Below are 72089 nucleotides of genomic sequence, written 5' to 3'. Positions count from 1 at the left end.
TCCTTTTCCTCTTCTTAGAGTCTCATATTTTTGCATTATTCGTGACATCTCCAAAGAGTCATTATTGGGCGTCACAACTAATGTGATTGGCACCATTCAAGCTTTGAAGAGAAATCTTGCCCCCCGATACCCTCATAGGTCTAGGGTTTGCATTCATATAGCACATCCAAATGTGATAAATCTTTTGGTTAAAATAAGAAAATCCTTGACTAAATCGCGCAACTAGCCTTGGCTAGGTTGAGAGGGTGCCTTGGACTTCGTCCTTGCCTTCCCTCTCTTCAAATGTGACTCCCGAACCTTTTTCTTTGATTTACGTAGACTTGGAGTCGTTTAAAAAGGATTTTTCCATTTTTTCTTTAAAAACTCATTTTTAGGTGACTTGGTACACCTTAACTCTATACCAAGTGGCGACTCCATTTTTCATTCAATAAACCCTTTTTAAACTATATTTTGGGTCGAATCGTCGCATTTTCAAGTCCCATTTAAACCCATATTTTTCTTCATTTTCTTTGTAAATCAGATTTCATTTTTTAAATCAAAAATTCACTTTTTTTAACCATTTGTTTATTTTTCTTGATACAGTTGGGATTAAAATTGTCTTGTCTATATTTCAAGGTGAAAACCTGAAAGAGTACCTTCTAAAAAAAAAGTGGAAAAAGAAGAAGAAAAAAAAGAAAAAAAAAGAAAACAAAAAAAGAAAAAAAAGAGAGAAAAAAGAAAAAGGGTGGGGATAACTTTAGTGAAAACCCGAAAGGGCGCTGAGGTAGGGTTTTAGAATACAAAAGGATCAACAATGAAGAAGAAGATGCTGAGGTCTAAAAGCTGGTGACTATGTTGATTTGGATCTCTTTTATACTATTATTTTTTTGCCGACAATGAATTCCAAAATGGATGACGTCGAAGGGGTCAGATGGAGCATTTTTCTTCATCAAAGGCCGTCCTCTAAATATCTATCCAATTTTTGATCCTTGGACTCATGTTCATAAGTTCATCAATTTTGTTTTACTTTTCTATTTACTATTTTATTTAAGAGTTAATCTTTCCTACACCGTCAGTGTAAACCTATTTTACACTGACGGCTCACCATATTGCGCCACCTCATTAATGAAAATTGGCAACCTGTTATAACCTGTAACCATTACCTATTATCAAATAAAAATAGGTTATTCACCTCTTTTTCTGCCTCTTCCTTCTCTTTCTATTGTATTCTCGATTTGCAACCAAATTCCTCATATAAGTTCACCTCTTTTCTAGGTTCAATCTGTTCACTAGTAGAATCTTCAGGCATAGATCCATGTGCAGCGTCATGGTCAAATTGATCTTGTTCCATAGGACATTCAATACCAAGTTCACGTTCCATACGACATTCAGTACCCATTGTTTTTCCGAAAGATGCAACCACAATACCAAACTAGAGACACAAGTTTCACACAATTGTCAATAAACATGACAATTAAAACTACCACTCTTGAAATATTCAAAATAGATTTTGCAATATAAAGAGGAACTTAGTTAATTTTTCTTATTTTTTGACATATTTATTTCATCTTTCTTTTATGAGTTAATCTTTCCTACACCGTCAGTGTAAACCTATAGTTACAGCATTAACTGTAGCATTAACTGTGCATCTCCTTTTTCTAGTTCCTTGTGTGTTTTTGTACTCAAATAGTTACAAACATCATGATCAGTGACATTCAAGTTTCCAATTCCCCCAACTTGAGTTGCTAAAACAGAGACAATCTTGCTTGGGCGAACACCAGATTGGTCTAGCATATCAATCAAATTCTTTTGGGCCACACTTTTTTTCCTTTTTGAACGTAAAAATTTTTTGCTATAAGGAGAGGCAAGTACATGATTATGTTCTAAAACAAGTCTAGCAATAATCCACTTACCCTCTTCCTTTTGGGATACATACACCAATGCTTTGCATCCTTGTCTTGTTTTATCCCGTGGCATATCAGCTTTAGAATCTTTTTTGGAGCGAAATCCTTCTTTGGAACAAACAAATTCTTGTCCAATTATCGATTTATCGCTCCTTGATTTCGTGATACGATTTCTTCGCACACTAAAACCTTTATTGTGTGCATAGTTAGAGTAACACTTAAAGGCATCATCCAATGATTCAAATTCCATTCCAACATATAAGTTCACCTCTTTTCTAGGTTCAATCTGTTCACTAGTAGAATCTTCAGGCATAGATCCATGTGCAGCGTCATGGTCAAATTGATCTTGTTCCATAGGACATTCAATACCAAGTTCACGTTCCATACGACATTCAGTACCCATTGTTTTTCCGAAAGATGCAACCACAATACCAAACTAGAGACACAAGTTTCACACAATTGTCAATAAACATGACAATTAAAACTACCACTCTTGAAATATTCAAAATAGATTTTGCAATATAAAGAGGAACTTAGTTAATTTTTCTTATTTTTTGACATATTTATTTCATCTTTCTTTTATACTACAAAATCGATTCTTGAACAAATATTGAATTAGGGTTTACACTTTGTAAAAATTAAGTAAAAGTGGGTTTATAAAAGACATCATACATATAAAAAAGAGAGAGAGAGAGAGAGAGAGAGATTAAAGAAGTCTAACCTGTGATCCCAATTTTGAGTTGATCAGCGGAGGAATTTGGTTGCAAATCGAGAATACAATAGAAAGAGAAGGAAGAGGCAGAAAAAGAGGTGAATAACCTATTTTTATTTGGTAATAGGTAATGGTTACAGGTTATAACAGGTTGCCAATTTTCATTAATGAGGTGGCGCAATATGGTGAGCCGTCAGTGTAAAATAGGTTTACACTGACGGTGTAGGAAAGATTAACTCTTCTTTTAAAGTTCGAAAATCAAGAAAAGTTGTAAGTTCACCAAGTAAGTTTGTCTTGATTTATTACCTTTTGAACAACATGCATTCTGATATTTCAGTTCGATAGCATAGAACTTGTGTTTTCAATTCTTCCGCTAGTTATTTGAGCTCGAGTTTAATCCCACCCATTATCTGGGTTTCAAGCATATTTTCATTCTCTTGACAGGCATTTGGGTTTGGATTCAGTCCTATTGAACAATCCAGATAAAAAAAATCAAATTTAATTTTCTGTTGGTGAGTCTCAGCGTCCGCCGCATACCCTTCTACCCCCTTTTTTGACAGATCAAAAGATCAAATTTAATTTTCTGTTGGTGAGTCTCAGCGTCTACCGTGCACCCTTCTACCTCCCTTCTTGATAGATCAAATTTAATTTTTTGTTGGTGAGTCTCAGTGTCCGCCGCGTACCCTTCTACATCCTTTCTTGATAAATCAAATTTAATTTTCTGTTGGTGAGTCTCAGCGTCCGCCGCACACCCTTCTGCCCCCTTCTTGGAGCGTAATCGCATCCCTCCGCTCATCTTTTTCTAGTTATGACAAGTTACTTTTCTTGACTGTTTTGATTGCTTTCTCATTCATTTTGTGTTTCATGTTTAGAAGTTCTGAGAACTCAGACTGCTTTGACTTTGCAAAGATCACAGATGGTCAATGCACTTGTTTTATTGTTGTTCACTGGTATTCGAACTACGTTTAACCTGATTCCCCTGGCGGGATACGTAGGCTTCGACTTTGCAAAGATCACAGATGGTCAATGCACTTGTTTTATTGTTGTTCACTGGTATTCGAATTCCGTTTGACCTGATTCCCCTGGCGGGATACGTAGGCAACTCTACATGAGTTCGGTCACGTGTTTTGCAACATTATTGCATCATTTTTGCCCAATAATTATAGCCAAATGTTGGCTTTTTATTTTAACTCAGATGCAGTTAGAAGAGACAGGTAAGCAATTTGGTGTTTACGTCTTTATCTTGAGTTTCTTTGAAACTCTAGACAAAGAGGGGCAAACTGTAGACACCAAATTTTTGTCAAATTTTATGTTTTCTTGAATGTTTTCTATTTGATGAGTCATTTATTTTCTTGTATTTTTAAGTATATTTTGTCTCATTTTTGTAGGTTTATAAAAAAATAAATAAATAAAGAGAAACCATGATTTGAAAAAAAAAAAAATCCATTTGACAAAAATCTCTCGGCTCTATCCTTGGCCTTGACTGACAAAAAAAACAAATCCCCACTTTTTCTCCCAATAGAATCTCTCCGCCGCTCCTAACACAAAAAGAGGACAAAACAAAAGAAAGAGATCTTCCTCACTCTCTCGGCCATATCCCTCTTTTTGCTCACTTCACACAAGAGACCCTACACACACTCCCAACCAAACACTCCAACACTTCCTCAATTGACTCTCTCGGCTATTTTCTTTGTTTCTCCCAATAGAAAAGATACCATCAGACAACAAGAAGGACTCTCCACTTCCCAAAACTCTCTCTCGGCCATTTTACTCCCAAAAATTCCCAACGCAACCCGCACAAGTTCTTCAACAAGTCTACACCACTAGGATTCAAAGGCAACTAAGCTAGTGGGGTATTCTTCTCATTGTCTCTCACGTAGTTAATATTTTGCTCTCCTTTCTTATTTTTTATTTTTATTTTTATTTTTCGTTTCGTTTGTGATAATGTCTATATTGATTGTTGGTAATAATTTTTGGAATTCAAATCTGTCTAAGTTTCATGAATCATGTAAATTTAAGTTATGTCTTGTTTGTGTTTGATAAAATGCCAACATAAAAAAAAAGAACCAAGTTGGTGAATTTTTTGTGCATAGCCTCGTTAAAACAGATGACCATTAGTTAGCACAAGGCCTGAAAATGTTTGGTTATCCAAAATTTTGGATTTTTGAGCCTTAAAAGCATTAGAATATTTTTTTTCATTTAAGGGCTTTTTTGCTTTATTTTAGCCTTTTTAGGTTGTTTTCTTGTCAAAATAAAATCATATTTGTATTGTAGTAGTTGTAAGGAGTGTTATAGTATAAATTTTATAATTTTTAGTGGTGATTATAGTGTTTTAAAAAATGAAAAACTAGACTGTCTTTTGGTATTTTGGCCACCTTCGAGTCATCTTTTGTAAAAACTAACTCCGGAAATGGAATCTACGCGAAAAATGGAGTGGGAATGTATTTTGACAATTTTTTGCGACCGGAAAATTCGCTGGCGACGGCCGCTAACTGAAGCTTCTTCAGCTAGCCGAAGAAGAAGAGAAGGAAACGGCTGGGAAGTGGAGGAAGAAGGAAGAAAAGAAAAGAAGGAAAGAAAAGAAAGAAAAAGAATGGTTGGGTTAATAATTTTTTCTGGTGGGTTTTTAGTTGGATTTTTTAGTTGGGTTTTGGTTATTTTTTTTGGGTTTTACACATGGGTTTGGGAGTTGAAACCCATGCATTTCGGTTGGGTTTGTTTGACAAAAACCGATGGGCTAGCCCGTCTCTTGTTCTTGAGGCTTTCCGGTGGGCTTGGGAATCCTGACCCAAAGAAATGAGAAAAATGGCCCAGTGGCCTGATTTGTTAAGGAATAAGAAAACTTTTTACATATCAATCCCTGTACTTTCAAGTATTTTCACTATGGCTAGAATATTTTAAATTTTTTTAATTAGGTCCTTAAATTAATTGCACATTGGTCCCTGAGTTTTATCTTTTATTTAATTTTGACCCTTAAACTTTAAAAATATAATTTTTAACCCCAAAAGTTTTTAATTTTTGCAATTTAGTCCCTAGTGAATTTTGACTCTTTTTATTATGATTATTTCTTTTCTTTAATAGTTAATTATGTTACTTTTGGATATATTTAACTTGTAATTATTAGATGTTCTTAAGTTTCTTTATATTTGACATATTAGTGTGAATTTAGTACTTTTATTATTATTATTTTTCAATTAAATTGGTGCAATGATTCTTTTGTTCATTTTGAGTATAAATAGGGCAATTTGACTCCATTTAGTTACCACTTCAAAAGGAAGGTACCCCTACTATTATTTAAATGTCAATTACGTGCTTTTATGTGCTCCCACGTGTTCCTATGTGTTTATATATTTTTATATGCTTTATTTATTTGATTTAAATGTTCATTCAAAATTTTCTTATATTTGTTTAGTTATTTTTTATAATTATTTGAGAGGCATTTAAATATCTCAAAAATGTAATAGATATGATAACTAGATTTATTTAGCATACTTTCCCCATTTAGATTGTAGTTAGACTCCCCGCTGTAATAGGTAGGTTGTGTGTTTATGTGACTTATCTGTTATATGATTTATCCGTTTTCCTTAGGATTTTTGCATCTAGATATTATACTTACGTGTTACGTGCTACGTGCTCTTATGTGTTTATTTGTTTTAATTTATGTCTATTTGTCTTATTATGTGTTATTAATGCGTGACGTCACCACACTAGTCCAATACTAGTTGTGGCTTTTTCCCCTCCACTTACTTGCTAGTCCAACGCTAGTAAGGATTTTTAAAAATGAACTAGTCCAACGCTAGACCCTTAGATTGTTCATGCGTTAGATTCGTCTTTGTGTGATATTTATTACATTTTCATGCATATTTTTATTTTTATGATCTTTTATCATTTGCATGATATTTTATATTATATTAATCCTCTATCCCCTACCCTCTATATGTGTTAATCATATCATTTAGAATTGTATCTCATTTAAGAAATTGTAGAATAAGTTAGTTCATTTGCTTGCTCATATTAGGAGAATTATTCTTTGAACATGGGTATGGGTGATTATAACTCTTTAGTTTAAATACCCATTAATCCCTGTATAAGAAAGTTATGTCATGAGTTTTTGTCTCCCGTACCCATTATGTTGCATTCCTATTCTTTGGCCACTTATATCTAGATACATAATTTAAGTTTCTTTTTGTTTCTTTGAATTTCATTCATGCATGCTCGTGACCCCTTCAAGAAATTATTTTGACTTTCACAATCAATGTGATTGGTATCAATTATACCCTTGAATGGACATTTTGTTCCTCTCGATATTTTATAAATTTAGATTTGCATTCATATATGAAACATCCAAATGTGATAAAATTAAGGGTTAGATTAGGAAAATTTTGACTAAACCTCGCAACTAACTTAGACTAGGTTGAAAGGGTGCCTTAGGTTTGAGTTAATCGAACCTTTGTCTTCCCTTTTTTCAACCGTGACTCCCGAACTCATTTTCTCTTGTTTTTCAAAGATCTGGAGTTGTCGAAAAGGGTTTTATTTTATTTTATTTTTGTTAAAAAATACTTTTGGGTGACTTGGTACACCAAAACTCAATACCAAGTGGCGACTCCTCTTTTTTCTTAAAAACCCTTTTAGACTAAATTTTGGACCCAAATTGTCGCATTCTTTAAAGTCCCATTCTAGGTCCTTTTTCACTTATTTTTAAATAAATCACATCTTTTTGTAAATACTTTTTCCATCGCGAATAATGGGGCGCGACATTATGCTTACCTAATTTTTCTTTTAATCTACTCTCAGTCAGTAAAATTACAAAAACTCTCAAGTGCTCTGTCTCATTCTTTCCTGAATATTGTGTTTTTCAGGATCTTATGACGGGAAAGATTATTGGTAAAGGACGTGAGTCTGGCGGCCTGTATATACTTGAAACCCCTTCGATGAAAATGTCGAAACCTGTTGCATGTTCCTCCACCTTGACTCCGCTTGAAATTCACTGTCGTTTGGGTCATCCATCTCTACCCACCTTGAAGAAGTTGTTTCCAAATTTTTAGAATTTATCCCATTTAAATTGTGAATCATGCCAATTTGTCAAACATCATCGTTTGCCTTACTTGTCTAGAGTCAATAAATGGGCTATATCCCCCTTTGAATTAGTGCACTCTGATATATGGGACCCTTGTCCAATAGTATCTAAGTCTAGCTTTAAGTATTTTGTCACCTTTGTTGATGACTACTCTCGTGTTACTTAGTTATATTTAATGAGAAGTCGTTCAGATTTTCTTAGTATCTTCTGTTCCTTTTGTACTGAAATAAAAATACAATTTAATGTGCTTGTTGTTGATGACTACTCTCGTGTTACTTGGTTATATTTAATGAGAAGTCGTTCAGATTTTCTTAGTATCTTCTGTTCCTTTTGTACTGAAATAAAAATACAATTTAATGTGCTTGTCCGCATTTTGCAAAGTGATAATGCAAAACAGTACTTTTCTAAATCCTTTAATTCATATATGTCAAAAAATGATCTTTCACTAATCTTCATATCCTGATATACCACCACAAAATGGTGTCTCTGAAAGAAAAAATAGGCACTTATTAGAAGTTGCTAGAGCCCTTCTATTTCACATGAAAGTTCCTAAGCAATTTTGCGCAGATGTTATTTCAAGAGTCTGTTTCTTAATTAATCGCATGACATCTTCTGCGCTTGCTGATGAGATTCCTTATTCAATTTTGTTTCCAACCCAATCTTTATTCTTCATTAAGCCACGTATATTTGGGTGTACTTGTTTTGTTCGTGATACCCATGCTCAGGTGTCTAAATTAGATCTCAAATCTCTCAAATGTGTGTTTTTGGGTTATTCACGTCTTCAAAAAGGGTATAGATGTTATTCTCCAATTTTAGATCGTTATTTAGTCTCTACTAATGTTACATTTTTTGAGACACATCTATTTTTTCTTGAGTCTAATGTCTACAATAGTAAGGGGGAGGAAGATGATATTCTAGTCTACACTGTTACAATAATTGTTCCTATAAGACCACCAATCACTCAAGTGTATTCTCATCATCATCAATACATAGACTCACATCCTCCACCACCTTCTCCGTCTACAGATCCGAGTCTTAATCCACCACTTCTTCAGTCTTCAGATTCCAATTTTGATTTGCCTATTGTTTTAAGAAAAGGTAAAAGACAGTGCACTTACCCCATTTGATTATTTGCTTTATATGACCATTTGTCTCCCTCCTTGTGTTGTTTTACTATTTCTTTAGATTCAATATCTCTTTCTCAACACTTATCGGAGACTTTGAAACATCCTGGTTGGTGGGCTGCTATGGAGGAAGAAATGATGGCTCTAAACAATAATGGTACGTTGGACTTGGTTCATCTACCAACATGTAAGAAACCTATTAGTTGTAAATGGGTGTTTGCTGTTAAAGTCAATCCTGATGGTTCTGTTGCTCACCTCAAAGCTCTTCTTGTTGCAAAATAGTATATTCAAACATATGAGGTGGATTACTCAGACACGTTTTCTCCCATAGTGAAACTTACCTCTGTTCGATTATTTATTTTCCTTGCTGCTATTAATAATTGATTTTTGTACCAGTTAGATGTTAAGAATGCATTCCTTTATGGATATTTGCAAGAGGAAATTTATATGAAGCAACCACCTGGATTTGTTGCTCAGGAGGAGTCTGGTAAGGTTTGTAGAGTCCGAAAGTCATTATATAGCTTAAAACAGAGTTCTCATGCTTGATTTGGGAGATTCAGTGAGGTGGTTCAAGAGTTTGACATGAAAAAGTGTAATTCTGATCATTCTGTCTTTTATCAACAATCTGAAGTTGGTATTATTCTATTAGTTGTTTATGTTGATGATATTATTATTACTGGCAGTAACAATGCAGGTATTGCAGCTCTTAAAAATTTTCTTCAATCGCATTTTCAGACAAAAGATTTGGGTATGTTGAAATAGTTTTTAGACATTGAGATTATAAGGTGTAAACAAAGTATTTTCTTATGCCAAAGGAAGTATGTCTTTGATCTTTTGAAAGCAACAGGAAAGTTAGGTGCTAAACCATGTAGTGCACCAATGATCCCCAACATGCAACTTACAGTAGATGATGGGGAGTTATTCTCAGATCTTGAAATGTACCGAAGATTAGTAGGAAAGTTGAATTATCTTATTGTGACTCGTTCGAACATTGCATATTCTGTTAGTATTGTGAGTCAATTTATGTCCTCACCAAGAACCACCGATTGGACAATTTTAGAGCAAATCTTATATTACCTTAAAGGAACTCCATGACGTGGTATACTATATGGTATTCATAGTCATTCTCATGTTGAATGCTTCTCAGATGCGGATTGGACAGGTTCTAAAATTGATCAAAGATCTACAACTGGATATTGTGTTTTCGTTTGAGGTAATTTGGTATCATGGAAAAGTAAGAAACAAAATGTAGTATCTCGCTCTAGTGCAGAGTCTGAATACCGGTCTATGGTACAATCCACTTGCGAACTTATATGATACATCCATTATTGTGTGAGGTGGGAATCAATAATTCACTTTCAATGAAATTATAGTGTAACAATCAAGCTGCCCTTCATATAGCATCAAATCCAGTTTTTCATGATAGAACAAAGCATATCGAAATTGATTGCCATTTTGTTCGTGAAAAAATTCAGCAAAATCTGATCTCAACCAGTCATGTGAAAACTGGAGAGCAGTTAACTGATATTTTCACTAAACCTCTAAATGGTTCAAGAATTGATTATATTTATGGTAAAATGGGCATGATTAACATCTATGCTCCATCTTGAGGGGGAGTGTTGAAGATATGTGATCTGATATTATAGAAATCATAAATATATGATTTGATTTGATATTGTAGATATTAGAAAATATTTGATTTGTTTTGATTATAGTATCAGATATTAATTAGGTAATAGATTGATTTAGATTAACATGATTTTAGGATCTAAATTAGGTTACACTTGTGTATATATTTGTACATTGTGTAATCCAAAAGAATAATGAAGAAGAGTGTTTTCTCTCCTTTTTTTAGTTTTCAGAAACAATGATCGATCAAGAGTTGTTAGGCAAAAATAACAGAGTGGATGATGGTGCCACACGAGTGAAATCTACCAAGAATTAGAAAGCGATGGAAAGATATATTGAACGGGTTGACAAGGCAAGGCATGCAAGAGTGGTTCACGTATTAGGGGAACATGATGTTGTTGCTGCCAAGGGAGCTAGTACAGGAAAGAGATTTCATGATAAACTATGCTTACAATTTCTTGAAGAGAAGTCTGAGGCAAAGCAATAAGGTCTATGATATCCCTCACAAACGAATGCTTCAAGTTGGGATGACATTACATATGAGCGATAAAATAAGAGGAAGGATTGCAGTTGTGCAAGTCAATACTAGCTCATAAAGCGTAAGCTTCAGCTCTACCTTAAACAGTAGTATTACCATTAATTCTATATCTCGTTCCTCCTTTCCTTCTAAATGCATTTGTGACGCTAACATTTTATAACCTATTCTGTTCTATTCTAAAGGGAGGGGGAACCTAGCCGATAGAAACCACCGTCGAAGGAAGTCACTGAAAGTAGCAAGCCACATATAGCGGTTGATAAGAAGCAAAGTTTGGTCTCTTGACCTCCCACTCCCACCAAGACTTTACCAATAGCCCAAGTGACTGTTGGCTAAAATCTTGAGTTGTTTCCTACCTTGTTATATGCCTATTTTAAGTTTATATGGTACAGCTTATGGTGTGGTTGAGTAATAGATTTTTAAGGTAATTGCAAGAACATGTTTGTGATTTGATACTTCCAAGTGAAGATTAATCGGAATAGACGACCATTAAGACAGGCGAGGGATTTTGAATCAATCCTTTGGTTCATTAGATTTTCTTTTCGATAATACCATCGTTATAGGCTTTAGAACTTTGTTGTTCTTCAACCATAATTCATAGAAAATAAAAAGCGAAAAGATCACACATTGACTTTTGCTCTGTGAACAAAGATTTAATCAACCTAGTATTAGTGTGATGCATTAGTCTATCATAACAATCTAGTTTCTCTAATTTACAAAATAATCCTACGCATGTATATCCCCTCAGCCAGAATCTTTAGCCCCGCTCCCAACTTCCCATCTTTCAAAATGGTATTTACTGGTAACAACATAAGCTAAACCATGCAATTAGCACAGGACTCAAATTTCAGTTCTCAAAGGTAACCAAAACCAGATCCCCTCTTCAGAATCCATTTTCCGTAAAAAGATAGGAAGGAAACCTTTTCATAATCTGGACAGCTTCCATCAGCAACCATTTCAGAGAAAAATTGGAGATGCTAACCATTTCTTAGAAGTTTCATTCTCCGTGCGTCAGATTATTCACTCAGCCACTCAGGAGCTCAAGCACAAGTGATCTGAGGATCCAATGTATCCTTCCACAGACGATGCCTCACCATCAAATCACAATTCTTCTCTCGTAGAGGAATATTATAAACTTTACCCGAAGAAATCAGCTCAGCAGGAACTATCGTGGTTGGTTACAACTGACTTCCATGGAAATATCTCTCTTGGTTCTTCGGAAATAGAGACAATGTGCAATTGCCAAAGAGCAACCACATTAGTCTCATTATATCAACCTTCAGAAGCCTGAAAGGCAGTTGCACTTCCTGGACGTATTCTGTTTGGCAAGGGTCTAGCTATAAGACCATCAGTAACCCATCCTGCTACTTCACTGTCACTTTTGACATGGTTATATTCCCATCGCACGTAATCTAGAGACATATGTAGTTTACCCCCTGGTTTGCAGTCATCAGATGCACTGCTTGACTTTATCCCCGCATTATTTTCTAACCAGTACAAATAACTAACTTGAAACATTGACTTCAGCATATCTTGGGGTGAACAGCTCTCTTTCAGTACTACCTGATCAAGGACCACATATAGAAGAGCATCAGGACAGAAAGTAGTAGTGAATTAGAACCATTTGACAGCAGCTAACAAGCCTAAAGGGTCAACCAAGAAGTAAAGCATCAAGCAGTCTCCAAGCCAATTGTATACGTCTAGGCACTTTGTACAAGATTGAATATACTCTGAACAGCCAAAGAGCTTCTGACAATGTGCAGTATTGACACAAAACACAACTCTAGCACTGAATAAACATATACACAGGACTCCCAACTTTTACCACCTCATTCAAAATGATACAGTTCCTCACAACATTAGCTGTGTGATGAACAAAGTCTCAAAGAATGTTGACAATGAAAATGAAGCAATAAAAGATATCAAAAATTGAGCACATCCATCATTCAACTTTTGGCAGAATAAGCAAATTGAACCAGAAATTATGTAGACTAATGACTGAATAAAGGTAAACCGATCTCCCTTAAATTCAACTTCCACAAAGATCTTCAATCCAACTTTTCAATACATGGAACCTCACCTCCTATTAAGCATTCTTTTGTCCTAGATTTTTAACAAAAGTGTCTGCATCTGACAGTCATAGAACCTCCCCTCTTATTCTTCCTAAGGAAAACTTTGGAATTACAAGAGCTTTCAAAGTTCAGCAGCTTTCTAACAGTGTTCTTTGAGGTTTATATTCTGTCTTATGAAACCGTCCCAGCGATAAAAGTCCAAATTTAGAACTTCAGGAAGCTGCCTTTGGTGATGTTATCCTCACCACCTTTAGTAATACCACTCCCTCTCCAACACTTGTCGTGTCAAAGCCACCTCAATCAGTCAACACTAATAATTCTCCAGGCTGCTAATGACCTGTCAAATGGACAATTGTTTTCATACCTTCTCCATCATTAAATGTCATTAAACTCCCTTCATTAACAGCTAGACCAAGGAATTCCAAAATGAAAATAGAAACTGTTTCAGGGGATGGAAGTAACTACAACTAAAGTACTGTTTGAGAAATGTGGATTTATCCTATCACAGTCGCAGGTAGGTTCAAAAAATGTCATGTAGCACAAAAAACCAGAAAGTATAAAAGTCAAATATCTTTAGATTGAAGAATTAATGGAAGAAAGAGCAATAAAACAAGGACAACAAACTATACACCTAAGAAGAAAACTACACTGCATTTCGCTTACACAAAATCTTCCTTCATGTTCAGTCAGAATGTAGCCTTCGTCTTTGTATAAAGCAAACAAAGCATGTGCGTCCTCTCTATTCCTAACAACATCAGAGAGCTTAGAACCCAGCTGCAAACGGTGCTCAATATGAGCAGCTGCTTCCTTTGCTTCGACGGACAGTATTTCCATTTGTACCTGTACAGAGTAGACAAGAATAAAACGAATTAAGATATGTAAATCCTGTATTTCCAGCCACAGCCAACATGATATATGGCAACATTAAAGAGATCAAATCTTGTCCAGAAGAAGAGTGAACATCAATGGTTGCACAGTCTGACATATCAATAAGATCCTAGAGTGGTTTTCCAATTCAAATGTAGATCTATTTCAAATCATTTCTTTTCATTTTAGACTATTGCAAAAGCAGCATACAAAGGAAGACAGAAGTAGAAAATCTACAATGGTAAGACTGGTGTTGCTCCTCTACAACCAGGAGACCAGAATACCAAAACGAATGATCCTAGTAAACGATAACAAGTTTAGACCATAGATTTATACATTATGAAACTAACCAGTAAGGTAACCACCTACTATTTGGGGCTAAAGCTTGTTCTTAGTGTCCTAGAAACAGCTTAGTGTACCCCTTTTAAATGTCAAAATTTGTTTTGCAGTGCTATGCTTTGCCTTTACTTCTGCTTTTAGCTTATGTTACGCTGAAACACGATAATGAAGAAGCAGCCTTCAAGATTCTTCTCAAAACAGCATTTAGCTTCTCAAAACTTCTAATGCTTATATATGCTTTCATTTAAATCTGAAGAAAAGGAGAAGAGGCTGTAATGTCACAATGCCAAACTAATACACATAATCAGTTTATCTAGTATCTCTTGCTGTCAATATTCTTGCAATCATTCATCCACTTTTACTTATAGCATTCATGATAAGGGACAGGAAAAGATAACCATTATGGAGATCACATAAACCAAATATATACACCAATAGCATAAAAAAAATCAATTGCAACTTACGCTATCTGCAGGCTTTGTATTTAGAATTGGAACAGCAGGAAAAAGCGGCTCCTCATCGTTGACCTCTTTAACTGAAGGAACTAGACCACTGAGCAGATATTCACTGAAGACCAAACCTGTGGAGCAAAATCGGACAATAATGGAAACAAGTCAAAGAAATCCTTTAATTTGTAGGAAAATGAATACAATAATGTGATACTCATTTGAAAACAAAACCTATAAAATGAAACAAAATTCTGAAATTAATGTAATAAGTTGCAAGCCATGGAAAAAAAAAATCTTCAGGCTAGTATGTTTGGTTTTTTATGAGAAATGAAATTGGAATTGTGTACTAAAGAAACTCTCTTAATTACTGTGTAACACAATCCCAATTCCAGTCCAATTTGAACTCCCAAAAAGTACCGGAATACAAAGAATATAAATCAAGAATTCTACCCTTGCTTTCAGGAAGGGATTGTCTTGGATATTGCAACCTTTTTTTCTGTGTTAAATACTTATTTTGGTTAATCCACTTCCAATGCATGGATCACCTGATCTGGTCTGTCACTTTCTTCTTTTCAAAGCAACTCCACTTAAAGTGGTCAGGCCCAGGTGAGCAGGTGGAGAATCAAGAATTGTAAGTTTTCAAGAGGCTTTTTTTTTTTTTTAAATCTGCTGTAGATAAACATGGTGGATCATTTATAACCATGCCATTCTTGTGACAACCGTAATTTACTTCATGTAGTATTTTATTTAGTGCAAGAGTTTCATTTTGGACATTCCATATGCTTCTTACCTATGCAATCATTTCATGGTGGGAAATATAAGTGTACAATACCGAAATCGACTACAAGCAGACTTTTATCATGCTATAAATAGGTATAACTCAACACTGCTACAATTCCCAAACCCACAGGATGACATGACGTGTATAACTACAATTTCAATGTTAACCATGTTCCTACTTTAACCCTTCATTATTGTAACAAATCCTCCACAGTTAGGAATTATACTTCACAAACCATCCTAAATTATATCGGCACAATAACTTACCAAATAAATATTTGTAGTAGGATCCCAATACTAGATAATAGATGGAGTGCAAATGTAAAGCCAATTTAAACATCATCAAACTCTACACACACGGTCTTTCAAATGGATATAGAACAAATAATAACAGCCATGCAAAACCAATTAGTAAGAGTAAAACTTATATATAGTGACAATATATACACCATCACCGTTGGATCAATGACACATCTACGAAAGTTGGATTTCATATTCAAAATTTGCATAGTTGTCATTCATCCAAGGTTAACAGTGTATACACTGTCAGTGTAGGAAAAATTAATCCATTAGTTAATCTATCTCAATAGGGGCAGAAAAGTACTTGCACGGTATGGGTTGAAAGTCCTCAATTGTATGGACTGATATGATTTCAGATTGCAGAACATGTGGACCCATGTTACGACACCAAAAGTAGCAAGAGCCAGAGGGGTAGAAGATTGAATGCAGTTAGCTACGGCTATGCCAAGCAGAATTCCAACAGATTTGCTCACCATTCCCTGAGCTTCTCCCTTTGCTATTACCTACATCAATTATTCCATTAGAAGACTATTGCTCGTAGGATAACTAGCAAGCAGGTAGTCAACATATCATTGTAAATGAAATACTCAAAATCCATATGGTCCTAGAGAAGCTTCTTACTTCCCAAAACCTAAGCAAGCAAATTCTTGAATATAAGTCTTACCAAGAAAAGCTTACCTCAGCAAAATTTCTCTGAGCTGCAAAGCCAGCATAGAAACAGCTTCTTGTTGCAGCCTGTCAGTTCAAAGAGTTTCTTGTTTTAGCAAGCAACCATGTACTATATACGTTGCATTCAATAAGACATTTAAAAATAAGGCAGCACTTGTTGGATCCAACAGCTTCAAGTGGAATGCATATTCTAGCCTGAAGAAGTTTCCTACCCCATGCTCATTCTCATTTCATGGTTTGTCAATTTAAATCAAAAAGAAAATTCTCATTATACGTTAGTGGTTGGTCAATTTCATGTTTGATAAAAATATTATCATACATCAGTTTGGCATAAACATAAATGAATTTGATATGAACACCCACATTTACCGATAATAATGTTAAATGAATCACAACACACTAAAAACATAAATGAATTTGATATGAACACCCACATTTACCGATAATAATGTTAAATGAATCACAACACACTATTCTCAGCGTACAACAACTAGTAACATCTGTGGGCTTGCAGCAAAGTGAAGTGAGAAAAAGTCAGAGCATTTGAGGGCAAGTTAGAGGCATCCAGTTTTTTTCTTTCTAGTTAAAGTAGGAATCTACCTTAAGCCCCGGTGCAGACTATGTAGTCTAGGACTTAGTAATAATCAGCTTTCCTAAATCTAATTAATCATAACAAACACAGCAAAATGACAACAAAGTCGGAATGGCTGTTCCAGCCAGCATACTAAACGAGTAGAAAATGCTTACCAGGATAAAATATGCCATTGGCTACAAGAATACTTGAGCTCACCTGGATAAGTGCAGCTGCAGATCTTCCTGCTCCAGCAACAGCACCAATGGGAACAAAAAGATGTGCAAATGCAGGAGTCAATATCTCCAATCCAAAAGCTGCATTTTCCAAGAGGTCTGCAAACAACCTCCAGCCCTTCGGATTGACATCAAAATGCCTCCCATAATTTGAAAATAGTATCTTGCTGAGGTACCCAATTCCATCCTTGAGCACCCAATTCACAGCCGCTGCAGTTGGAATGGCTCCTTTACCCAATCCAACAGCATAAAGCAAGGCCTAGTATTTAAATTACAGCATAAGCTTTAAAAGTCCAGTCAAAGGCTTAAAAAAACCCATTTTGAGGGATAAAGTATATGTCCGAATTGTCATCCATGTATGGCAGGCTTCACATAATTTGACAGTCACGCACCGAATGAATATGCAATGACATACAAAATTTATAAGTCTGACAGGAAAGTTAGCAAAGTTGGTTCCTCAAATCTACTGTTAGTTCCTTAATTCTACTGTTAGTGTCAATTTAGCCTCTAATATTACAAAAGTGGTAAAGCCTCGAGTTTTCATTCCTTCGATACATTTAAGTCAAAACTTGATTAAGCCAGTATTCATGAACAACACTAATCAATGTGCTTAGAGGTATCTCTGTCATCTGTAGAAGGGAAGGAAATGTAGGTGCATAATTGCATACTCGTATTCCTCGTATAACCCAATAAAGCATGATGGACAGAAATCCAAAAAGTGGTTCAAAAACCCAAAAACATAAATGTCAGACTCTCACATGAAGGATCATTTTTCCACGCCTATAGTCTTTGCCAAAGAATGAACTTTTCTCCAATTGACAGATTATAGCACACTCAATGTGCACGTGCTCTCTCCAGCTATTACTGAATGCTCTATTAGCTTTTCGTCTAAGAGTCTTGTATTATCACAATTAAACTTTAGCATTCAATGTCCCACTTGTAACTACACCTAGTTTTGATTCTGTTCTTATTCATTTAGCTTTAGAGAACTACCATATCCTAACAAATATTCCAATACAAAATGCAACGCTATAGCAGCAAAGACAAAACGAAAACAAGATCACGAAAATGCAAGAAAAAGAGCCTTACTTGAGTGGCCAGAACCCCACTTATTTGGGCAGCAACACCTTGAACTCCTCTCCAAAGTGAATACTCCAAATAATCACTTGTAACACTCTCTGGGAACCCTTCTGGCAACAGCAAATTCGTCACCAAATCCTTGCACTGAACCCACAAATTTCCCATTGAAATCCTATCCCCTTTCTCCCACCAGCATCTCCAAAATGACCAAATTGTTTTAGGACCAATAAACTCATCCTTTGCATAATCTGGCACCAACCCAATTTTCTTCCCACCCCTGATTTCAAAAACTACTATATCTTCTCCTCCTTTTTCTTTCTCAGCTGTTTTTGCTTCTGCTAACGAGGCTAAAGAAAAGTAACAACTAATTGAAGCTGATGCAGATATCAAGAACAGAAACAATGTCCTTAAATTCAAGTTAGTAACAAAAATGTCATCTTGATTAGCTAAACTACGAGAAAAAAGGCAGAGGAATAATGGGTTTTTGTCAAAATTGAAAAAACTATTCCAATCATCATTATCTCCATTACCACCACGTCCCCCACCACTTCCGCCGCCTGAACTATTGTTGTTGTTGTAGGAGGAAGAGAAGATTTTGGGCAGGGGAAACGTGGGGTTTTGATGAGGTTTAGAGGGTTGGGGAGAGCGAGAGAAGAGGTGGAGAAAGAAGGGTTTAGTATGTGGTGGCTGAGAAGGGTTGAGAGAGGCAGAGAAGACAGGGAAGGCTTTGGTGGTGGTGATGGTGATGGTGACGGCGGTTGTCGTGGCGGACGGTGGTGGGGAGAGGCAGAAAGGGTTGCAGGCGCAGCCCATTTCCACGAGGCGTACGTTGATCAACTGTACTCTAGCCGCGGGGTTTTGAACTTGGAAAATGCCCAAGCCAAACCTACAAATATAACTCCCTTAGTTTTAGGGTAAAATTATTTACACCCCTGAGTTTTTGAAAAGTGGCATATATACCCCTTGAAAGGGGAAGGGTGAGGAAATGTGAAAATTACTGAATTACCAGCCGATTTCCAATTAAATTTGGAAAATTTAAATTGGTGAATTTAAATTCTGTTGATCATATATACTCCCTCCGTCCCACAAAATTCATTGTTTTTTCCACGAGGCGTGGTGATGGTAACCACAGTTGTGGTGGTGGACGGTGGTGGGAAGAGGCAAAAGGGTTGCAGGCGCAGCCCATTTCCACGAGGTGTACGCTGGTCAAGTATACTCTAGCCGCTGGCGTTTTGAACTTGGAAAATGCCCAAGCCAAACCTACAAATATAACTCCCTTAGTTTTAGGGTAAAATTATTTACACCCTTGAGTTTTTGAAAAGTGGCATATATACCCCTTGGAAGGGGAGTGGTAACGAAATGTGAGAATTACTGAATTACCAACCGATTTCCAATTAAATTTGGAAATTTGAAATTGGTGAATCTAAATTCTGTTGGTCATATATACCCCCTTTGTCCCACAAAATTCATCGCTTTTTCGGGAAATCAACTTAATAAGAATAAAGTTAAGAATGGATTGAATGATTTTGGAGGAGAAAGTGCAAGTAGGAGGTTTCGGATTCGAATCCTCCCATTCACTCGATTAAGCACCCAAAAAAATGCTTAATAAGAATAGCGGCTAAGATTGATAGACATATGTTTAATTGTCCCTTCTACCCTAGTTTTCTAGTTTGATTTAACTTTGGATATTAACACTCATAGTACATGTCGGGTCGATCATTTCTTGCATATATAGAAAAACTCGAGACTTCTCCCACATTGATCCACATGTTAGAATGTGGGAGAGGGACTATTGTGCAAATTAACCCTTTGCTAGTAATGCCCTTAGATATTTGACCGAACAATTCATTACTATTAAAGGGTCTTTTGACTTTTAATTACAACTTTGTTCTTCTAGAGATAACATCTCCTCAAAACAGTAGGTCACTATTAAGGGTTGTTATGACATTTTGGCTCCAACTCTTCTCCTTTGTTTCTCTTTGTTGTCGCTTTCTTCCTCTCTTCTCTCAGACGCAAAAAAAGAGCAAGTCATGTGCTCTTACAAACAGTCGCTTATGTCTTCTTCTTCCTTCAATGTCAAATCAAAGGAAACAAATCAAACCTCTTTCCTTTGATTTCTTCTTAGGGCATCCATAGCGCGGGTGTAATGGCCCTCCATTACACCGCTCCATGACACGGTCTTCCATTAGAGCCATGTCATGGAGATTACACGCATCATGGATATGATGCGTGTAATCCATTAGAAGGTGAGACTCATGATTAAATGTAAAATAATTCTAGCCACCAATGGTTACGTCCAATTTTAGCTTCAACGGTAAATTTGCCAGCACACAGCATATTTTAGCTTTCCAACGGTTATATCCAACGGTTAGATTTTAGCCTTCTATATAAACACACAATACTTTTTTTAAAACATATCTCACTATTCTACTCTATTATTTCTTTTACTCTCTCACACACTTTTACTCTCTCACTCATTTAATTCATTTTTTGTGATTATGGATGAAAATTTTAGTAGTTTTACAAATATGTTAAATGCTCCAAATATAGAAAATTCATCATCCTCACAAAATCAAAACCCCCAAAATTTTCCAAATTACCCATTTTCTGGTATTCCTACAAATGTGCAAAATTATGCATTTCCCCTAAATTTATCCACTTCCAATCATCCATCAAATTTTCAAAATCTGCCAAATTTTTCATATCCAATTCCCATGTATCCTCCACCTCCTTATTTTAATCCAAATATGGGAAATCACTACACATCAGGGTATTATAACTTTGGTATGGGTTATGGAGGTATTATAAGTTTCCAAATATTTGTTTAATTTCCTACATAATTATTTTTGAAAAAAAAAATATTATTTTTGAAAGATAGAAAAAGATATATTATTCAAACTTAAAAATTAATAAAATCATTTTTAGAAAATAAAAAATTTAAAATGTAAAAAATTTAATGAAAGTTAGTACTTTATTTTTTAAAAAATAACAAAATTATTTTTAAAATTTACTTTATTTATTTATGGGATATGAGTTATGCATTATTAAAATAAATATTTGATTCAATTGTGGACCCATGTTATTACACCTTATGGAGTGTAATCCATTGTGAGTGAAAGTGTAATAAAAGAGGAGAAAGTGGAATGCTGACGTGGCATGTGAATTACACTCCACAAGGTGTGTAATGGTGTGTAATAGCATTGTGGATGCTCTTACACACAATTTGTTTACCCCACATGACAATTGTACTTTGAATGAGTAAAATGGGGAACTTTTGGTTAGATTAGGTTTACTCCTTGGCTACACTATAGAAAGACAGATCGATGGTTGCTCTTTGAGAAGTGAGTTTTTTTTTCTTTTTTTCCCATAAATAGGACAGAATAAAAGAGGGGCTATACATCTCCTCTCCCCACCCCTATTGCCTTCTTAGCCAAAAAATACGAAGAAAAACTCACACTTTCGCATCATTTTCAGCCATTGATGAGTTTATTGTTGAGTTTTTCTAACTTTTTTTTGCCCAAAATTAACCTCCTAGCACAAATGTTTGCTTTTGTTATTATTGATTGTTTTGTGGGTTGGAAAGAATCAAGAAAATGGCACAGCAAAGTATCCCTTGAAATTATCAAATTCGGGTCCCGGACGGTCTTAGTGACCAATGTTTCGTTTTCAATTGATACGGGTTGCATATTTAACCCATGCCAAGTTTCAAGCCCATTTGAACCCACATGAGCCCAATTAAATTGCTGCGAATGTAAGCAAGGCCTTATGATATCTAGGAGAGTCAGTTGGACTAGGCTAATCTTGGATTAAGTTTGGACTGAGCATGAAATTCTGATTAAGAAATCGACTAAGCTAACGTGTTATCCAATTTAGTTGTTACCGCTTCAATTTCAGAAACTAAATTAAACAAATTAGCCTCTCAAATCAATGGTTTTCTTTAAATAGTAGTAGTAGGTTTTTAGAAAATTTTGTGAAAAATTCCCTAAACTTACTTTTAGTCATATTTTTTATCTCATATATATTACATTGTAGAAGTGCAATAAAATTATTTTCTAAATTATAGATTTTGCAATAATTTGGGGCCAAAAAAGGGATTTTTAGCCTGTAGTATATTCAACCGTCTCATTTGTCAAAAAATAATTCCTTAAATATAAAATGTCCCCTTGTAATTAGAAGTGAATAGCAAGTCACTCCCTGTATTCATGAAATACACAAAGTATCCCCTAAAGGCTAACATTAGAAGTGAATAGCAAGTCACGCATTAATTTTAACTTTCTGTCCATGCAATCAACAAAATGACCATTATGCCATCGAATATTTTATGTCTTAGCATAGTCTTACTCTATCATAATTATTCTGAAAGGGGAAATAAAAGATGGCCCAAGTCATCCCAGCTGCTCCCTAAATAGCATTAGGGGAGGGACAGCAGTGGGTGTGAGTGCTCGACCCCATGGTTGATGACGATTAATGGGCAATCCGTTAGAGTTTGGTCTTGACGAGGAGTTACAATCACATAACTTAAATAGAATTTAATAAGAGAATTATAAAAACTTGATACTTTATATGTATATACAGATAGACATATATATATATATATTGTAAATATGAGGAGAATTCTAACAATCAACCAATCCAAATTAAACTAAGTGAAGTTCTTATCATAAAATCCACATGCAAACTGTTCGTGATTGACGTCTCATGCCCCTACCTAAAAGGACTTGCCTTTTGATCAATTAGACTGTGAAACACGAAGCAAAAATAAGCCTTAGGCAGCTTTAAGCAAATTAATAGAAAGCACAAACAAATAACAAAAACTAATTTTTTGAAGCCTTAGTTTTGTATATTGTTGAGGGATTAATACCCCTATAAAACTTGCATATTCTCTTTAATTTGTGTTTAATTCGTATATATATATATATATCTTGTAGACTATTATTTGTCATGTTACATTGGCACAAAAATCACACGCACAACAGAAGTAATTCTAACGCATATAAAATATGTGGAAAGAGGAGAAGAATAATCACGCAAACAAACACTTAAAATTTATTAACTTAAAACTCAATAATAATAATAATATCAAGTCGTAGCTTTTGACTTACGGCAACTCACAACTCTCAAAGTAGAGGCTTTCCCTCTATTTCATAACTCGATTCAACTCAACTCAACTCTTCAAGTGATAATCTATTACTCTAATAGTATTTATAGATTGTTAAATTTCCTAAATAAATACAATTGTAAATAAAAAATTGACTTGAGATTTTTCAATCTAATATAGAAACAAACAGGACAACAAAACAAGAAAGTAAAACAATTAGGAAATAAACAAATAAAATGGCTTGGTTTAAATTCCATCATGTTTTTTGTACAGCTTCTTATTGAAAAATATGGAATAGTTGTTTGAATTTTCTTTTGGAAGACTGTTAAATTTACCTTTCATAAAATGTTGAGTTTCTTTATGCCTCTACCCAAGTTTAAAATTCTACTTAGTGTATTGATTTAACATAATGTGTATTGATTTTAGTTTGATAAAAGCTAATTATGTTTTGTTGAATTATTTAGATTAGCACATAGAAGGTACGCGATGGATAATCTGAACATGAAATAAGAGAATATGGTAATGAAAGTTAAAAACAGCAGGTTTACTGGATAGGGTTTGGTAAAAAATTTAACAATGCAGGTTAAGGTTTAAAAAGAAAGATTTTTTTAGGGTATTTGATTAGCTGCCATCTGTATACTAAGCAAGTTGGATCCTGGTGAGAACTTGGTGATTCAGATCTGGATTCGAATTTAGTTCTAGATACCCACTAATTTCACTTTTCTTTTGCAATTACTAAAAATAAATTTATATCACACCTCTTGGCTGTGCATGCATTCATTCCTTAATTTTATCTACACGTTATATATGTACACAAAAATATCAAAAATTCGTTTCTTATATCTATTAAAATCTTTAGTCCTATGCGGGCCCTTGAATCATAATAGTATGATCCACATCTAGTCTATTCATTAAATTGCTTAAATTAATTTAAAATCACGATTAACCAAAGTTTCTTCACATTTCTCTACAAAGTCTTCCAATAGTTTTTTTTTTTCAATCTGATGTGGGGTAAGTCTGATTTTGAAAAAACACCACCATTATGACTCATGGCGGAGCCAGAAAAAAATCTTAGTGGGGGCAAAAATAACACTAAAATTTTTTATCTACTCTTTTTCTAATTTTTTAAGCCAAAAAAAAAATTCACCAACAAGTACGAATGATATGTATATTCCATTAAAAACATAAAAAGACAAACTCAAAATTATTAATGTAATAATAATTTTATTTCGAAAACAAACTAAACTATTTACAATTGTTTAGGACGAGTTTTTATATTTTAATAACGGTTTACATATTGGGGAGTGGGGACAACCGAGAGCTAGAGGAGGAAAGGGAAATTGGGGAGTGGGAACAAAGGAAGTAAATGATTAATGATGATTGGATGAAGTGATAAAAAGAAAGAGTAGTTAGTTGGGTGTGGAAGAAGAGGAGCCATGGGTTGTGAAGTGAAATGGGGACAAGAGGAGTAAATGGAACTTGGGGAGTGGGGACCAAAAGTAATGACCAATATAATTGGTACTTGGCCCTATTGGGGGGAAAATGAGGACCAGAGGAGGAAAGTGAATGATATAAATTTTGTGACCCTTCTTTCACATTTTTTCTAAAAAAAATTCTGGAGGCACCGTTAAAATTATGTCAAAATTATAGAAGTATTATAGGAATCCCCAGTGCCCCCTTTAAATCCGCCCCTGATTATGAGAATGCACACACAATAGAACAATTACAATTACGTCAGTCCATTGAAATATGATAATGTAACAAGCGAATATTTGCAATAGGAAACGAATCCTAATTTTAGAATGACTGATCCTTTTAATCCAGTTCATATAATGTGTTTTAGGAGCCACATGGAATGTATCTCAATACCGTAGTTGTCTGATGTAATTGACTTGAACGTAGACCTCAAATGCAGCTGTTGATAACTTTTTGTGACGTGGGGAGAAGAAAATGGGTACAAAGATTTGCTCGAGAAAGTAATGAAAATGCCTTTCTCATGAAGAAAAGCTGGTGAATTGCCTGTATAAACTACCCAGTAAAGCAATACTTGAGAGAGACAAGCATGTTGCTGCATTAGTGGATTAACGTTGTTTTCACCTGCTACTATTATAGTGCTTAATATAAAGGATAGGATACTTGTGACAGAACATCACTTCTACGTGACCTAATTAGCACCTAAATGTTATCCACTTGTTTGCATCATCTTGCAAGCCAGCAAGTGGATAATGACATCAAGTGAAATTGACAGGCGACATGATTGATAAGGCCGTATAGGGGTACCCTATCATTGGTAAACCTGATGGTGGAATGTAATCAGAAAAACCTATTTCGTGTTTTCTGAGGAATAAGCAAGATGTTCATATAGAACCAAGGTGAGTCTTGAGATCCTGCTTGAGCTGTAAATAAAGGTTCAAATCTCACTTACAGAAAAAAAAAAATTCAAGAATTGTGTCATGGCACTCCCTTGATCTAGTGAGATCTATGTATTTATTAGTCCCTAATACAAAATCTCTTTAGACTCTCCTTCCCCAGTAATTTAAAATAGATAGGTTATACAATAGTTATCGTCTCTGAAAAAAAAAAAAGGTGAAATGTTCATATGGAAGCCTAGAAATCTGATTCACTTTAGCAATGAAAGGAAATGCCCGGGTTTAGCTCTTATAGTAGCTAGACAGAATGGTTGGCAGAGTATAGTCATACAATCAGATTGACTGCAAGGTGGTGATTGAGAAGATCAAATTGGAAAATATGGATGATCCTTTGGCCAATGCTGCATTATTTGACATACTGAGCCTTAGCAATGACTTGTGTAATTGTTCCTTCTCCTTCATCAAAAGGGAAGGAATTTTTGTGGCGCATCACTCGGCAAAATTTGCCTTAAACTTTAGTTGCTGATATTGCTTGGAGACAATCTTTTCCAAGTTGGCTGAATAGATTAGCCAAAAATGAAGGAGCTGCAGTTGCTCCAGTGATGTAAATGTGTTGTTATTAATGAAAGCTCTGCCATCGTTCATATGGGATGCACCAGTCAGCTGAGAATGAGAACTTAAAGGTCAATAGTAAGGCTGAAACATGATTAACCAGTTGACGGGCATCTGGACTGTGCAGCAGAAACAAGAGCTTGAATGATATCACAAGCTATAAATACTGTTCTAGTTTGGCAATTGGCATTACCACTGAAGATTTGTACAACAGCTACCAGCCTACCACCTCCAGCATTTAATTCACCTTTGTCAAAACACTCAGCAGGTTTGGATAGGGATTGATAGCGTAAATTACAACATTCTGGTATCATTCAAGGGTCCAGAGACAGGTCAAATTTGCTCCACTATTTTTGTCAAATTGACATTGCAGTGTACTTTCTATCTGGTGGAGTATGTGTAAAATATGGAAGAAACAGATGCTACTTTCAGGACATAATGGCCAGGACGAAACCAACATCCCACCAAGGACTAAAAGTGAGTACAGAAGGTTCTCAGCATCCCCCAACTTCTCAATTGGTTAATAACATATACAATATACTTGCATGGCTGGTATGGCTATATATGGACACAACAGAAATATCTTTCCTGAGAGAATTGTCAATAGATAACTCTGGACCATTTCTCAAGTGCTTCCCAAAGTTTCTACAAGTTATTTATATCATACATATACATCGATCTAATCGCTCCAATTGCTAAAGCCATGCAACTGAAACATGGTTCACAGGTACATCTACTGGAGTAAAATATATTACAGCTAAATCGAACACACTCCGTTCTATTAAGAGCTGTATTTTGTATGATTCAGGAAAAGGACATCCCTGGAACAAGTCAAGAAATTGACAACCGACCTTTATGCCCCAAAGATTTCCATGATGATTCAAGCTGCAGTAAATGTAATTTTTCAACAAATGGTTCTAAAACTTCTGACTCTTCTTCTGGGGCAAAGACCATACAAATGCTAAGCTCCCGAACTGCCTCCTCATATTCCCTAGTATACAACAGATCATAAGATAATAGTTAGTGTAATCATGCCAAGGCAACAAATAGCTAAAATCAGAAGTCCAGATTAACTTGTCTTACCTACTATAGTACAACATCATGCCATAGTCTCTCCTCAATGCCCAATTGTGGGGCTGCAATATTAGCAATCTTTGCGAAGCCATGATAGCCAGCCTAAAAGGTTTTCAAGGCGCCATGTTATTATCATATGCACAGTAATTATAATATACAACCTAAGAGCAAAGTCAGGTTCTTCCTCCAAATATCAATTTTAGAAGCAATACCAATCATTGACAGATTAAACATATGCTATGCATTCGTAGAGCAAGAATCTAGATCAACAAACATGCTAAAAATAGAAATCAGCAGGACAACTATGTTTAACAGATACTAAAAGTAGATTGCTGTGGTTAAGCAGTTCCCAGAACACGGAATAGGAAACAAAAGGAATTGCATTTATCACAAGAGTCAAATGTTACATGCATTTGATTTGCAATTTCTTTTCCTTCTTGGATTTTGTCTAGAGGATTTGCATGTAGCACTTGACTATTGCCATAAATGTACACAAAAACCAAGGAGGAAAAAAATCTCAAGTCAAATATGAAGCCTGCATGAAGTGAAAAATTGATTGAATAGCCAACTGAAAAGTAAACATATAAAAGCACATCAAAAGCATAGTTTTATTGAATAATTCAGGTCAAGATTAGACTCTAACCAAAAGATCTTAATGCATCCACTGCTTAGATATGCAGAATGTCATAAAGGCCTCTCCCCATTTGTTTTTGCAGAAGTTGCAGGAGCTCAACTAGCTACAACTGGAATACAGATTTCAGCCCTAATTGTGCAAGGCATGATATTCCTAATGCTATATCTATCATGATCTTACAGAAACAAAAACTACAGACATATTCAGATATATTGAAGAGATAACGATACTAGCTGCTAAAACAACACAAGTGACATCAATAATTTCAATAATAAATTAGATGTGGGGCCAATGATTAGGTAGAATTACCTCTTTTCCCAATAAAATTCCTGTTATTCAAATACGTATTAAAAATCTCAGATTGCCCAATAAACTCCTACAAGCTCACTTTTATGCCACTCTGTTATTTCAGCTGAAAATTGTCAAATGGCAAGCACATGATAGGTTTCAGGGACGTATCTGCTTACCCATGCAAAGTTAATTAAGAAAAAGCGAAAAGAAAAACTCAAATCACCAGAGATTTTTGTTAACCTATCACTCCGCCAATATCATGAAGTCTAGTCAACAAATCCCTAAACACCATCATGATTCGTTGAGCCTCTACTTCCCTCTTGCCTTAATACCCTATAACGTCCCTTCTTGTCCTGTTGTTTAGGTGATGAATGTGGGATGGTAGGAAGGTGGCTGCTGAGAAGTATGCAACTACTGATGAACTGCTAGATCTCTAGATACGGCAAAGAAAAGAAGAAAGCGGGTTTTTTGGGTTGTCAATGAGTGGACAAAGATACATGTGAAAGACCCACAATATGACTAGCTGTGTCAACTTTCTATTGAAACTAGCTCCCAACATGGACCTTAACTGTAAAGTTTACACTTTTTAAGGGTTCAGTTAATCTATCTTAGACCCTCAAGAATGCAACAGTTACGCAGCTCCCTGAATATAAAGGTTGCTAAAAGTTAGTAAAATAGTCCTCTAATTAATTAAATTAGTCTAGAAAATTACCAAAAAACCATATAAAACAGCACAACAGTCTTGATACTACCTTCTTCCTATATGGGCAAGTGAATAAAAATTACTCATATCAAACAGACCTTCATCAAAGACCGTCAGTGTCTAGAAAGATGCCAACATTCCTACCTAAGGAAAAAAGGAAGCCCTTAATACCACAAGCAATTTTCTTGATAAAAAAAGGTTCTTATTCTACCAGTGCCATTAGTTCTCCTATTATTCATGGTCGAAGTTGTCAGGCAGCTTCCAAAAGTAAGGAAATGAAATGAGAGCAGCAAGAGATGGATTGAAGCAATTCAATAGCAATATACAAGACTCGACAAACATTGGCTGCCATTTATGTCATAAACTATGCTAGAATACCAAATTGAAGTGAAGAAGCCAGAAGATCCATTCAAAAAATTTATTTTTCAAAAGCAGAATGATGCACTTAAAGTTGGTTATCATAAGATACACAAAATGGTTTATTGCATGCTTGAAGGAATCTTTCTACCACAAGTTCAGGAATCCACCTCAAACTGTTAGGACACATCTCCCAATTACTCTTGATGGAAAACATGTTAGCACTGAAAATCCAAAGCCTCACCTTATCATACTAATTGTGTAAAATTACTGTAGTGAACCATTATGGACTAGCACAACAATGCCCCAGCAACATGACATAGTGTCGCAAGGAATGGAGTATAAGACAGTACCTTAGATCTTGTGGACGCAACAAAGGACGATTTGAACTATCAATATTGTTAAATTTCTCATCAGGATTGTCAGCAGGCCTAAGTGGAGAAGTCAGCATCAATCCATGATTTGTTCTTGAAGCTCGTTTCCAGTAAAGCCTCTGAAATATATTTCAGCCCTTGTTACTCTTTACATTATTGGGAGTCAGGAGAAGAAAGTAATAAATTTTAGGAATCTCAGAATGGAGATATGAAAATTTTACACAAGCTAGCTCATTCTATGTAACATAAACCTACAGGTGGGGATAGAGCTTACAATCAAATTGGCCAAAGCAATCCCAATTATATCTCGGTTAGTTGCAATTTCAAGCCCTGAAAGGGAGTTGCTGTTTATGTCTGAGGCCTTTGACCTTGGGTCATTAACGCACTTTCCATTAACAACCCCAAACAAGCTGTGTCCAGAGGTTACTCTGAATAGCTCCTACAAAATGGGCAAGGGTTGATGTAACAAAGTCTGATGAGTTTGAAGAATACATGGCTAACTTACCAATGCAATATGGAATCATTAAAAGAATACATGACATTCCAAACTTGCCCAGTAAAACTAGAGTTTCAAAACTAACATACCTCAGGGTTCCCAGTTGGAGGCCATATCAAAAATTCTTCCCCAACTCGAGATCCCACAATGGTCAGTTTAAGTCTACGACAAACCTCAATGTAAATGACGCTAAGCAAAATTGCTGTCAAAAAAGGTAATTACAGTATCAGTCAAATAGGTGTTTGAGGAAAAGGAGACAAGAAAGAGGATTCATGTGCTTCAGATTCCAAAAATCCAACAAAAATGTTATAACATAGCAGTATAAAGGTATACATACCACTACAGCATCCAGAACTTAATACTGTGTGCAAGTATGCACACTTTGAATCTATCAGTACAGGTGACCTCTTGAAGCCCCTTGACTTGAATAGTACTGTGTTTACAGCCTCCAAAACTTCAACCAAATGACATCCAATTTCTCTTTCAACTAGTTCTGCCTCCACTTCCTTTGCAATAGCATCCAACTCAGCTAGCCACTGACTTATGCTCTTTCCAGCAAGAGGCAAAGCCTCCACGCAATCCCAATCTTCCACATCATGCAGTGGTAAAGTTTCTCTCCTTTCCTTTTGGAGGGACTGTGCATCCATCTCCCGGTTGAATGACATAAAAGCCTCATCTTCAGCAGCGACATAAAGCAAAGCCTACTTGAATCAATTAAGTGAGACAATAAATGTAAGAGTCATTGCTACACACAAAAAATAGAAATTACAAGACAAAAACGAAACACTAGCACCTATACTCCATATATAAAAGTGAGGAATACATGGAGTAGACCTCTCCTAAACTATATTAGTATTTACACTACTCACAAACGTAACAACTGGCCACTGGATAGGGGCACCTAACCAGGAATTGAATACGCCAAAACTTCACAATGCAAAAATAAAAGTTAGTCCTCCACTTGCTTGCAACAGATCAAAAGGTTTAGCGAAGATGCAAAATTGAAATATAGTCCACTAAACCTAAATAACAAACAAAAAGATAAATGCGGGGGGAGATTGTAAAGTACCTTTGCAAGGGAGATATCTTTGTCCTTGGACTGGAAAGATATCTCCTGGGTAAACTTTTCCCTAGCAGTCTTAAGCACCTGGTATGAGGTAATAGCATCAAATGGTCAATCAAATATCTAAAGCTCAAAAGATCCCAAATTTCAATCTTTTAGAGAAAAAATGGAATAATCAAATTACAATAACCCACATATCAAAATTAACCTTTTTACCCAAAATCGATATGATATAAATTGCAGATGCTAATAAATGCAAAATCCAAATGCAACATCATAGATTTCACGAAGTGATGGTCTAAACCAAGGCTCAAAAACATAAGGAGCAAGATTCTTGAATAAAACCAAGACGTTATCATGAAAGATTAATCCAACCTCCTGATAGAAATTAGCTCTAGACGAGTTTTGATTATCTGCCAAAGCAGAAGAAGCCAGAGGTGAAATGCTCAACCTCCTCTTCTTGGGTGCCTTTGCAGTTGTTGTAGCAGTCAATTGATTCCTCTTCCCTTTTTCATTTCCAATCCAACATGCACCACCATGACCATCAAAATCACACCTGATGATCGTAAAGAAAAAAAGGCCTATTGGGGATTGCCTAGTAGCAGTAGCATTACTAGCATAAACGCTTCTTCTACCCACTAACAACAACTTTACATAAACAATCACAACAACATAGAAAACTGCAGTAATATCCATCAAACCCCTTATCCACACCAATAACAAATTAATCACTTTTCATCAAAATTAAACAAATCCCATTTCATTTCTTGAACTAAAAACATCATTTACCTGCTAAAAATCCCCAAAGAAGCCATAGCTGTTGAAGATGCATTGACAGCAGTAGCCTTCATCATCTGTTGATTAGCCAACCCAGGTAATGACACACACATCATTTTTCTTGCTTCCTTGAAACAAAATCCCAATAAAGTTCAAAACTTTTCAGGAAAAGAGAGAGAGAGAGAGAGGGAAAAAAAGTGAAAAAAAAGGGAAGAAAAGGAGTTTATCAAAATGTGCTCTCTTTTTAGACAAATAAAGCAGAAGAGCTGCTGGAATTGAAAAAAGGAGAAGAGGGTTTAATGGAGGGATTAAAAGAAGCCATTTTGGTAACTGAAATTGAACTGCCAGTAGACAAGATAGCAGCTGATGACGGTGAACTTAAGTATCTGGAAAAGCAAGTAGTACTAGATTTATAGTGGAAGTTGACAATACTGCTACGGCTAGTACTTGTCCTCCCCCAAGAATTCCCAAGATCCATAGCACTGGAACAAAACTTAATTCAAACACAGCCAAAATAGTACTCAAATATATACCACCACCCTTTACTCCCTCAACAAATTACCATAAAAACAAAAGAAGAAGAGGGAGTCATGGGTTGATATTAATTGGTAAAGATTGAGCCTTTACTCAATGCGTGAAACCAGCTAGTTGGGATTATACTGATGGGTTCCTTCTGCTTTCCTTTTATGGTGGCTCTCAATAATATTGAAGCATATGATGATGATGATGATGATGATGTGGCTGGTTTCGAAGGAAGGTGACAAAATAAAGGGAACGAGAGCGGCAATGTGACTTTAGCCATCAAAAAGATGGCTGTATATGCATCCAAGATCTTTGTCAATATTGGTGCAATGGCCAACTGATGCATTAAATAGATGGAAGGGAGGAGGGACTGGAGGAGGGACTGGAGGAGGGACTTGGCAGGTCAAACAAATTATAAAGGATAAGGGGTAATTTCAGAAACTTCCCCAGGTTTCTAATAATTTTGCTGAGTTTTCCTGTATACATATCTTCCTTATTATTTAAAATAATAATTTTATGCTTAAATAGTTTAATGAAATTCTCTTATTTGGTATACTTATACTTAGAATGAGTTTTAAAATTATTTTTTTATTCTTTTTCCTTCTTATTCCTTTTTTAAAATTTTTTGCCAATAAAATTGTAAAACTACCACTATTGCCTCTAGATTTCTAATATAATCAAATGTCGAATTAGTGATTTTTTTGACGAATTAATTTATATGTATCCAATGTTTTTGCTGATTTTTTTTCTATTTTTTGGTATTAAAATTAACAATAAATGAAAAAGAAATAGCCCAAAACTACTACTAAATTATGATAATTTCACTACTCCAAAAATTTATAAATTCTAAATGAATTATTTCAATATTTTTTTTCTATCTTATAAATCTAAATCTATAATAAAATACTATCAAAAATATCATATTATAGTAATAAAATTATTATTATTATAGTTGTTTATCAAATAGTAGATGTGGACATGAAAAATTTGGCACCTTTTTCTTATTATTATAGTAAATAATCTTATAATTGTATAGGGAAATAAATTAAAACTTATTCCACAAGGACCTTTTTGAGTATTCATTTAAAAAATTGTCCAAGTCAATATTATTTTAAGGTTTTATTACTTAAATTATCAAATCAAGGGAGGTAAATGTAATTTTTCAAATCTTAGGGAAGCTCAGTGAAATTTTCAGAAATTTCAGGAGAGATTTCTAAAATTATCCCAAAGGATAATGACATTTTACTCCCTCAGGTTTTGTTTAAAGTCTTCATACCCCTCTACAAAATTTTGAAATCGGTTTGTTTGGATAGAGTATTATTTGGAATAATTATTGTAGCACTTTTTGTGATGTGATGCATGTGAGATAAAAATGTGATTGGGAATATAAAAAGGTGGGTTGAAAAATGTGTTTATGATGCAAGTGAAATATTATTTGGGATAAGTTTACAATCCAAACAAACCCGTGCTGACATGAGGGACGTTTTTGGTGCTTGTGAGTAAAGGAATTTGATAAGATTCCGACTGCTGACTAAACTTTGGGGGTTCATACTAGCCAGTTTATATGGTAGAGGGACGTTTTCCAAAAGTTCGTCTGGATTCATTTTTCTTTGCCTTTTATTTTCAGTTTTATTGAATTGCTTTCCAAGTTCTCTTTGTTCTTTTCTTCCATTCCAGGGGAGATTTGGGTGTGAACGTCATGTTAGAACAACGGTGGGTGCTTGTTTTAACTGCATCACTAATGTACCCACAAAATTGTAGGTGATGGTGTTTTAAAATTAGTGTCTTTAATTCTATTTTCTAGTAGTGATTCTGACATACTCAGAATATGTACGTTATCACAGGAGTCACTGGCTAACAAAAAAAGAAAAGAAAAGAAAGAAGACAGTCCATAGTAAATGGTAGTGAATTTCTTAGCTAACAAGTGAAAATGGATGCCACTTATGCAAAAAGGGAATTTCAAATTTGAGATTGGACTACGTGACATACATCTAGATCTGCTCGTATATATATTTATAGTGTATAAAAAAATTACTTGTAGTAAATATACATAACTTGAGGGGTACTTTTAAAAGATAAAAAAGTGACAATTAATCTAGATCTGCTCGTATATATATGATTGTGTATAAAAGCATACAAATTTGAGGGGTACTTTTGAGAGATAAAAAAGTGCCAATTAATCATAGCCACCTTTGGGCTTCATGCTTGTAAGGAGCATATACTAAAAGATAGTAAACGATAAGATGCATGGGAAATGCTCTCCCAAGTCCCAAGTCCTTGGCTCATAGGTTTTAGCCAAAAACATTAAAGAACGGCAAATCGTTTTATTTGTATTATAATCATTAGGGATAAGGTGAGAATTGAGACGTGACAGAAGGATTGCAATTATATAACTGCATTAACACATCAATGGTGTAATCAACGGCTACATAAGATATAAGTAATAGTATCTAATAGATAAGATCATATAGGACTCATATTTTCTAAGTTTCTTCTATAATAATATCTTTAATTTCCTTTTTTTTTTGGGTTCTTAAAATCTTAGCCAAAAGCCAGGGAGGACAATGAATTTGGATTCAAATGCTAGTAACATATGATTTGTAGAGTTCTGCCCACCAATTTTAATGAAACTTAAAATGAGTAGATGACATGCACGTAACTAACATTAGTAAGCACAATTTACTTGTTTATGAGGATAGTTAGAAGTATGGTGGAAAATGGAAATGTAGTGGAAAGATAATTTAGGCATACTTATCAATTAAGCGCTCTCCCATCAAGAAAGGAACGGAGTTTGGGGAATATACCATGCTGATGATGATAGTTTTTGGACAGGGTTAAGTTTGTGGAGTGGGGGCAACAAATATTTGCGTGCCGCGCCTGGCCTCGTGCCCTGAGCGTGCATCAGGTGCGTTGCCCCAGGCTGCCTTTCGTTCCGTTCATTGTACCATGCTTCTGTAGATTAGACGGGGCCCGTTTTTCACAATTAATAAAGGCGATAATTTCAGAAACCTCTCCTAAGGTTTCTAATAATTTCACTAGCCTCCACTAAATTTTACGGAATTATACAAACCTCCCCTGAGGTTAAGTTTTGATACCTCATTGAGGTTAAGTTTTAATAACAAAATTAGTCCAATTAGAAAAAGTAACATTAAAAAAGTACTTTGAGGAGAGAGATGAAATTTTTTTTCCATAAATACCCCTTATGTATGTATATAAGTTGTATTAATAAAAGAACAAAAATAATTAAAATTTAAAAACAACTAATACACACATGTTACCAATCAAAAAGTGCATATTTAATAAATTAAACAATACAAATAAGTAACAAAACTACACTAATAATCACAAGATTTAACAAAATAGACTAGTAATCTCTTTTAACATGATATTTACTATGATTTTTGTGATTTTGAATAGAAATTTTTTTGAAATTTGCCTTTCTTTTCCCTCCATTCTCCTTTACTAATATCAAATGATTAAGTAATTAGAGCATTCATTAACTATTAGTAACTAATTAATGAAAATAACTGTTCAAAATTTCTTTAATGATGAGCGATGACTTGTATTTACAAAATAACATCAATTGATATATCTAATGAAGGAAGGAGGGAAAAGACAGGCAAAATTCAAAAATTTTTTCTATTATAAGAATCATAGTAAATATCATGTTGAAAGAGATAATTATTCTGTTTTGTTGAATCTTGTGATCATTAGTGTAGTTTTTTTGCTTATTTGTATTATCTAATTTATTAAATATGAACTTTTTGAATGGTGAAATATGTGTATTAATTGTTTCTAATTTTTAATTATTTTTATTCTTTTACTAATACAATTTATATACGTGCATAAGGGTATTTATGGAATAAAAGTTTCATCTCTCTTTTTAAAATACTTTTTTAATGTTTCTTTTTCTAATTGGACTAATTTTGTTATCAAACCTTAAGATCAGGGGAGGTTTGTGTAATTTTGCTAACTTCAGTGGAAGCTAGTGAAATTATCAGAAATCTTAGGAGAGGTTTTTGAAATTATCCTTTAATAAAATGAACTAATGAAAGTGTACTCGAGTACATATGTTTCGGCTATCACCAAAGACTTTAAGTCTTGATGAAGTGGAAGGTCAAGTGTTAGAAACCTTACCTCCCATCACTTACCATATTATGTGGTTTTCTCAAATCTATATGGGTGCACTACGCACCCATTTCATACGATAGTGGTTCAATCCCTATTGGTTCTCCTGTAGGTCCAATTGGATCTCTCCCGTTAGATTAAATTAAAGTAGAAGTAGGAGTAGGAGTAAATAATTGACGAATGATAAAAAAAAAATACATATGTTTCCGAAAAGGGATAGGTTGTGTGGTACAAGGATGGGAGTATAAATACCAAATTAATGTCATATAAATACACAGCCAACTTTTTATATAAATACACATTTACATAACATTAGTGTCAAACTAATTAATAGGTAATACTAGTTTTACAAAATGGTTGAAAATAATTTAAATTTTAAGATATAGTATTTAATAATACTATTATATAAAAGATTATGTAAAATCTTCACAACTACATGCAATTCAGTGATTTTGACTTGTTTCTTGAATTCGAAAGCATATTACAATTTGGTAGAATTTAATGCAACTCTTGTAATTTGAAAAGATGAGGGCTTGTAATGTGATCAAGGTAATATTTATAATAAACAATTTTGAATAGACTTTTTTTTTTAATTCTAAAGTGGCGAGGATGTGATAAAGTTCTTTTAAATTTGAACTGTTGTGGGTTGTGCAGAATTTTTTGTAATTTCGAGACGTAAGCAATAACTCTACACTAAATTTTAGTGAGTTAAATACCAAACAAGCTTCTAGAAGTTCTTAATTGGTGCATAGCGTATAGTATAGATTATAGAAGTATGAATATAGATACGGTCCAAATCTGGGGTAATACTTAAAATTGGACACTTAAAGGAAAAAGCCATGTCCCTCTAGCCTTTATATAAGTGTCAAGTTGTTCAAATTCAGAATACATTAGATTCGACACTTCAAGTTTTTTAATTGAAAAAGTTAATTTATTATTATTATCATTATACTAGACAACCACCAAGACAATAATAATACAAACACATGAAATATGGACCTAAACTCCAATTTTTTTTTTTATTTTAGTATATTCGTCTTAGTCTATAATTCACTTATCTTCATAAACAGTTTGTTCTTATCATCATACAATTTGATATTGGGGCATGCTTAGTCTTGTGACAACATGATGGAAACATACCAACACATGTCCAAATAAGTATATCAAAAATTGATTAATCATATCAAATATTTAAATGGCATTATTATGATTTGTTTGGTGACACATAAAAGTGTTAAAAAAAAACGAAGAATGATTTGTTTATGTGACAACAGGAGTCAGCCTATAAAGATAAAGCCTATATCTCTGCTGATTTCAAGGAATCCTTATGTTCTCCATTAATCTATCAAGTTGGACAATTCTATGTCTTTCACCTTTTAGAAGGTTGATTTCATGGATCCCATCTGTGAATATGCCAACTGCCAAACACCAGTGGCCATGGATCCAGGTGAAGCTACCGCGGCTGCAGTTCTGATCCATATCCGGCTTTAGTTCTGATCTATATCCAGCTTTCTTGAGCTTTATTGCTTTGTACTTTCTTTATGTCATTTCTTTTTCTATCTTGAGGGAATAAAACTGGATTAGAAGAATATATTCCGGTCGGACTAGTGCAATTACCCCAGATTAGCTTAGTTCAGGCTCAGATTGGAGTTTACATAAGCTCAAGTCTAATCTAATACAATTTCCTTTAGGCTTGAATACTTGATTTCATTTATTTTTTTGTGGGAAATACTTTTTCTTTTAAATTTTTGTTTTCAATTTATCCCCTATAGTTTCACACAATATCACATGATTTTTCTAATGTTTTAAAATATCCACTTTATTCTCTATAGTTTCATATAAAGTAAAATTTTGATAAAAATATTGTCTTCGTAATGTTGTTAGTTAAAATCTAGTATTGCCTTTATTCAAGCACTAAAGTAAACAACGATTTTACCACCTTGCATAAAATCATTAGGAGATTATGTAGATTGATTTACTGGCTAAAGGTTGAACTCCTAAGATTTAGAGGTCCTGAATTAAAATCCCCCTTTCCCCTCCGCATTTTTTTACATCCCACCATTTCCTACTAGAAAAATAATTTTGAAAAAAGCGATAGTGTGGATAAATACAAAAATCAAGGGGAATAAAGTAAATATTTATGTAAATCATAAAAGATTTAAGTGGATACTATAATTGTGTCACATGCAATTTTGAAGCACATCTAATTCAATCGTAATAACTAGTGGTTCTTTTCATCCATTTTCTACTTTACATAAAATTTTAAAGGGTCTTGTGACAATTTGTAAAAGTATAGGGAGTTATATGTAATTTGCTCTTTTGTTTCCACACTTTAGCTTGTAAAGTTGTAGAAGTAGAGTAGCACACCAGTCACATTGTTGAAACAATTTTAGAAATGGTTTATTAGATTTACTGTCCCTTCCTGTTATAGGGCAACAGAACTTAAAAAACCATGACCAATGATTTGATTAAGTTAAATGGTTAATAGGTTCAAGAGGAAAGGTATAATGGATGCCAAGAAAGAGGAAGGGCTGTGACCAGCCCTCCTTGTGTGTCCTATGGAAACAGCAATTTAACATTAATTTGCCAATTCGATGGGTTAAATGAGAGCTTGACACAAATGAAATATCCGCCAAAGAGAAGCAATCCAAATGAAATACTGAAAATAGCCCAGAAGAAACCCTATCCCTTCACGACAGGCTCACACGCTCTCCAAGAAGTCAATAAAGGTCGCATAGACCACCCATGCTTGTCCGACGAAGGGCTTGCGAATCTCCAAGTAGAGAAACAAATATCTCCGTATCCCTCAATAAAAAGGCTCGACCAATCTACAATGCAAGATTGAAAATGGGAGCTTAAAAATGAATGAATAGAGCATATTAGTTTGCATGCTTCTTTCCTCGTGACCTAGAAAACTTACTAGAACCTTGAGAAATTACATAAAGGGATAAAGAGCACATTATGAGTTATGATTTAGTGTGTTTAATTTATTGAATTGTTAAGTATTAAATTTAATACACTTGAATATATATCACATTTAGTGATAAGTGAATATCTTATTACTTATTTGGGAGCAAGTTTTACTTAAAAAATTCAGTGTTACGTAATTAATTCATATGTTCAATTTTTAGTTATCAAATGGTTTGAATATGTTAAAATCTAAATCCATTAAATTTAAGCGTTGAATTTGATTATCAAGCAGGGCCTAAGTTGGGTTGGATTAAAAAAATCCACCTCGAAGCCTACCGGTCATTGGTGAAGAAAACTAAATGGGCTAAATTGGCTATAGAAAACTAATTGGAGGACCTAATTGGCCAAATTTACAAGCAAGGACCTAATTTGGCTTTACTAAAATAATTAAAATACTGTCTTTGCCGTTAGCTTGTTAATATGGGTATAATGCCAGACTGGAGCATTAATAAGGAACGCATTAGAGAAATTAAAAGGAAAATGAGATTTAGTACTGAGGTTTATTTGAAATATTTGCACCCCTCATCAAATTTTTTAAACCTACTTTTTTCCATTTGGCATGTGGACTAGTTTAGAGGGCAAAATTTTAAAAAGTTTGAAGTATTATCATATATTAATTTTTGTAAGTGGGTAATAAAAATATGTTCGCAATGCTCCTGATTAGATGATTATGATCATACATTTTTTATATAAAAAAAAGTACATCCAGTTTGAAGCATATATCATTAATTTACGTTGAATCTATCTAACTAATGCTCGGTGAGTATTCTTTGGGGAAGTGTATCAATGCAAAGGAAGATAATAATAAAGATTCATGTGCATTTACATGATAAGTTGAATGTGATTTACGTGTAACGTTCACTTAACACTCTTTGGTAGTGAGCACTCTTTAGATGTAATGTGATAATTAATGTTTGTTTAGCTCTATGTGATTTAGATGCATTTACGTGATAAGTTGAATGTGATAAAGGAGTAATGCCCACTTAGCATAGTTAGAAAAATCCACATGTATTTTATAGTATCTAAATATTAACTATTGAAATTCAATGAATTATATGTATGGCATGGATACATATGTCAAATGTTGACCATCAAAATAAAACATGTAACTGAGTATTGGTTTTAACTACATTACTAATTTCCTATTCAAATTCATAATTACAAGAAAACGGACATTGAAAAACTTCCTATTTCAAGTGTTAATATATATAAAATTGGTATCATTTGTCAAAAAAAAAAAAAAACTCTTGTAATTAACTCTTGTAATTTCAAGTGTTAATATATATAAAATTGGTATCGTTTGTCAAAAAAAAAAAAAAAAAACTTCCTATTTGAAAATATAAAAAATCCTTTGAGAAGTGATATAGACGCATATCCATAAAAACCTCAATAATTTCCTAGGTAATGCTTATGGAGCTTCAAAGAAAAAAAAAACGTTCTTACCATATCACTCCATTTGTTTTCTAAAATTGCTTCTTGAAAATGATACCCTCCACTTGAAACCGTCCCAGGTGGCATGCATGATACAACTTACAAACAACACGTAAAGAATGTTTTGCCAAAGCATGGAAATCACTCATCCAGGCACGCAATCACTAGTTTTAGCGGGGGATGGAATTTGATCATAGTGCTGTTGATAGTTGCTAATGACTAAACCGTTGCAAAAGAAGTATTCATCCCTGTATGGTTCCAGTAGGTTGTCAAACCTACAAGATGCATATTCAAATTTTCTTTTCTCTTTTTTTCCCCTGATTAACCTACACAAGGTCATGTTCCTCGTCAATCTCCCTTATTACCAATTACAGAAGAGATATTCTATAATCAATTTGCCTTGAGTAAATTGGCTACCAAACAAAGTATAAAATGCACTTCTGACTATAGGTTAGGGGTTCAAATTCTTGCACCTAAATCCAAAATTTGTGCACTAGTGAACTACTTTATTCTAGACGTGGTTTTCGTTCACTCTTACCCTTATAACCTATTTGAATCTTTCCCTAGTATAAATTAGAGTGCCAATTGACCCACAAAAAGAGAGGTATTCTGAAAAGTATAATAGAAAAGAATTAGCAAGATGTATGTGCAACAAAAGCAACATGATACATAAGTTTATGGAATAATTTCAGAAACCTCGCCTGAGGATCCTGACAATTTTACTAGCTTTTCTTGAAGTTTGTAAAATTACACAAATCTCCTTTGAGGTTAAGGTTTTGATAATAAAGTTAGTCAAATTAGAAAAAGTAACATTAAAAAAGTACTTTAAAGAGAGAGGTGAAACTTTTATTTCATAAATACCCCTTATGCATGTATATAAGTCATATTAATAAAAGAATAAAAATAATTAAAAGTTAGAAATAATTAATACACACATTTAACCATTCAAAAAGTTTATATTTAATAAATTAAATAACACAAATAAGCAACAAAACTATACTAATGATTATAAGATTTAGCAAAACAGACTTGTTACCCCTTTTAACATGATGTTTGCTATGATTCTCATGATTTTGAACAGAAAAATTTTCAAATTTTTTTCTTCCTTTCAATTTTTTTTAAAACTCTTAAAGTTGTGACAATTGTAAAGTAATTTCATGAAAATAAAGGAGGCAATTGTAAATAATTTCATGGAAATAAGGGAGAAAGAAGGGAAAAAAGGCAAAATTAAAAAAATTTTCGATTCAAAATCACAAGAATCATAGTAAACATCATGTTAAAAGAAATGATTAGTCTGTTTTACTAAATTTTGTAATCATTAGTGTAATTTTGTTGCTTATTTATGTTGTCTAATTTATTAAATATGAATTTTTTTGAGTTGTTAAATGTGTGTATTAATTGTTTCTAACTTTTAATTATTTTTATTCTTTTACTCATTCTGCTTATATACATGCATAAGGAATATTTATGGAATAAAAATTTCATCTCTCTCCTTAAAATACTTTTTTAATGTTACTTTCTCTAATTGGACTAACTTTGTTATCAAAGTCATAACCTCAAGGGAGGTTTGTGAAATTTTACAAACTTTAGGCGAGGCGAGTGAAATTATTAGAAACCTCAGGGGAGGTTTTTGAAATATCCCTAAGTTTATAACATGATACGAAGTATGTACAACACTATTTATGAACTGACTGATGAGAAAACTTGTGTATTATATTCTGTGTTAACAGAATTCTTAAACATCAATCTCTGATTAATGTTGCTTGATTGATGTTCAAAGTACCAGTTAATCTCATATTTTAGGCATGTATTGCCTTCCAACAAGAACCAATTTGCAAATACATGGGTTCACCTATACTTCTGCCACAGTGCTCACCTCCTTGCTTGAAATTTACAAGCATCATCTAAAAATCGAACTCAAAATGTAAATGTTTGAAGATTCGATCTTTGTCATATGTAATAAACTGACAGCATTAGCAACACCTTATAAAAATTATTGAGAATGAAATTTAATTTAAGAGTTGAACACCTACAAAGTTAGATATCTTCACAACTTTTAGAAACGTGACCATATATGTACAACCACAACATTGATTTAAACTAATCCTCATGTTTTGGAATCAAAGGAATTAACAACCATATTTAGGAAAGTTAATATCAAATAATCTTGGCTTAATTTCAACGGTAATATATCTATGTAATTATCCCATTTTTTTCTATTGAGTCAGCTACAAAGTAAAGGAAGATTGTAGACATCTCAAATTGTCAAAACGAAGGGATACACATAAATGTATATAGTTGTAACTGACATATAAAAATCTCATTGGTAGGTTATACTTTTTTTTTTTTTTTTTAAACCGAATTTGAAAAGTTCAAAATTTTCACGTAATAAAGGTAATATCAGTGCAAAACATAAATGGTCATATAAGTTAGATGAAATCAACTGGAATGAGGACTCAATGATTCATTGATACAAAGAAGTACTGACTTAGATTATAGTGTGACATGTCAACGGTAAAGGAAAACCACATATTTTCTCAAAAAGAAAAAAGCATTTAACTTTTCTTTAACCATGTGCAAATTTGGATAAGTGCGTGCAAGTCATTGCTATTAATGCACACATTTTTACATATATCTGTACAAAACTTTGTCAAACATATTTTTTTAAAGAATTTCACGAGCACGAATTAATTCAACAGCAAACAAAATATTATATAATGGTTGGCATAGACTATGATATTGGCTATGGTAGTAAAGTTAGATGACAAAGTAATATTTCCCCAATTTAGTGAACAGTAAAATTTCCCCCATTTAGAGATCATGTCAAACTTAGACGCTCTTCATGAATTTTGAAACCTTCTTTTCCCTTCCCCGAAATTTTGCCGTGTTCATAGACGTGAAATGTGAACCTAAAATCACCTACTTATAAACTCAAATCTTATTATTTTATTGACTTGCTTATACATCTCACCGGCCGCCTTAGCAGATTTTTGGAGATTATATAGATGCACATTTTATGGATACTTTAGTTAAAAAAATGTGAGCCAATTATGAAATTCTGTGTGTGTATATACATATATATATATACATGCATATATATACATACATACATACATAAGTTTAAATAACATTAATGTTGTTGGTCTATGTGTTTAAGAAAGTTTTAAAATTGTCTATCATAACTACTGCCAATAGCTCCTTAATCATGCTTCTTAGCAAAATACTTTTACACAATTTAATAAATTCTTATACAAACAGTTTGACAATTAATACAATTGTGGCAAATTAATCCTAATGGACAATAAGAATTTACTGCAATATCCTTGATATATATACTAAGAAAAAAAAACTTTATTGCACATGTAAAATAACATAATGTATAAACATAGGGTTTAGCTAATCGGTGATCCGAGGGTACTCGTCATCTTAGGTGTTAATTTTTTGACAAAAGTGAAATTAATTTAGAAAAGTGTTTAAAAATGCATAGGTTGCAAAAAATGTGAATATGTGTATTCATATGATAAATTAGATGTAATTTAAGTGTACTAATGAGTGTTCTAGAATCGTCAATTGGAAAAATCCATGTACTTATCTAAGAATTAAGAACATAAATCTTTTTCCTTCTTTAAGATCATGTTAAAGAACCACTTAAAACACAAGGGAACATGTTAATAGAATAATAGTTCAATTAATTTTTTACTTTTATTTATCAAATATTTGATTAAAAGTGATTATCTGTTTAAGGCACCCAAGTATTTTTTGAATATTTTTCTTTTGTCACAATTTATTGCAATATCTATTGTTTTATTAATAATGATTTATATGTCATCTTTAATTGGAAAGAATTTAGCTAGTGCATGATGCACAAAGTCAAATAGTATTTGTTTGCATTTCTAAAATTTTTATTATGTTTTCAAAAACTACATCTTAAGTAAATAGTGAAAAAAAATCTAATAGTCTTTGTTTAATTTTTTTAACATGTTATATATAATTTGACATTATTGTATTTTCTTGGTTAAAGTGGAATTTAGTATAGGTTCTTTATTGTATGAGTAGAATACCAATTAGTAACTATTTTAGTGTTAAATAAGACATAATTATTCATAGTTATATAAAATCTCAAAATTAATGTTTTATAGCCATTTCTAAACAAATGCAAGTTTTTTAAGAAATTATACACTCACAAAGATAGGTGCATGTGCGCGCACACGCACAAACACACATGCCCACAGATGTGTGTGTATGTGTGTTTATGGTATGTGTGTTTATAAATGTATGTATGTATGCATATATGTGTGTGCATGTGTGTGTGTGTGTATGTATGTGTGTATGTATGCATGCATGTATATGTGTGTGGGTGTACATATTGTTATTCTGCTCCATTGTTTGAACCTAAAGTATTTATGTACACAATTTTTTTTTAATTTTTTCTCTAACCAATAAGTCCAAGGTTCAAATTTGTTTGATGATTTCTTAGCTTAGAATTGAGAGAAATTCAATATGGACAAATAGTATAACTAATATCTCATAATAAGTGCTCGTAATTGGCATCAAAAGGATTATCGGTTTAATCAGCAATAGTAATAATTTTTTTTTGAATTTCAAAAGTAATAAGTTTAGATTCTCTAAAGTTTCTTAATGTGTAAAAAGGAATTATTTTGGCCTAAACTATTTCATCACACCAAATTTTTGGCTCATGTTGCTTGGAATTTTATCATCATAAACCTTTATTATTACCAATGCTCATCATTATAGTTGCATATAATTATACCATTTTAAACTCACTTTGATGAAAGTGTAGATCACAACCTTTACTATCATTGGAGTGTATGTTGAGACAATCCTCTAAAATTTAAGTATGTCTTGCATTTCATTAAAATTAGGAGGTAAGGTCTTATGTTTCACTCCATCATGTACTATTTTATACCACTTAATTAACACTGCTTAAAAGAAATATTTACTTAATATAAATTTGAGATAAACATGTGGTATATGCTTTATACACAATCATTTCTACTAATATTTTTATAGATATATAGTAAAATTATTCTGTAGCTCTTACATCATTATGTACATTATATTCTTGTTCTTTAGATACCATTAATGAATTTTGACAATACATTTTGTATGTACATAAATATTATATTTGTATAAAAGAAAATTATAATACATAATTTATTATAAGGATTTTTTTCCTAAGTGATAAGTTATTCACGTATCATTTTTTTTAGTGTAAGTGTGAGATTTCGAACCTGGGACCTTTCACTTATCACTTATTATAAGAACTTAATTAAGCAAAAATTAAAAAAATTAAAAACTAAAGGCGATCAAATAAAAATATCACTAAAAAAATTATATACCCTAATTGCGAACAACCAACTTTTCCTCTCTCTCTCTCTCTTCCCTCCCACACATATACACACACATGGATTTATATGTATGCATCATATATAAAATGTGATCATAGATATGATTTCACTTTAAACGTCATTAGTGAGGTTTTAGAAAAGCCAACCAGGTTTCAATTGCAAAAAGTATTTAGGGTAAATGACAAAGTTTGTAACGTAAATAAAAGCTATATACAAGAAACAAAACAAGGTAGAAAGATAGTTCATCAAAACACGCAAATATTTTCAACCCTTAAAAGTGGATCTTCTTAATATAAACACATCAGCACAAACCATGCTTTGCAACATGTGTTTGGTCTCGCCCTTGCATGTTGAATTATTTTCTTTCTCGTTTCAAATAGTCCCAAAATGAAATTAGATTCTAGTTCTGCTATAAAGAAAAGAGAAATGCAAAGATAAGTATTCAATTGCAACCACCCTATTCTGTCTTTTTCCATTACTTTCTTATAGTTATAACCGTGTTAAGTGCATTTTCGTGCTTATCACCTTAACTCTTGTCACTTTTTAGCTATTGATCTCCAAGTACTTCTTTCTTTTATATTTTTTCTCAATTATTCTATGAAATGGTGATCATATATCGAGGTAAGAAAGAAAATCTTCACACCCACAAATTTGTTGTTCAATCATGCATAATGTAATTTAGCTAGAGCCAATTTCATGTAATTTTTTATGATCTTTCTTATATTTATCTTTCTTGTATTTTGTCATTCCCCTTTTTCATAATTTTTTTGACCACTTCAAATTTTTTAAAAACTAACGCGCAAGGTATGCACTTGGTTTTTTCTATTTCATATAAAAGAAAAGATAAATCATCAAATCAATTTGTATAAAAAAAAATGAGATGAAACAACAAAGAAATAATGAATACTTTTTTTGCATCTGATTTTGTATTGACACCTTTAAATTTTGTCCTCATTAAAATTTCAGGTAAAATTTGAAGCAGAATCATTTGGAGAAAGCAACAAAGAGAATTCAATACTTCCATCAGGCAATGCCACATTGTTTGAGATCACCCACATTGCTTGATTTATTGATTTTCTCTCAAAGGTATGCATATAATTTTTTGAATCTCATTTGCATACATTATCTATTTTTGAGATCAATCTAATCTTTTATGCATTAATTAAGATTGGATGTATAACCTCATATTTTTCAACCATAATAAAACCATATTGATATGAATGTAGATAGTACGATTGAGAGACATACATTCAAAAAATATTAATATTACAAATCTATCATTTACTTGTTCTTTAATTGCATTCCTTGAGTAGATAAGATTTTTAGTTAACTAATTTTGCAACTAATTAATGTTGAAGAAAATTTAGTTTGCATATAATTTTTTATCTTGTATTCTCTGGGTGCTAGGGATAGGTAAATATTTCATAGATGTTTCATTTCTATTATTGATGTTTTCCTAGTATCATATTTTTCAAGAGTTAAACCTTTCAAAAAATTAGTAAAAATAAAATTTTGATTTGAGCAATTATTAATGCTTCACAGTCAAAATCTTGCACCATTGTATCTGTTTTATCTGTCTCTATCTACCAACCAACATATACTACAAATTTTGGGTGACGTGTAATCATTTTAGTTTGTCTATTTGTGAATCGAATTTTACCTTTTTGTTATATAATTTTGTTATTGATTTGTTGAAATGTCTTATTCTTTGAAAAGTATTCTTTGACTAATTAATGTAAAATAATTTTGAATTTCATTTTGAGTTATGTAATTAGTTGCCTAAGTTTATTATATATAGTTGTTGCACATACATATAACAATATATATAACTTAATCATTTAGAATATAATTTTTCATATTTCTAATTTTAATGAAATTTTGTTCAAGGTCTTGAATATGTCATCACCTTCACGACCATCAAGATCTCGAAAACCATTACATACTTTTAAGCTGCCTTCACATCTAAAGTAGTCAACAAAAAGCCACAACACTAGTAGCAATTCTACTCGCCATAGTGGCTTTTTGCCAAGATCTTCATCATCATTAAGACATCATGCTTTGTCAGATAAGTCTGCTAGTTTAAGTCAATCAACTGTGCAAGGATCAATTCCCTTATATTTTAAATTTTCAATATCTAGTTCAAGAAGCCAAGCAACATCTTCATACCTTTCCTATTTTGCTATTGAATCTAGCTTTTCTCCACAAAGTATATCAACACAACTGACTTTAATGTGGTTAACAGAGAGACAAATACCATCAATTATCTATTGGAAAGTGGGTATGGTGCTGGTAGTTTCGACAAACAGGGGTTGATTGAAAATATGCAAGTTGACTCTAGTTTGAAGATGATGACTGAAAATTTTGACAAACTTTTATTAGTTTCGGGTATGAACCAAAAAGATGAAGAAGAGAAGGATAGAAAGGAAATGAAAATGGAAAAGAAGTCATTCAAGAAATTTGTTAGCGCCAATAAGAAGAAACTCCGAAAAGTGAAAGATATCCTACTGGCTATTGCACTTGAAAACAAGAAGTCCACATTTTGGAGTTTTCAACCAAAAATGCATAGTGACAAGAATCAAAATTTGAATTTGGAGAAAATTGTGGGGTCCTCATATGATAATCAAGGGAATCCTATCCAAGAAAACAATGGCAAGCAAATTAAGGCAACTGGAAAAAGTAAACCAGGTAGTATTAATGAAAAGAAAACAAATGAGTATGAGAAGGAGAAGAAGAAGAACAAAGAGAAAAAACCAATGCGGGAGCAATATATAGATATAAAATTGCCAAAATTCTCAAGACAGCTAACCCCTCAAGAAATCGCAAATGATATCTTTACCATGACTGGATCTAGACTTCTACAAAGCCAAAGAGGAGGACCAAGAATATCCAAAAAAAAGTTGATGAAATGAACAATCACTTTCTTTTGAACATCCTATCATATTTTTTTGCAAATATTACTTGCACACATGTGCATATACATATGTGTAATTTTCTAAATCTTACATAGTTTTGGTGTTTGTTTTTTTAGCAAGTGACTCCTGGATTATTATTGGAATCAATTGCTGTTGAACGCTATGCAATCAAGCAAAACATTAGAAAGGTTTAGTTTGATTTATTTTTCACTATTATACATATTTCTTAATGGTAGCAACACATTGATTTTTACATATTTGAAATGCATTGCAAGGCAAGTAAGAAAGCTGGCTACTACAATGCTATTTGAATTGGTGTAATCAAATGTAATAGAATAAATTGTAGATCCTTTGTGACTATATTTTTTTAAATTGATGAAACAAAGTTGAAAGAAAGTTGTTTTTGATGATGTATTTAAAGAAACTATTAAAGTCATAATGATTTACCTTAGATTTTCATGTACAAATGTTGGTATCTCCTCAATCCTTGTTTTTATCGCCTTGTATTTATGTAGTTTGCTATAATAAATCTGATAGTTAGTAAAACTTTGGTAAAATAATAACATTAATATCCATGAACTAAGCTATTAAAATTTATATAGCTTACTTTATTAACATGTAAAGTCAAGCTACATTGACAACCAATCTCATAATACAATGCAAGTTCTAACAACTTAAGAGAACAAATACTGGCTCCGTTTAGATTGGCCTAATTTTCAAAAATAGTTTTTTTAAATACAATATTACAATAATACACAAACAAAAACACTTCATCTATGTAATATATCAAAAGCAACTTACAAATATATAAAAAAAATTAAAAAATAAATTCTACAACATTTCCACCACCACTACCCCCCTTCCTCCTTCCCTCCTCCTTCTCCCCCATTTTCCTTCTCCCTCTCCTTCCCTCTTCACCCCTCCCCTCTTCTCCTTCTCTTCATTTCCTTGCCACCCCTTGCCCCTTCTCTTCCCTCCGATTTGACCTTGACCAGATCGCGACAAGAGGGCTGCAACTTGGTTGAGGCTAGATTGGCAGGCCGGGGAGGGGGGCGGAGGGAACGGGGTGGGAGGTGGCAGGAAATAGGAGGGGAGGAGGAAGAGGTAGGAGGAAGAGGGAAAGAGAGGACAAATGACGGGTTTTTACTTTAAGTGCAAGTTTAATTCCGATTTTACACCCGTTGGACTGCAAGTATACAGGTCGCAATTATAGTACAAGATGTGTATCGGGTCGATCCCACGAGGAGCAATTAAAACAATTATTAGATACTAATTTACTCTATTATTTAGACTCACAATTAATTTGAGCAGAAACTTCAGATTTTAATTCAACTACAAAAATTCTTAAATAGATAAATGCAATATCTCAAGGGGAGTAGAATTCACTAAATATTAAGATCTAAGGATGTAGATTCCACTTATGACACAAAAGATCTAAAATGAATTAATTCAACACTTGTTACTGCTCTTGTTTAACCAAGGATTCATTTCCAGAAATACCAAAATCACATTCTCATGATAATAATGGGTTAAAACAGATTAGTTTGTCCTAATCTCTTGGTAAATACTAAATCTGTTCTTATTCACACATGAAATGCAGATTTCATCCACTTGAACGTATTTCTATTCTCATGAATATACAACTCAAGTTCTACTTGTGTCATTCCATTATTTTTACCATTTCTCAATGAATAAAAATAACTATAAACCTGCTATTGGTGATCAAGCAACAACAAGTAATCCAACATACACAAGTAGATAAGTTAATACAAGACATAACAAGAATGAATAACAATCACTTCATATCATTTGGCCATAAGTTTCATCTACTCCCTAGATAAAGAAAATTAGCTACTCATGAATGATAAAACACTCATAACTTCATTAATGTAAATCATCATGAATTACAAATACAAACAGAGTAAAGAAAGTCTTAGCCAAGATATGGTGAAGCCTTCCAAAAATCTCCTTTGTCTTGAACTTAGATGATTACAAGATGAAATCTCAATTGCCCCTTGCAAGTACCTAGCTAGAGAGAATATGTTTTTCTGTAAGAAGCTAAGCTACGAATGGTTCGCCAGACCTCCCTCAATGTCTCTGCATAAAAACTACTCAAAGGCTTATTTTTCCAAGTCAAATTCCAACTTTTGATTCCCCAAATCTAACTTTGTTATAATTGTCAATAACCAATATTTTTGACTTGAAAATAAGCCACTTTTCTTGCCCTTTTGTCTTCTGAAGCATGTGCACCGAATTCCCTTGCATCTTATAGCTGGAAAGTGGTGTGAACACAAGAGAATTGGCTGAGTCAAATTGCAGAATTTCGGCTATAAAACGCGCCTACACAAAACGCGGCATAACTCGCGTTTTGTATACTCGCGTTTTCACTCTGGCCTTATTTCAACTGCGATTTTCTCATTGATAAAGGCCAAACTAGCTTTTGTGCAAAACACAAAAGTTGTAGCCATTTGTGTTAGCTTTCCAATGCTTCAAGAATCATCCAAATCGGAGCTTTGTAGCCTGAGATATGATCGAAATACTGTCACCTGTTCAAACCTCTGTTTTAACTTCCGACCACAGGGTGCAGCTTCTGTATTCCAACGTTTTGCCCATGAAGATGGCAGAAATGGATTTCGATATCTTCATAAGAATTGTAGGTCTCTTTCTTAGCTTTAAAATGGTATAAAAATCACCTCAATCCGATAAGTGTAGCTCCAGATATGGTCAAAATACTGAAAAGTGTCAAAACTGACTTGTATTGCATTTCCTCACTTGAACGTTTTTCACTTCATTCTTCTTGTTGCCACTTAAATTCATCACCAAATCTCTATTTTTCACCTCAATTGACCTCCTTTGGTGATTGATTCATTATTCCTGCATAAAAATGAAGTTTTTACTATTAAAATCAATAGAAATGCAATATTATCCACTTTTACCAAAAATATATAATTTTACCAAAAACCTCTTTATTTTAATTATAAAACTAAATAATCAACTCAAAATTAACTAATAAAATGCACTTAAAAATACGTAAAATAAACTCTTATCAAATACCCCCACACTTGAATCATTGCTTGTCCTCAAGCAATATAAAATTCTAACCATCAATGATCCAAAAATTGAAAATAAACATATGTAGTATTTCAACTCCATTTCCTTGAATCAAGGTAAATAACCCTTATGTGATCTTTCCATTAAGTTCAAGTACTCATAATATCAAGCAAAGAAGAGCCAAGTATACCATAATTTTACCAATTCAACTCAACTTCTTATTTTTATCCAATTTCGCAAGCAAGCAACTCCTATAGTCAATAAAGATGCTAACTAATCTCATGATCAACTTCTTATTTTTCTTAAAGAGGGATTTAATTTACTTTTTATATATATATATATATATATATATATATATATATATATATATATATTTTAAGGATTAAATATTACTTAAGTTGTGAAAAATGCCTTTTGACGCGAAGATCAACATTTTTAGATGCAGATCCCCGGTTACTCAACATTTCACATACTCAAGTTGCTTTGCATACTCTTAATTCAAGTACCTTTTTACGCGAATGTCGACATTTGTAGATGCCAACCCCCGGTTACTCGGTACGAGAATCATTGGAGTAGAATAACCATTTTTTTTTTTTTTTTAACAATATATAATAAAATTCCCTCTAAGAGTAATCATGAGAAGAGTATGACACTTATTAACCATATTAATTTCTTATCTTATAAAATTAGATAAAAAGAAGAATTTTCATCAAATATACAAAATGTAGGCATAATTTTCTCCACTTTACTAGATATACTTTCCTATAGATGTAAAAATTATAATCACATAAAAATCATTTCCAAATTTTATGAGAAAAGAAGTATCAAAACCGCATATATTTATTTCAAAAGGATAAGTGACAAAATTTTATTTATTTATTATAGTTAATAACATATATATGTATAAGGTTTTGGAAAAATTTTGACAGAGTCTCCCCTTAAAAGTGGACTAAATCTCCCTGCCAGCAACCACAAGAAACACCATTTAAGCACAAGAATTATATCAAACACAACTAAAATCACAAGTACCACACATTTCTTCCCCCACACTTAGAATACACATTGTCCTCAATGTGTAGGGAAAGAAAAGAAAAGAAACAAAAGAAAGGAACAAGTGACTCCCCAAGTGAGATGACTGCAGTCCAGTGAAGCCTTGAATCATGAGTCATCGACCGCTCAACCATCCACAGTCAACGATCTACTAGTTACTGCCACAAGTTCCAATATTCAAAATAAGGAATGTAAGTTAACATTTTTCAAACAAAAGATAAAAATAACAAGCAAACAAAAGAAAAGCCAGCCAAAGGGCAGCCTCAATCATCCTCTTCATCGTCATCTTCATCATCATCGATGGGAGGTGGGCGTGTGCCTAAATGATCTTCAATTCGGTCCAGGCGAGTATCCATTCTGGCTAAATGATGGTCGATGTCGTCCAAGCGACCGAAAAGCCGCTGCCAGTTGGTCTGTGGCGGAGGAGGAGGTGGTGCTGCAGTAGATGGTCCAGCTCCATCGCGACCATGTCTAGCCTTTTGTCTCCGCTCCTGAACAGGGCGTGGAATGTCTCCCGTGCCAATACCAAGGCGGCGAAGAGTAGTGATAGTCATCTCAGCACGTGGTGGAACATACTCCCGCCGCATGCCTTCCAAGGGAACTTCAAAACGGGGGAAGATTAAAGTCAGTAGACGAGGAAATGAAAGTTTGAAAGAAGTTGTCTTACGCCTCGCCGTAGACCTAATGTGGCTGATGATGATGTTCGGCAATGAAATTCGAGCATACGGGGAAGTTCGGTTGTGGAACATGTAATCAAGGAAGTAAATATCGCTCTTGCGAACCTCCGTGTGCCCCGTCTTCTTTGGGATGACATTGTGAGCCATCATGTAAATGATAAGCCGATGACGAGGTTCGAATACATTTGCCAATATAGTCTCCTTTCTGGTAGAGCGAAAAGGTTGGTACTCGAGACCAAACCTAGCCATGGCCAATGATGGATCCCACCTCCTATTCGGGGGAACAAACTCCTTCTTCAAGTCTACTGGACGTCCGTCATCCATACACCCCAAAATAGCAGCCAAATCTTGCCGTGACAAGGTGATTCGTCTTCCGCGCACCCAGGACTCAATTATTTCTCCACTATGGCGCGCCTTACTTTCAATGTTGGCGTAAAACTCGCGCACCAGGTCTGGGTAGAAATGGTTTGGAAGGGTGAGAATCGGAGCCCATCCTAGCTGAGCAAAAGCTTCTGAGATGTTGTACATCATCTCAACTGGTGGACTGACGTGCATCTCAAATAAAAACTCCAAATTAGCACGCGCCTCATGCCACTCCTGATTCCTGCGAGTGTTGAACCTAGCACTGTCAAATACCGATCTTCCCGCTCCACGGGAGGTGCCCTCACCAGGTCGACGGTTAATTGGTGGAGGAGAAGGTGAATTCTCCTCTTCAGTCACCTCCATCTCTTCATTAACCTCCCTCTCCTCACTACTAGAGGATGAAAGTACCGCTCTTCTTCCTCTTGGCATAGTACCTAAAAAATATTTCAATTATTCACATGTACTACAACTCATTTTTTTGGCAACAAAAGTTCAGCATTAATCCAAATAACCTCAAATACAATTGCTTAAGTTCTAATCATTCAATGATCGTACAAGACATATTTTCTGCCTAAAGTTGCCCAAAATCACCAAATTACACAAGATATGTATCAATTATAATTCAATTAGTGAAAATAGGAGCAATTATGATTATAACTATTTAGAATTAACAATAATAATATGCTTTTAGCTATAATCATGTTTAGGCAAAAATTAAACTAACTAACTCACCAAATCAACCAAATTACTCACTATACACAATGCACATGCTTAAACATCATCAACTAACCCTTTTTAACCATAATTTAACATCACCAATGGCTCAAAAACATCCTAGTTCCTTTTTCCAATTTTATCTAAATATAGCAATTGTGAATTTTAAAGTACTTGAAAACCAATAAATTGCTACATTTAAACATTTAAACATGCTTAAGCAATCATAATAATCATGAATAAAATAAAAAATAGCCATGAACCTCATCAAATTTTCGAAATTAAAAGATGTCAGATAGCTCAGGATAAAAAATATGAACTTCTAAAATCAAAAGATTTGATGAAGAAACTTACCTCAATCACGTAGAAGGATGTTTGGTGATGCTAAAAATGCAAAAAGCCCTATGAAACAACCTCCAATTGACCTCCAATTGAAGAAATTAGAGTTTAAGAACCCTAACCTTCAATCCCTCAAAAACCTGATTTTAGGTGTTTTTCTTGGATTTTAATCGGTTAAAAAGGTTGTATGAAGCTCAAAAGGTGTTGGGGTGATGATTTCTAGCAAGATTATGGAGTATAAATGAAAATTTGTGAGTTGGGTAGAAGGAAGAGGGAAAAACGCGGCTGGAAAAATTGGAGAAGTGAAGAAGAAAGGCTGAAATCGCGTTTCTGAAGGCTATATTCAGATACGGAAAACGCGAATAAAAACGCGCCTTCAACTCGCGTTTTTGAAGTCGCGTTTCCTGCACAAATCTTGCAGGAATGAAAACGCGACTGTGATGGAAAACGCGACTTTGAGTCGCGTTTCTGAAGTCGCGCTTTTGAGTCTTGATCCAGGCTTGAAAACGCGACTTCCATTAAAACGCGACTTTAGGTCGCGTTTTGAAGGCGCGTTTTCTTTTCTGCAGGCGCAGAATTGAAAACGCGATTCTGAGAAACGCGACTTGGAGTCGCGTTTTCTTGGAAAACGCGTTTTCTGCTTCGATTTTTAGCAGAATTTCAACTTTTAAAAAATTACAAAAGGTACCCCAATGACTCAAAATGCATCATAGATCATTTGTTTGCCAATTTTAATGGCTGGAACAAATGTAAAACATTAAAAACATGCATTTTACCCCTTTATAATGAATCAAAAACACCTTTAACGTAAATCGAGGGGTTGAGTTGCTTGATCAAAGTTTGCCCTTTTCACCTCAAATGGTCATTCTTGCTTCCATTTGCCAACCCTATAACACAAAAACAACAAATTAACTAAAACACTTATTTAAGTCTAAAAATCACAAAAAATTAACACAAATAACATAAACATTGGGTTGCCTCCCAATTAGCGCTTTTGTTTATAGTCGTTGGCTCGACTGAAAGAGTTGAATCACTTTAGAGCATTAGGGAGCGATTTTCTCCCCATGGGTCGAAACTCCCGAGCCAATCCACCATGTGGTGAACCATGCTTTGATCTTCATAGTCCAATTTCCTCAAATGCCAAGGAGGAATATTAGACTTGTCATAGAGAGGCTCAACTTCACCTTGGAGTGGATTTTGCTTGTCTTTTCTGAATTGGCTCAACTTTTCACCATTTTCTTCATGGAATGGCGAATTTATTAAGCCAACTTCCATCCTTATCTTCTCCTCCTTTGTTCCTACACCATGAAAGTTAGTACCAAGGGCATTTATAAATTTAACTTCTTCGGTCCTTTCTTGGTTAACCTTTTCATCATATGGCATATTAGAAACAAGAGCAGTAGGCTCTATACTCCCTTCTTTATTATCCAAATTGAATTCCAATTCCTCACCATTAACCCGTAATATAAGCTTACCTTTTTCTACATCAATTATAGTTCGTGCAGTGGCTAAAAACGGTCGTCCTAGAATAATTGGCATTCTCACATCTTCTTCAATATCTAAGACAACAAAATCCACAGGTATTATAGATTGTCTTACCTTTATGAGCACATTTTCCAAAATACCCGTGGGACGTGTGATTGACCGATCCGCCAATTGCAATGTAATATTGGTAGCTTTTAGCTCTTGAAGTCCCAATCTCCGGGCAACCGATAACGGCATAAGTGACACACTTGCACCTAAATCACATAAAGCATTAGAAAAATGCAATTGACCAATAGTGCAAGGAATAGAAAAGCTTCCCGGATCTTTCAATTTAGGAGGGAGTTTATTCTTAATCAATGCACTACACTCTTCCGTTAATGCTATCATCTCATTATCTACAATTTTCCTCTTCTTTGACATGATGTCTTTCAAGAAACGTGCATAAGAGGGAATCTGTGTTATAGCATCAATGAAAGGAATGTTAATGTGCAATTGTTTAAACATTTTGAAGAACTTTTCAAACTCCCGATCCTGTCCATCTTTCTTCAACCTGTGAGGAAAAGGTATCACATTAGAATTTAATTTGGGATGAAGTGCATCAATATCAATGATAACATGATCATTTTGACTTTCTTGCTCCCCTTCAATTGCTTGCTTCTTGTCTTTTTCACCACCTGAATTTTCAAAATCGAATCACTCAACCGTTTTACCGCTTCTAAGAATGATTGCATTGACATGCTCTCTCGGATTCACTTCGGTTTTACTTGGTAATTCACCAGGGTTTCTATTGTTGATCACATTGGCAATTTGACCAATTTGAACCTCCAAGTTTCTGTACATCCCAGCTAATTGGTCCAACCGCCCCTCAACTCGCTCGAATCTATCCGAAGTCACCTTAGCAAGTTTTTCCACCGCGATCTCCCAACTTGGTTTAGTTTCAGCCTGTGGTTGCCTTGGTTGAAATCCCGGCGGATTGGTTGGCCTTTGTTGATTGCCTTGATCTTTCCATCCAAAGTTTGGATGATTTCTCCACCCCGGATTGTAAGTATTCGAGTAGGGATTATTTGGGGCATTTCGGTTGTAATTATTGACAAATTGTACCTGCTCAGAATCAACACACTCATTAATATCATGTTCACCTCCACAGAAAGAGCAACAAGCTACGTGTGCATTAGATGAACTTGGACCATCTCCACCTTGTCTACTTAGCAATTTCATCACATTATTCATTTGAGCACTCAGCATATTGAGAGTGTCCATTTCTATCATACCTGCGTGACGTCTCGTATTACCTCTTTCATTGGCCCATTGGTAGTTATTTGCTGCCATTTCTTCTATCAAATTATGAGCCTCTTGGGGTGATTTACCCATTAAAGCTCCACCTGCAGCTGCATCAATCATAGTTTTAGTAGAAAAAACTAAACCATTATAGAAGGTTTGTATGATTAACCATTCCGGCAGTCCATGATGTGGACATTTCCGAAGCAAATCTCTAAATCTTTCCCATGCCTCATATAATGATTCACCTTCCAATTGGCTAAAACTAGTGATATCCATTCTAAACTTAGCAGTCTTACCTGGTGGAAAATACTTATTTAAGAATGCTCTTGATAGTTCATCCCATCCAGTGAAAGTATTAGGAGCATGAGAGTGTAGCCAAAGTTTGGCCTTATCTCTCAATGAAAATGGGAATAATCTTAGCCTTATAGCATCATCACTAACTCCATTCATTTTAATTGTATCACAAATTTCCAAGAATGTAGCTAAGTGTGTATTAGGATCTTCTACTGCATTACCTCCAAATTGAGATTGTTGAACCATTTGGATAAGTGATGGTTTAATCTCAAAATTGTTAGCATTTACCGTAGGCCTTACTATGCTTGTTTGAGATCCTTGTGTTCCCGGTAGAGTATAATCTCGTAGAACTCGCCTATTTTGGTCATTTTCCGCCATTTCTTCTTCAAATGGTAGTTCTATCAAAATGTCCTCTATCGGTTGCCAAATCTCTTGTTCCTCTTGCTGTTGTGTGTGCCTCCTTTGTCTACGTAGTGTCCTCTCAATTTCTGGATCGAAAGGTGTAACTTCCCGAGACGCCCGGTGCATACACTACAAACAGAAATAAGAGATATTATGCAATTTCAATTGTCAAAAACTGATTACAATATAAGATTAAATATAATCAGCTCAACTAATAAAAATAAATCTGTCTAAATTAATAGAGTTGATTAGGCTCTAATATTGCCGCTCCCCGGCAACGGCGCCAAAAACTTGACGGGTTTTTACTTTAAGTGCAAGTTTAATTCCGATTTTACACCCGTTGGACTGCAAGTATACAGGTCGCAATTGTAGTACAAGATGTGTATCGGGTCGATCCCACGAGGAGCAATTAAAACAATTATTAGATACTAATTTACTCTATTATTTAGACTCACAATTAATTTGAGCAGAAACTTCAGATTTTAATTCAACTACAAAAATTCTTAAATAGATAAATGCAATATCTCAAGGGGAGTAGAATTCACTAAATATTAAGATCTAAGGATGTAGATTCCACTTATGACACAAAAGATCTAAAATGAATTAATTCAACACTTGTTACTGCTCTTGTTTAACCAAGGATTCATTTCCAGAAATACCAAAATCACATTCTCATGATAATAATGGGTTAAAACAGATTAGTTTGTCCTAATCTCTTGGTAAATACTAAATCTGTTCTTATTCACACATGAAATGCAGATTTCATCCACTTGAACGTATTTCTATTCTCATGAATATACAACTCAAGTTCTACTTGTGTCATTCCATTATTTTTACCATTTCTCAATGAATAAAAATAACTATAAACCTGCTATTGGTGATCAAGCAACAACAAGTAATCCAACATACACAAGTAGATAAGTTAATACAAGACATAACAAGAATGAATAACAATCACTTCATATCATTTGGCCATAAGTTTCATCTACTCCCTAGATAAAGAAAATTAGCTACTCATGAATGATAAAACACTCATAACTTCATTAATGTAAATCATCATGAATTACAAATACAAACAGAGTAAAGAAAGTCTTAGCCAAGATATGGTGAAGCCTTCCAAAAATCTCCTTTGTCTTGAACTTAGATGATTACAAGATGAAATCTCAATTGCCCCTTGCAAGTACCTAGCTAGAGAGAATATGTTTTTCTGTAAGAAGCTAAGCTACGAATGGTTCGCCAGACCTCCCTCAATGTCTCTGCATAAAAACTACTCAAAGGCTTATTTTTCCAAGTCAAATTCCAACTTTTGATTCCCCAAATCTAACTTTGTTATAATTGTCAATAACCAATATTTTTGACTTGAAAATAAGCCACTTTTCTTGCCCTTTTGTCTTCTGAAGCATGTGCACCGAATTCCCTTGCATCTTATAGCTGGAAAGTGGTGTGAACACAAGAGAATTGGCTGAGTCAAATTGCAGAATTTCGGCTATAAAACGCGCCTACACAAAACGCGGCATAACTCGCGTTTTGTATACTCGCGTTTTCACTCTGGCCTTATTTCAACTGCGATTTTCTCATTGATAAAGGCCAAACTAGCTTTTGTGCAAAACACAAAAGTTGTAGCCATTTGTGTTAGCTTTCCAATGCTTCAAGAATCATCCAAATCGGAGCTTTGTAGCCTGAGATATGATCGAAATACTGTCACCTGTTCAAACCTCTGTTTTAACTTCCGACCACAGGGTGCAGCTTCTGTATTCCAACGTTTTGCCCATGAAGATGGCAGAAATGGATTTCGATATCTTCATAAGAATTGTAGGTCTCTTTCTTAGCTTTAAAATGGTATAAAAATCACCTCAATCCGATAAGTGTAGCTCCAGATATGGTCAAAATACTGAAAAGTGTCAAAACTGACTTGTATTGCATTTCCTCACTTGAACGTTTTTCACTTCATTCTTCTTGTTGCCACTTAAATTCATCACCAAATCTCTATTTTTCACCTCAATTGACCTCCTTTGGTGATTGATTCATTATTCCTGCATAAAAATGAAGTTTTTACTATTAAAATCAATAGAAATGCAATATTATCCACTTTTACCAAAAATATATAATTTTACCAAAAACCTCTTTATTTTAATTATAAAACTAAATAATCAACTCAAAATTAACTAATAAAATGCACTTAAAAATACGTAAAATAAACTCTTATCAAATACCCCCACACTTGAATCATTGCTTGTCCTCAAGCAATATAAAATTCTAACCATCAATGATCCAAAAATTGAAAATAAACATATGTAGTATTTCAACTCCATTTCCTTGAATCAAGGTAAATAACCCTTATGTGATCTTTCCATTAAGTTCAAGTACTCATAATATCAAGCAAAGAAGAGCCAAGTATACCATAATTTTACCAATTCAACTCAACTTCTTATTTTTATCCAATTTCGCAAGCAAGCAACTCCTATAGTCAATAAAGATGCTAACTAATCTCATGATCAACTTCTTATTTTTCTTAAAGAGGGATTTAATTTACTTTTTTATATATATATATATATATATATATATATATATATATATATATATTTTAAGGATTAAATATTACTTAAGTTGTGAAAAATGCCTTTTGACGCGAAGATCAACATTTTTAGATGCAGATCCCCGGTTACTCAACATTTCACATACTCAAGTTGCTTTGCATACTCTTAATTCAAGTACCTTTTTACGCGAATGTCGACATTTGTAGATGCCAACCCCCGGTTACTCGGTACGAGAATCATTGGAGTAGAATAACCATTTTTTTTTTTTTTTTAACAATATATAATAAAATTCCCTCTAAGAGTAATCATGAGAAGAGTATGACACTTATTAACCATATTAATTTCTTATCTTATAAAATTAGATAAAAAGAAGAATTTTCATCAAATATACAAAATGTAGGCATAATTTTCTCCACTTTACTAGATATACTTTCCTATAGATGTAAAAATTATAATCACATAAAAATCATTTCCAAATTTTATGAGAAAAGAAGTATCAAAACCGCATATATTTATTTCAAAAGGATAAGTGACAAAATTTTATTTATTTATTATAGTTAATAACATATATATGTATAAGGTTTTGGAAAAATTTTGACAGAGTCTCCCCTTAAAAGTGGACTAAATCTCCCTGCCAGCAACCACAAGAAACACCATTTAAGCACAAGAATTATATCAAACACAACTAAAATCACAAGTACCACACATTTCTTCCCCCACACTTAGAATACACATTGTCCTCAATGTGTAGGGAAAGAAAAGAAAAGAAACAAAAGAAAGGAACAAGTGACTCCCCAAGTGAGATGACTGCAGTCCAGTGAAGCCTTGAATCATGAGTCATCGACCGCTCAACCATCCACAGTCAACGATCTACTAGTTACTGCCACAAGTTCCAATATTCAAAATAAGGAATGTAAGTTAACATTTTTCAAACAAAAGATAAAAATAACAAGCAAACAAAAGAAAAGCCAGCCAAAGGGCAGCCTCAATCATCCTCTTCATCGTCATCTTCATCATCATCGATGGGAGGTGGGCGTGTGCCTAAATGATCTTCAATTCGGTCCAGGCGAGTATCCATTCTGGCTAAATGATGGTCGATGTCGTCCAAGCGACCGAAAAGCCGCTGCCAGTTGGTCTGTGGCGGAGGAGGAGGTGGTGCTGCAGTAGATGGTCCAGCTCCATCGCGACCATGTCTAGCCTTTTGTCTCCGCTCCTGAACAGGGCGTGGAATGTCTCCCGTGCCAATACCAAGGCGGCGAAGAGTAGTGATAGTCATCTCAGCACGTGGTGGAACATACTCCCGCCGCATGCCTTCCAAGGGAACTTCAAAACGGGGGAAGATTAAAGTCAGTAGACGAGGAAATGAAAGTTTGAAAGAAGTTGTCTTACGCCTCGCCGTAGACCTAATGTGGCTGATGATGATGTTCGGCAATGAAATTCGAGCATACGGGGAAGTTCGGTTGTGGAACATGTAATCAAGGAAGTAAATATCGCTCTTGCGAACCTCCGTGTGCCCCGTCTTCTTTGGGATGACATTGTGAGCCATCATGTAAATGATAAGCCGATGACGAGGTTCGAATACATTTGCCAATATAGTCTCCTTTCTGGTAGAGCGAAAAGGTTGGTACTCGAGACCAAACCTAGCCATGGCCAATGATGGATCCCACCTCCTATTCGGGGGAACAAACTCCTTCTTCAAGTCTACTGGACGTCCGTCATCCATACACCCCAAAATAGCAGCCAAATCTTGCCGTGACAAGGTGATTCGTCTTCCGCGCACCCAGGACTCAATTATTTCTCCACTATGGCGCGCCTTACTTTCAATGTTGGCGTAAAACTCGCGCACCAGGTCTGGGTAGAAATGGTTTGGAAGGGTGAGAATCGGAGCCCATCCTAGCTGAGCAAAAGCTTCTGAGATGTTGTACATCATCTCAACTGGTGGACTGACGTGCATCTCAAATAAAAACTCCAAATTAGCACGCGCCTCATGCCACTCCTGATTCCTGCGAGTGTTGAACCTAGCACTGTCAAATACCGATCTTCCCGCTCCACGGGAGGTGCCCTCACCAGGTCGACGGTTAATTGGTGGAGGAGAAGGTGAATTCTCCTCTTCAGTCACCTCCATCTCTTCATTAACCTCCCTCTCCTCACTACTAGAGGATGAAAGTACCGCTCTTCTTCCTCTTGGCATAGTACCTAAAAAATATTTCAATTATTCACATGTACTACAACTCATTTTTTTGGCAACAAAAGTTCAGCATTAATCCAAATAACCTCAAATACAATTGCTTAAGTTCTAATCATTCAATGATCGTACAAGACATATTTTCTGCCTAAAGTTGCCCAAAATCACCAAATTACACAAGATATGTATCAATTATAATTCAATTAGTGAAAATAGGAGCAATTATGATTATAACTATTTAGAATTAACAATAATAATATGCTTTTAGCTATAATCATGTTTAGGCAAAAATTAAACTAACTAACTCACCAAATCAACCAAATTACTCACTATACACAATGCACATGCTTAAACATCATCAACTAACCCTTTTTAACCATAATTTAACATCACCAATGGCTCAAAAACATCCTAGTTCCTTTTTCCAATTTTATCTAAATATAGCAATTGTGAATTTTAAAGTACTTGAAAACCAATAAATTGCTACATTTAAACATTTAAACATGCTTAAGCAATCATAATAATCATGAATAAAATAAAAAATAGCCATGAACCTCATCAAATTTTCGAAATTAAAAGATGTCAGATAGCTCAGGATAAAAAATATGAACTTCTAAAATCAAAAGATTTGATGAAGAAACTTACCTCAATCACGTAGAAGGATGTTTGGTGATGCTAAAAATGCAAAAAGCCCTATGAAACAACCTCCAATTGACCTCCAATTGAAGAAATTAGAGTTTAAGAACCCTAACCTTCAATCCCTCAAAAACCTGATTTTAGGTGTTTTTCTTGGATTTTAATCGGTTAAAAAGGTTGTATGAAGCTCAAAAGGTGTTGGGGTGATGATTTCTAGCAAGATTATGGAGTATAAATGAAAATTTGTGAGTTGGGTAGAAGGAAGAGGGAAAAACGCGGCTGGAAAAATTGGAGAAGTGAAGAAGAAAGGCTGAAATCGCGTTTCTGAAGGCTATATTCAGATACGGAAAACGCGAATAAAAACGCGCCTTCAACTCGCGTTTTTGAAGTCGCGTTTCCTGCACAAATCTTGCAGGAATGAAAACGCGACTGTGATGGAAAACGCGACTTTGAGTCGCGTTTCTGAAGTCGCGCTTTTGAGTCTTGATCCAGGCTTGAAAACGCGACTTCCATTAAAACGCGACTTTAGGTCGCGTTTTGAAGGCGCGTTTTCTTTTCTGCAGGCGCAGAATTGAAAACGCGATTCTGAGAAACGCGACTTGGAGTCGCGTTTTCTTGGAAAACGCGTTTTCTGCTTCGATTTTTAGCAGAATTTCAACTTTTAAAAAATTACAAAAGGTACCCCAATGACTCAAAATGCATCATAGATCATTTGTTTGCCAATTTTAATGGCTGGAACAAATGTAAAACATTAAAAACATGCATTTTACCCCTTTATAATGAATCAAAAACACCTTTAACGTAAATCGAGGGGTTGAGTTGCTTGATCAAAGTTTGCCCTTTTCACCTCAAATGGTCATTCTTGCTTCCATTTGCCAACCCTATAACACAAAAACAACAAATTAACTAAAACACTTATTTAAGTCTAAAAATCACAAAAAATTAACACAAATAACATAAACATTGGGTTGCCTCCCAATTAGCGCTTTTGTTTATAGTCGTTGGCTCGACTGAAAGAGTTGAATCACTTTAGAGCATTAGGGAGCGATTTTCTCCCCATGGGTCGAAACTCCCGAGCCAATCCACCATGTGGTGAACCATGCTTTGATCTTCATAGTCCAATTTCCTCAAATGCCAAGGAGGAATATTAGACTTGTCATAGAGAGGCTCAACTTCACCTTGGAGTGGATTTTGCTTGTCTTTTCTGAATTGGCTCAACTTTTCACCATTTTCTTCATGGAATGGCGAATTTATTAAGCCAACTTCCATCCTTATCTTCTCCTCCTTTGTTCCTACACCATGAAAGTTAGTACCAAGGGCATTTATAAATTTAACTTCTTCGGTCCTTTCTTGGTTAACCTTTTCATCATATGGCATATTAGAAACAAGAGCAGTAGGCTCTATACTCCCTTCTTTATTATCCAAATTGAATTCCAATTCCTCACCATTAACCCGTAATATAAGCTTACCTTTTTCTACATCAATTATAGTTCGTGCAGTGGCTAAAAACGGTCGTCCTAGAATAATTGGCATTCTCACATCTTCTTCAATATCTAAGACAACAAAATCCACAGGTATTATAGATTGTCTTACCTTTATGAGCACATTTTCCAAAATACCCGTGGGACGTGTGATTGACCGATCCGCCAATTGCAATGTAATATTGGTAGCTTTTAGCTCTTGAAGTCCCAATCTCCGGGCAACCGATAACGGCATAAGTGACACACTTGCACCTAAATCACATAAAGCATTAGAAAAATGCAATTGACCAATAGTGCAAGGAATAGAAAAGCTTCCCGGATCTTTCAATTTAGGAGGGAGTTTATTCTTAATCAATGCACTACACTCTTCCGTTAATGCTATCATCTCATTATCTACAATTTTCCTCTTCTTTGACATGATGTCTTTCAAGAAACGTGCATAAGAGGGAATCTGTGTTATAGCATCAATGAAAGGAATGTTAATGTGCAATTGTTTAAACATTTTGAAGAACTTTTCAAACTCCCGATCCTGTCCATCTTTCTTCAACCTGTGAGGAAAAGGTATCACATTAGAATTTAATTTGGGATGAAGTGCATCAATATCAATGATAACATGATCATTTTGACTTTCTTGCTCCCCTTCAATTGCTTGCTTCTTGTCTTTTTCACCACCTGAATTTTCAAAATCGAATCACTCAACCGTTTTACCGCTTCTAAGAATGATTGCATTGACATGCTCTCTCGGATTCACTTCGGTTTTACTTGGTAATTCACCAGGGTTTCTATTGTTGATCACATTGGCAATTTGACCAATTTGAACCTCCAAGTTTCTGTACATCCCAGCTAATTGGTCCAACCGCCCCTCAACTCGCTCGAATCTATCCGAAGTCACCTTAGCAAGTTTTTCCACCGCGATCTCCCAACTTGGTTTAGTTTCAGCCTGTGGTTGCCTTGGTTGAAATCCCGGCGGATTGGTTGGCCTTTGTTGATTGCCTTGATCTTTCCATCCAAAGTTTGGATGATTTCTCCACCCCGGATTGTAAGTATTCGAGTAGGGATTATTTGGGGCATTTCGGTTGTAATTATTGACAAATTGTACCTGCTCAGAATCAACACACTCATTAATATCATGTTCACCTCCACAGAAAGAGCAACAAGCTACGTGTGCATTAGATGAACTTGGACCATCTCCACCTTGTCTACTTAGCAATTTCATCACATTATTCATTTGAGCACTCAGCATATTGAGAGTGTCCATTTCTATCATACCTGCGTGACGTCTCGTATTACCTCTTTCATTGGCCCATTGGTAGTTATTTGCTGCCATTTCTTCTATCAAATTATGAGCCTCTTGGGGTGATTTACCCATTAAAGCTCCACCTGCAGCTGCATCAATCATAGTTTTAGTAGAAAAAACTAAACCATTATAGAAGGTTTGTATGATTAACCATTCCGGCAGTCCATGATGTGGACATTTCCGAAGCAAATCTCTAAATCTTTCCCATGCCTCATATAATGATTCACCTTCCAATTGGCTAAAACTAGTGATATCCATTCTAAACTTAGCAGTCTTACCTGGTGGAAAATACTTATTTAAGAATGCTCTTGATAGTTCATCCCATCCAGTGAAAGTATTAGGAGCATGAGAGTGTAGCCAAAGTTTGGCCTTATCTCTCAATGAAAATGGGAATAATCTTAGCCTTATAGCATCATCACTAACTCCATTCATTTTAATTGTATCACAAATTTCCAAGAATGTAGCTAAGTGTGTATTAGGATCTTCTACTGCATTACCTCCAAATTGAGATTGTTGAACCATTTGGATAAGTGATGGTTTAATCTCAAAATTGTTAGCATTTACCGTAGGCCTTACTATGCTTGTTTGAGATCCTTGTGTTCCCGGTAGAGTATAATCTCGTAGAACTCGCCTATTTTGGTCATTTTCCGCCATTTCTTCTTCAAATGGTAGTTCTATCAAAATGTCCTCTATCGGTTGCCAAATCTCTTGTTCCTCTTGCTGTTGTGTGTGCCTCCTTTGTCTACGTAGTGTCCTCTCAATTTCTGGATCGAAAGGTGTAACTTCCCGAGACGCCCGGTGCATACACTACAAACAGAAATAAGAGATATTATGCAATTTCAATTGTCAAAAACTGATTACAATATAAGATTAAATATAATCAGCTCAACTAATAAAAATAAATCTGTCTAAATTAATAGAGTTGATTAGGCTCTAATATTGCCGCTCCCCGGCAACGGCGCCAAAAACTTGACGGGTTTTTACTTTAAGTGCAAGTTTAATTCCGATTTTACACCCGTTGGACTGCAAGTATACAGGTCGCAATTGTAGTACAAGATGTGTATCGGGTCGATCCCACGAGGAGCAATTAAAACAATTATTAGATACTAATTTACTCTATTATTTAGACTCACAATTAATTTGAGCAGAAACTTCAGATTTTAATTCAACTACAAAAATTCTTAAATAGATAAATGCAATATCTCAAGGGGAGTAGAATTCACTAAATATTAAGATCTAAGGATGTAGATTCCACTTATGACACAAAAGATCTAAAATGAATTAATTCAACACTTGTTACTGCTCTTGTTTAACCAAGGATTCATTTCCAGAAATACCAAAATCACATTCTCATGATAATAATGGGTTAAAACAGATTAGTTTGTCCTAATCTCTTGGTAAATACTAAATCTGTTCTTATTCACACATGAAATGCAGATTTCATCCACTTGAACGTATTTCTATTCTCATGAATATACAACTCAAGTTCTACTTGTGTCATTCCATTATTTTTACCATTTCTCAATGAATAAAAATAACTATAAACCTGCTATTGGTGATCAAGCAACAACAAGTAATCCAACATACACAAGTAGATAAGTTAATACAAGACATAACAAGAATGAATAACAATCACTTCATATCATTTGGCCATAAGTTTCATCTACTCCCTAGATAAAGAAAATTAGCTACTCATGAATGATAAAACACTCATAACTTCATTAATGTAAATCATCATGAATTACAAATACAAACAGAGTAAAGAAAGTCTTAGCCAAGATATGGTGAAGCCTTCCAAAAATCTCCTTTGTCTTGAACTTAGATGATTACAAGATGAAATCTCAATTGCCCCTTGCAAGTACCTAGCTAGAGAGAATATGTTTTTCTGTAAGAAGCTAAGCTACGAATGGTTCGCCAGACCTCCCTCAATGTCTCTGCATAAAAACTACTCAAAGGCTTATTTTTCCAAGTCAAATTCCAACTTTTGATTCCCCAAATCTAACTTTGTTATAATTGTCAATAACCAATATTTTTGACTTGAAAATAAGCCACTTTTCTTGCCCTTTTGTCTTCTGAAGCATGTGCACCGAATTCCCTTGCATCTTATAGCTGGAAAGTGGTGTGAACACAAGAGAATTGGCTGAGTCAAATTGCAGAATTTCGGCTATAAAACGCGCCTACACAAAACGCGGCATAACTCGCGTTTTGTATACTCGCGTTTTCACTCTGGCCTTATTTCAACTGCGATTTTCTCATTGATAAAGGCCAAACTAGCTTTTGTGCAAAACACAAAAGTTGTAGCCATTTGTGTTAGCTTTCCAATGCTTCAAGAATCATCCAAATCGGAGCTTTGTAGCCTGAGATATGATCGAAATACTGTCACCTGTTCAAACCTCTGTTTTAACTTCCGACCACAGGGTGCAGCTTCTGTATTCCAACGTTTTGCCCATGAAGATGGCAGAAATGGATTTCGATATCTTCATAAGAATTGTAGGTCTCTTTCTTAGCTTTAAAATGGTATAAAAATCACCTCAATCCGATAAGTGTAGCTCCAGATATGGTCAAAATACTGAAAAGTGTCAAAACTGACTTGTATTGCATTTCCTCACTTGAACGTTTTTCACTTCATTCTTCTTGTTGCCACTTAAATTCATCACCAAATCTCTATTTTTCACCTCAATTGACCTCCTTTGGTGATTGATTCATTATTCCTGCATAAAAATGAAGTTTTTACTATTAAAATCAATAGAAATGCAATATTATCCACTTTTACCAAAAATATATAATTTTACCAAAAACCTCTTTATTTTAATTATAAAACTAAATAATCAACTCAAAATTAACTAATAAAATGCACTTAAAAATACGTAAAATAAACTCTTATCAAATACCCCCACACTTGAATCATTGCTTGTCCTCAAGCAATATAAAATTCTAACCATCAATGATCCAAAAATTGAAAATAAACATATGTAGTATTTCAACTCCATTTCCTTGAATCAAGGTAAATAACCCTTATGTGATCTTTCCATTAAGTTCAAGTACTCATAATATCAAGCAAAGAAGAGCCAAGTATACCATAATTTTACCAATTCAACTCAACTTCTTATTTTTATCCAATTTCGCAAGCAAGCAACTCCTATAGTCAATAAAGATGCTAACTAATCTCATGATCAACTTCTTATTTTTCTTAAAGAGGGATTTAATTTACTTTTTTTATATATATATATATATATATATATATATATATATATATATATTTTAAGGATTAAATATTACTTAAGTTGTGAAAAATGCCTTTTGACGCGAAGATCAACATTTTTAGATGCAGATCCCCGGTTACTCAACATTTCACATACTCAAGTTGCTTTGCATACTCTTAATTCAAGTACCTTTTTACGCGAATGTCGACATTTGTAGATGCCAACCCCCGGTTACTCGGTACGAGAATCATTGGAGTAGAATAACCATTTTTTTTTTTTTTTTAACAATATATAATAAAATTCCCTCTAAGAGTAATCATGAGAAGAGTATGACACTTATTAACCATATTAATTTCTTATCTTATAAAATTAGATAAAAAGAAGAATTTTCATCAAATATACAAAATGTAGGCATAATTTTCTCCACTTTACTAGATATACTTTCCTATAGATGTAAAAATTATAATCACATAAAAATCATTTCCAAATTTTATGAGAAAAGAAGTATCAAAACCGCATATATTTATTTCAAAAGGATAAGTGACAAAATTTTATTTATTTATTATAGTTAATAACATATATATGTATAAGGTTTTGGAAAAATTTTGACAGAGTCTCCCCTTAAAAGTGGACTAAATCTCCCTGCCAGCAACCACAAGAAACACCATTTAAGCACAAGAATTATATCAAACACAACTAAAATCACAAGTACCACACATTTCTTCCCCCACACTTAGAATACACATTGTCCTCAATGTGTAGGGAAAGAAAAGAAAAGAAACAAAAGAAAGGAACAAGTGACTCCCCAAGTGAGATGACTGCAGTCCAGTGAAGCCTTGAATCATGAGTCATCGACCGCTCAACCATCCACAGTCAACGATCTACTAGTTACTGCCACAAGTTCCAATATTCAAAATAAGGAATGTAAGTTAACATTTTTCAAACAAAAGATAAAAATAACAAGCAAACAAAAGAAAAGCCAGCCAAAGGGCAGCCTCAATCATCCTCTTCATCGTCATCTTCATCATCATCGATGGGAGGTGGGCGTGTGCCTAAATGATCTTCAATTCGGTCCAGGCGAGTATCCATTCTGGCTAAATGATGGTCGATGTCGTCCAAGCGACCGAAAAGCCGCTGCCAGTTGGTCTGTGGCGGAGGAGGAGGTGGTGCTGCAGTAGATGGTCCAGCTCCATCGCGACCATGTCTAGCCTTTTGTCTCCGCTCCTGAACAGGGCGTGGAATGTCTCCCGTGCCAATACCAAGGCGGCGAAGAGTAGTGATAGTCATCTCAGCACGTGGTGGAACATACTCCCGCCGCATGCCTTCCAAGGGAACTTCAAAACGGGGGAAGATTAAAGTCAGTAGACGAGGAAATGAAAGTTTGAAAGAAGTTGTCTTACGCCTCGCCGTAGACCTAATGTGGCTGATGATGATGTTCGGCAATGAAATTCGAGCATACGGGGAAGTTCGGTTGTGGAACATGTAATCAAGGAAGTAAATATCGCTCTTGCGAACCTCCGTGTGCCCCGTCTTCTTTGGGATGACATTGTGAGCCATCATGTAAATGATAAGCCGATGACGAGGTTCGAAT

General features: G+C 34.4%; 4 protein-coding genes and 2 non-coding genes across 9 annotated transcripts; 2 read left to right on the top strand and 4 right to left on the bottom strand.

Annotated features, from left to right (window-relative positions):
• Positions 1–11592: 11592 nt before the first annotated feature.
• LOC113703096 (protein root UVB sensitive 1, chloroplastic) lies at positions 11593–19218 on the bottom strand. Of its 2 annotated transcripts, none has more exons than XM_027224330.2 (7): positions 18333–19215; positions 17227–17502; positions 16446–16502; positions 16072–16270; positions 14703–14818; positions 13696–13872; positions 11593–12523 (listed from the first exon to the last, which is right to left on the bottom strand). In XM_027224330.2, the coding sequence occupies exons 1-7, from the start codon at positions 19134–19136 to the stop codon at positions 12233–12235; spliced, it is 1920 nt and encodes a 639-aa protein (XP_027080131.1). In that variant the 5' UTR covers positions 19137–19215; the 3' UTR covers positions 11593–12232. The 2 variants fall into 2 exon arrangements, with proteins under 2 accessions (XP_027080131.1, XP_027080132.1); XM_027224331.2 differs by having other exon boundaries at positions 12381–12519; positions 18333–19218.
• A 7768-nt stretch (positions 19219–26986) lies between these two features.
• LOC113703959 (uncharacterized) lies at positions 26987–32426 on the bottom strand. 3 transcript variants are annotated; one of them, XM_027225504.2, is made up of 9 exons: positions 32184–32426; positions 31770–31950; positions 31401–31478; positions 30669–31032; positions 30421–30533; positions 30110–30274; positions 29815–29954; positions 27486–27578; positions 26987–27393 (listed from the first exon to the last, which is right to left on the bottom strand). In XM_027225504.2, the coding sequence occupies exons 1-9, from the start codon at positions 32285–32287 to the stop codon at positions 27234–27236; spliced, it is 1398 nt and encodes a 465-aa protein (XP_027081305.1). In that variant the 5' UTR covers positions 32288–32426; the 3' UTR covers positions 26987–27233. The 3 variants fall into 3 exon arrangements, with proteins under 3 accessions (XP_027081305.1, XP_027081307.1, XP_071917621.1); XM_027225506.2 differs by lacking the exon at positions 31770–31950 and having other exon boundaries at positions 32184–32407; XM_072061520.1 differs by lacking the exons at positions 31401–31478; positions 31770–31950; positions 32184–32426 and adding an exon at positions 31201–31222.
• A 24306-nt stretch (positions 32427–56732) lies between these two features.
• On the bottom strand, positions 56733–58483 carry LOC140012632 (uncharacterized). The gene is made up of 4 exons (XM_072060906.1): positions 58454–58483; positions 57947–58283; positions 57017–57856; positions 56733–56935 (listed from the first exon to the last, which is right to left on the bottom strand). Exons 1-4 carry the CDS (start codon positions 58481–58483, stop codon positions 56733–56735), a joined length of 1410 nt encoding a protein of 469 aa, XP_071917007.1.
• Positions 58484–58641: 158 nt separating this feature from the next.
• On the top strand, positions 58642–58748 carry LOC113719799 (small nucleolar RNA R71). Its single transcript, XR_003455042.2, has one exon. It is a non-coding gene; the product is annotated as a small nucleolar RNA R71 (small nucleolar RNA).
• A 6798-nt stretch (positions 58749–65546) lies between these two features.
• LOC140012631 (uncharacterized) lies at positions 65547–67297 on the bottom strand. Its single transcript, XM_072060905.1, has 4 exons — positions 67268–67297; positions 66761–67097; positions 65831–66670; positions 65547–65749 (listed from the first exon to the last, which is right to left on the bottom strand). Exons 1-4 carry the CDS (start codon positions 67295–67297, stop codon positions 65547–65549), a joined length of 1410 nt encoding a protein of 469 aa, XP_071917006.1.
• Positions 67298–67455: 158 nt separating this feature from the next.
• Positions 67456–67562, top strand: LOC113720295 (small nucleolar RNA R71). The gene has a single exon (XR_003455263.2). It is a non-coding gene; the product is annotated as a small nucleolar RNA R71 (small nucleolar RNA).
• The last annotated feature ends 4527 nt before the right edge of the window (positions 67563–72089 follow it).

Source organism: Coffea arabica, chromosome 8e (assembly GCF_036785885.1).
Source record: "Coffea arabica cultivar ET-39 chromosome 8e, Coffea Arabica ET-39 HiFi, whole genome shotgun sequence".
In the NCBI taxonomy this organism is placed as follows: domain Eukaryota; kingdom Viridiplantae; phylum Streptophyta; class Magnoliopsida; order Gentianales; family Rubiaceae; genus Coffea; species Coffea arabica.
The sequence above is the reverse complement of the archived record's forward strand: the minus strand, read 5'-3'. Positions and strand labels throughout refer to the sequence as shown.

Coding starts and splice junctions, on each gene's coding strand:
- LOC113703096 (XM_027224330.2), bottom strand. CDS start 19,136: ATGGGCTGCGCCTGCAACCCTTTCTGCCTCTCCCCACCACCGTCCGCC. Junction 17,503..18,332: donor GTGGGGTTCTGGCCACTCAA/GTAAGGCTCTTT, acceptor TTTAAATACTAG/GCCTTGCTTTATGCTGTTGG. Junction 16,503..17,226: donor CTGCAGCTGCACTTATCCAG/GTGAGCTCAAGT, acceptor TTGAACTGACAG/GCTGCAACAAGAAGCTGTTT.
- LOC113703959 (XM_027225504.2), bottom strand. CDS start 32,287: ATGATGTGTGTGTCATTACCTGGGTTGGCTAATCAACAGATGATGAAG. Junction 31,479..31,769: donor GAGCTAATTTCTATCAGGAG/GTTGGATTAATC, acceptor ACCTCATACCAG/GTGCTTAAGACTGCTAGGGA. Junction 30,534..30,668: donor AAGTTCTGGATGCTGTAGTG/GTATGTATACCT, acceptor CTTTTTTGACAG/CAATTTTGCTTAGCGTCATT.
- LOC140012632 (XM_072060906.1), bottom strand. CDS start 58,483: ATGAAAGAGGTAATACGAGACGTCACGCAG. Junction 58,284..58,453: donor TAATACGAGACGTCACGCAG/GTATGATAGAAA, acceptor GATTCTGAGCAG/GTACAATTTGTCAATAATTA. Junction 56,936..57,016: donor TAAATTTATAAATGCCCTTG/GTACTAACTTTC, acceptor CATTCCATGAAG/AAAATGGTGAAAAGTTGAGC.
- LOC140012631 (XM_072060905.1), bottom strand. CDS start 67,297: ATGAAAGAGGTAATACGAGACGTCACGCAG. Junction 66,671..66,760: donor AAACCCTGGTGAATTACCAA/GTAAAACCGAAG, acceptor TTGAAAATTCAG/GTGGTGAAAAAGACAAGAAG. Junction 65,750..65,830: donor TAAATTTATAAATGCCCTTG/GTACTAACTTTC, acceptor CATTCCATGAAG/AAAATGGTGAAAAGTTGAGC.